Raw genomic sequence first — 62292 nt, 5'->3', positions numbered from 1 at the left:
TTATATCACTCAATTATAAGCGAAAAAGAATATATATATAAGAGCAGTTATTCATGAGCCCAAGTTCAAATTACTAATTAAAAATTATGGGCTTAAATCGTAAAAACCTTCTGGTGTCCAAAGCGCGCTGCCGCTTTGAGATCCTTATTGGGGCATCTCCTCTGGACCCCTCGCTCGCTCAACGTAGAGCGGGACACATGTGCTTTCCTAGCCGTATACTTCATTCACTAGGGGGACTACTCTACATTAATACTAGAATAGAAAGGACCGATCCTAGACCCCGGAATAATAGAACGCCCACCGATAGGCAATGATTTTATCGGCGGCAAACATGAAGAACGAGGAGGTAGTCGGATGTGAAAGAAAAGATGCCAATTTTTAGGACTTTCTCCAAACTAGTGTGAAGTCAACAGAATGATCGGTCCTCTAGAAGAGAAACATTTCCCTAATGACAAATGCAACATGTGTTCTACCAGATCAATTCTCTATCGCCCATAAGCGAATTAGGCGGAATTAGTGGGTAGCTAGATACATATTTACATTACTAGAACAAACATGTGTGGATGTGTTAAGTCTCCCATCTATGGGCCAGCTATATCCAAATTAATAATACCAAATCTGATAATCTAAGTTCTTGAAGTTGCGACTTTGGGCGAAAGCAAATTCGAATGCAATTGCCATAAGAATGCGGGTCAACAAAAGGAGGTTGACACACAACTTCTTTTGGACCTGAACAAGAACCACTAGCATCAATGTGGTGTGATATTTGCTTCAAAGCTGCAATTTTATTTTGAAATTTCTTTATCTGATGATCCTTCCGTCCAATAAAATTCCAATTTTCTCCCTCGATCTTTGTTCAACATGCTTTCCGTTTTGCTGTGCAGGGTAGATTTTGACCAATAGAATGGTGATTTTGCCACAGGCACAACAGAAGAGTAGGCTTCTTGCGTGGTTCTTGTTTTATATTATAAACCTCTCCATGATAATAATGATGGACTCGGTACAAAACTACACCACTTTGGTCAAATCCCATGCGCGAAAAAAAGAAAAAGAGAGAGGTCAGAAGTTGCGGGACGTGAACAATTGAACATGCATGAACGTTCTCTTTCAACCACAAGCTATCGTTTTCACTCTTTACCCCGTTCACATCTTAGTGATGATTCTTTGGGCACAAATCGGACCAGTGAACGTATAAATCAGTCACAACACTTCGGATGCTCGATGAGTTGGAGGGCACATGATCTGGGTCTAGAAATCGTGATCCGGTTCTTTTTTCTTGTGTTGGTAAAGAGCTTATTTTATCTAATGGGACCCGGCTCGATACGAGCCTAGATTCAATCGTGGTGAGACATTAGGCGCTCCCACTAGGGCTTGCTCGAACCTTCGAAGGACCGGACCTAGATGCACACCGCAGAGCAAACAGAAGCTTTCTAGGGCTCGGCCTGAGGAGGGCGCTCCGATGCTCAAGTCAGTAAACGAAGGATCAAACAGCCGTCCATAAAAGAATGTACCAATGGGAGGATCCCAGTTATCGTACATGGAACCTATTGATCAAACAATGCCATGGAAAAACCATATGTTCGTTTGTTTCTAATCTATACTTTTTAACAAATTAGAAGATTAATGAAAACTCATGGAAACAGAAATTTTTATCTTATACTTCATTCATCAAAATTTTCGCAATGAGAATAACAGTAAATTAATGTGTAACATGATTTTCAAATATCAAGAGCTAAATGTGAACACAGGATACATCAAAGAGTGAAATATGATACGTTGAGGTTAAATTTGGTCGGGGCCTCCGGGGGTCCGGGATTTACGCCCAACTCCCTCTTGTTGGACGTATACACTCTCGTTTATTGGCAAGGGCGCCGTTTTGTGTAGCAGCAAATGTTCCACGCGACCTGTGGATCGCGATGAGAACTCTTTTTGACATTGTTCGTCGAACACTACATGAAAGTCTTCAAGTCTCTAAGAATGTCCATGCCTCTTCTTACTCGGTTGGTCACCCAAATCGGGTACATCCTTCGTTCAAACTGGCCATATATCGCATGAGGGACTCTCATATACACAGTGGAAAATGATTAGAAGGTCTAAATTTTCTTACAATATACGGGAGGGAAGAAGGTGAGAATGAGGAGAAGATACATCTAATTTATCGAAATTTCTTCAGGATTTCCTTTAAAGTTGGCCAGACGGCCTCGGCCCCGGCCATTGCACTTATTCTTTCATTGCCAGGCCAGTACCCGAGAGCAAAGGTGCTGTGCTTCTTTCTCCTAATGGGCCCGGCCGAACAAGGGCCCAAAAGTGACGTGCCTGAGCCGACAAGGCCTGTTCGCTATCTCTGAGCCGTGTGTGCCAGGTAGGAAGGTTGGGATTGCTATTCCCTACTCCCTCAGTAATAAAAATGAAAAGAAAAAAAATAATAGAAAATTTCAGAAAATTCAATAAAAAAAAGGAAGAAGAAGAAATTCACGTCAACGTCAGTAATTTCAGGTCAAAATTAGCCGGATGGGCTCAATTGACAAAACTTAAAGAGGTTTAGGACTCAATTGGCAAAAGAACAATAGGTTAATGACTTTTTGAACAATTTCCTCCATTTAGGTAATGAAGTTCACACATACTTAATTCAGTAGAGTTGCCACATGACTCAACAATTCACATAGGATCCAGAAAACATGCGTCGAGTGCCTAGAATTTTCCGATCTAGTATAGATACTGTTTCGATTCTTCGGCATGATTCCTCCCCGACGAACACACGTTTCGCTGTGGCATGATAGTCTTCTGGATTCTCATATGATCTCTCTCTCTCTCTCTCTCTCTCTCTCTCTCTCTCTCTCTCTCTCTCTCTCTCTCTCTCGTTTGGCACGAGGAAGAACTGAAAATCTTGTTGACCCCGATGTCGAATTTCTAACTAATCTGTGTCGTCTTCTTGGTGTTCCTTCAGGAACTTTTGGCAGCTACGTTGAGGCACATTTACGACCTGTGCACTTGGTCAATAGTAAACACTGCGGTCCCAACTCCAACATGATGTGAACAAAATCCCAATACATGGAGTCCTAAAATCATAGGTCATTCGAATAGATCTTCTTAAACTCTTGTACCCTGTGAGAGTGTGCTAGAAGATGCAACACACTGGTTTCTGTAAGCATTTGGATCATTTGGCAGGCGCAAAGGAAAGAAAAAAGGGCAGGAATCAATGCCTCCGATGCAAAACATGGAAAAACGCTTGCGGTACAGGAGCACCGCTAGATTTTCCTGGAATCGAGGGTCGGTCACGGTATCCATGAGTTGACACCAATGCGAAAAGTTTTAGCACTGAATTGGCACAGTTACAATAGGTTTAAGAATTTATTAGAAAATTAGAATTTTTTTTATTCATTTTTAATATGTGAAAAGGGAGGAAGTGCGAATCAGAAGAAGAGACGTCAAATTTATAGGAGATTTTGTGATTTTCTTTTAAGTGGGCCATACGGCCTCGGCCCCCAACTATTGGGCTTATTTTTTCCATCCCCAGGCCAGTGCTGGAGAGCATAAAGGCTGTGCCTGTCAGCCCGTAATGGGACCGGCCCAACATGGGCCCAATCCAGGATACATCTGAACCATTTAATTAACAAAGTCCCACGCATACTTAAATTTAGTATGGAGCTCACGTAACGCAACACTTCACATAGGATCCTAGGATACATGCATTGACCGCCTAGAATAATTTTTCGGTCCAGCGTGGATACCGTTTCGATTCCTTATCGCAATCTTCTAGCGCATTCTTCCCTAGCGAACACACAGTTTTGCTGCGGGGTGATTGGCTTTTTCTAGATTTTCGTGTGAGCTCTTTCGAGTTGAGCATGTACCAATCCGGCCATAAATGCAACTGAGTAATTCTGTAATGCAAAAACAGGTCTTCATCTCGGTGAGATGTCATGTCTTTTGGGCAGGAAATGTTCCTCAAGGAATTCCAAGGAGTTCAACGAGTATTGAGAACGGAAGAAGAAACATTCGGGTGTAACTCAGAGACACTTATGCGAGATGTATCAGCAAAAGCAGGCTATTTTCCTGATGAACAATAGGCAAGATCAGTACCACTCACGGAGCCAAAAAAGAGGCCAGACCCGGCGAGCCTTGTCCATCGATGGGTCGAAGGCCGAATTCAGGACTTCAAGGTCATGAGGATGAACATCAAGACCACGAAGAACCAAGACACAGCAGAAGTTACGGAAAAGGGATAAGTGAATGTACAATTACGCTTCAAATCACTATAGCCTCCGATCCTACACAGATGTGAAGCACTGGAGATGCTGGAAGAATTTCAATTGAGCAAGCAAAATGAACCACTGGACAAGCTCTTGTCCGCCAAAGAAAGAGATTACATTGTTATGCAGAAGTCTAAATCACGCCCACAAGCGAACAAAGTTCTCGAGCAGAACGGGGAAACTTCTAAGTGTCGAGCAGAACTTCTAATTTGCATATGAGTGGCGGCATGTCAAGGAAACAGCCACAGAATGAAGGTCCAGTCGACCAAACTTTGCCTGGAAACAGAGTTTGATGCACGGAGATGGATGACTCTCTTCAATGCGAATGACTAAGGAGTAAAAGAGTTATGAAACTTTGCTACCCAACAGCTGATTCTGCTTTTCAGGGAATCAAAGTAGGTTGACCCAAGGAAGAACTGAAAATCTTTGTTAAACCTATAGTCCAATTTCTCATTCATTTGTCTAGTCTTCTTCGTGTTTCTCCAGGAACTTTCGGAAGCTACATTGAAGCGCGTTTGTGATCTGTGCACTTGGTTGACAATAACACCGCAGTCCCAACTCCAACATAATGTGAACAAAATCCAGTAAATGGAGTCTAAAATCATAGACAATTCAAATGCAGTCCTAACTCTTGTATCCTGTGAGTGTGCCATATCCCAAGATGCAACGCACTGATTTCTCTGAGCATTTAAATCATCTAAACCACGGCAAGAACAAAGGAGAGAAAAGGCAAGAAATCAAACAATTCAATGCCCTAAAGCAAAACATGGAAAAGCGCTCACAGTAGAGGAGCGCCGCTAGATCTTTCCCAGAATTGAGGGTTGGCACAGTATCCATGAGATTGGTTTGAGGGTGGAAGCATAAAAAAAGTTAGCTCATCATTTCACTAAACAAGTGCATTAGCATGAACATCGAGGCCATTTCTCATTGTGCCTTCTACTTGAAGATATGAACCAAAGTCTACATTTCAACACGGACAGAGCATCTCAAATTTTTACAAAATCTGCCAAAGTGCGAGCGTCATCAGATTAAAAACAATCACAAGTGGAAAGAAGACTACTTGCCAAACTTCATGAGCCGCTCATAAAATGCCGTCTGCACGCTGGCAGGTACACCCGTCTTACAGTAAGTCGCGAAATGTTCGCAGTTTTTACTAGTAAGATCATATTTACCAAATCCATTGCTCTTGAGAAGCTCATAAGCAACTTCAACAACTTGTCCAGGGGATCTGGTACAAGAAAGGGTGCTGCAAGTTCCTGATTTCTTCAGTAGAAGGCCTACTTGAGGTACGCCATACATGAAGTAATGAATGGAATGAAGCTTCTTGTGGCCCCGACGGAAGCAATTGAGGCACGTCTTAATGACCCCGCGGCCAGTGTTTTCCTGGTACCCACATTCTGGACAGGGGGGGACAGTTTCTGGTTCGACCCTGGAAAATGGGAGGATGGCCTCCTTGATCTCTGTCCTGGTGAAGTGAATCACATAACCATCCCCCACATATATTCCTGGAGGGTTTAGATCCAACTTAGAGAATTAGTAAAAGCTTAACAAAACCACAGATTTGCCCAAAAGATGGAATTAAACCACCAACAATAGCAGTAGGATCTGGGTTAGCTTTGCTAGCAAATCAAGATAAAGCAAGCCTTTGCACCACAGGCCTTCGAATAACTTTACACTCAACTTTCATTTTCTTGGTCACAAGCTTTCCAGTGAACTTGTAAGGACCTAAAAGGACAATTCGAGCAAAACAAGAAAAGAACACAAAAGGAGAAAACACCAAAGAAATCACACGGATTACTGCAGTAGTTTAACAGAACCCAGGAACGGAATCTCGAACCCAAAAGTCATGCGTTTGACTCAGAAAAGGCATGTATTTTTCGTATCTAACTTCAAAATGCTAATCACAGGTCTCAACTGGCCTCACCATCTTCCACGTTCTTTGGGTCTATTAGCTGACAAATTCCACCTCCTTACCCTGCCTTTGGGCCAGGGGAGACAGGAAATGAAGCTAAAAATTCGATTTTTATCAGTCTGAACAGAATACTTCAGCCGATGAAAGAATTAGAAAAGAACCCATTTCAGAAAGAACAGGGAAGAAGAGATCTCGCAAGCAAGCATCGGCGAGGTTGAATATAGACTGACCATGGTGGCTGTAAGAGCCGTATCGCTTATAAGCGTAGATGTGGTCACCAGGTTTCAGATCTTTCGGGTCGACCTTCTTCCATATCAGCTTCATTCCATCTTCAACTTCCGTCCTGATCTTGTTCATCATTTTCTTCTTCAATTCGGGTTCTTTTGGACTCTCTCTTTCACTCTCAGAGACCCAAACTTCGCACGCAGTCTGCTGAGAGAAGACGGCAGTGCGGTTCCTTCACAAATATATACAGACGACGCCACGAAATCGAGAATGCTTGCCCCTCAAGTCTAAAAAAAAATTCAAAGAAACCTCATAAAAGGGGGGAAAGCGAGGACAAAACGGACGTAGAAATAGAAACAATTTTCGAAGAAGGGGACGAAATAGGAATAAGAGGGATCCATAGAAGAAAATTCTTCTCCTTTCCTTTCTTCCGGAAGAAAAGGAATATTCGGACAAAATCGATGAAGGGGAAGAGATCCGAGTAAATGGAAAGGAAAAAATAAGGAGTGAATTCAGCTTTGAAGAGACATTCTATAAATTCTATAAAGGTAGCCAAATTGATAAAACTTTTTATATAGATAGGAATAAAAATAAAAAGAAGGAAAAATTTATAAAAAAAAATGCCTGGAGTACTATCATTTTTTCAAATAAGCGTCGGAAGTGAACTTTATTTCAAATATGATCCCGAAATGCTTAAATTATTTCAAAGAAGGACTTAACCGAAGGATATTTTCGCTCTTTCTTGTTTTGATTTTTTTTCTTTTTTTCTTTTTGTTATTTCCTTTTCATTTATGTTTTTCTTTTTTCTTTTCCCCTCCCCTCCCAAGGCCATTGCCTTTCGCAAGACCTCCTCCCTCCTCAAGAACTCCATGGGCGACGTCTAGGCTCCTCCACTTCCCCTCCGCGCCCCCCCCACGGAGCAAACGACTTCGCCGATGACACCTACCTCGGCCTCCACGCACTAACACCGGTAAGGGGTGAACGAGTAAGCATTCTTTCCCGAGCACGTCTCTCTTTCTTGAATTTCTCTCTGCAATCCAAGGGGCGCCAAATGGGCAAGTGAGCGAGCTATAGACCAAGGGAGAGGCTCAGCTTAGGCTAGTCTAGTAAGGGGCGAACGAGTCCATCGGAGCCCGAATGCCGCAAGGTTGAGATCTCAAGTATCGGCCCGTGACGTCCACCCCTCAAATTAATGATGAAGATGTCTCGACGAAGCTCAAAAATTGAGTAACCATTGTTTTGCCACATCCAATTCCCTCTGCTTTGGAGGACGGGTGCTAAATTTCAATTTTGGCTAATCATGATTAGCAAAATTGGTACAAGACTCACTTTATTTTTAGGTCCCCGTCTTCCTGAATAATACGAATTTACTTTGTTTGGTATCGAAATTTCTCACTTTAGCTACTAATTTTGCCAGCCAATTTTTGTGAAACCATATTGCACGAGTGACATGCATACAAACGGTCTAATTTGTTTTTTGAAAATTCTTCAAAATACACGCCACACTCGTTCTGCTAAATAAAGATAAAATTCTTACAGTTATCTCAATTCTCTATTTCCAAATAAGCTTCTTTTTTTGCCCCACAATCTGAATTAGCCATCGATGGGGTTCGGAAGCAGTCCATGTATGTACTTGGATATATTCCTCGTCAACATCAGCAAGACACAACCCTTTAAAGTGGAAAAGCCAGTCTTGGAATTACTGAAGATTGGCCTCAGTATTCCGACAACACCCTTTGACCATATCCTAGGAGACAGACAGAAGTGACAACAACGTATGATGATCAGTTTGGATTGGTGGGTCCATGCAACATCGTTCGTCTCTTGTCGTCTCCTGTTCTCATTCAAATCCGCATCTTTTCAGGAACGCACATTTTGGCAGATTCACTTCCCACCAAAACATTAAACAAAGGAGAAAAGATTCTCTCCCCGGGGTTGTCGTCTCCGACCCGACCACTGAACAAAAGGAAAGAAAAAAAAAATTCAGAAGAATTACTAAAGCAACAGTAAAAATTATTTATACCAATACCATCCATGCCACTTAATATGATTGACGTTAATATTAGAGATTTTCGATCAAAATTGATCGGATGGACTTCACTAAAAAATCTTCAAAAGATTTAAAAAGTTTATGATTGAATTGACATAAATGCAATAAATTTATCATTGTTTTTGATAATTTTTCTCAAAACTAGCATTTGACACTTTATTTGCCCGTTTCAATGCTAGTGTCATCCATGCACGATAGCACTGCCAGAATTTCCAAAATGCAAATGCCCCAACTCCATGATTCCACCATATCTACCATCTTCTGCGAGTGTGGCCCCCAGTTATTTTCTCACGCACATTTTAACCTGGAATCTGGTCAAAGCATCACTTCTTTGGATCAAGATATGAATGGTGGATATTGTAGGACCTAACCGGGTGGTGGGGGAAATGTACGAAAGAGTCTCATCTTAATTCACCCAGAAAAAGAGAGGCAGAGAAAAGAAACGAATTTAGAGCGGCACCCACCTCAAGATTCTGCCAGAGAAAACATAGTCCAACTGCATCACCTTCTCCAGATTTTTTTTTCAATGCTGTTGGCGGAAATTCCATCGATATCAATCCACAACAGCAATTTAAACCCTCCTATTCAAGAAAAGAATCGTATTTTTAACATAAAGTAAACTGAAAACAGATGTTTCCCTGAGAGAGCCATGTAGAGAGTACAAGCCTAGAAGCTGAAAACAGACTCTTTCCCTCTCCATTATATCAGGTTCTTCAGAGGGAATAGCACGACCCCAATTTTCTTCATGCCGGTAACATCTACCGGGGTAAGTTATTCATCAGAAAAAGAGAATGCTCTTGGTGGCACAGTTTGCAGAGCGTGAACAGGGCCTACACCAGAATCCAAGTATTACCTACTTTGACAGATATCGAGTCTGTAAATCAGATTAGCACCTCATTACAGGAAACGGCCAAGGTCAATCCGAGATACTTATCTACCATGCCGCCGGCACTTTGTCCAACGTCAAGCATTTCTCATAGAATCAAACGAGACAAGCACATCTCGTCACCTAGAAGTATCGAAGCACGTAAAGCTACAGAGCATCAAGTCACATCCTAGCGACTACTGGCACACGAAAGTAATGCACATAAATCAGACTTAGCCACAGGAGGCAACCGATATGAGGAAAGATTAAAGACTGTAGATTGGCAAATCTAAAAGCAGCTATTTAGTCACAGAGACCATTGCTTCAGCAGAAACACTAGACATAGCCCAAAGGAGCCCTAGTCAAACATCACTAGAAAAGAAATACAGCATGTACTGCAAAGCCTAACTAATCGAATTACAAAAATAATTAAGAAGAAAAGGAAGAAGAAGAATTATTTTGCACAGAAATGTATCCAATCACCTTTGCAGCACGACCTAAAGACAGTGCTAAGTACTTAGATAGGTGCAGCACACGTTGTCCTAAAATGGCCTGTCTGGTTGCAGCGACTACAGTGCACAACTCGTTTCACACGGCCTCGATCTTCTGCTCGGACACGTTTCTTCCTTGGCCTTCCAGGTGGACGCAGCGACTTGGGAGGGTTGATGATAATCTCGGCAGATCTGTTGGCATTAGGGTCTCCGTCAGTTAATTCCTTCCAAAGCGACTTATCAGGAATTGGATGTATGGTCTGCGAGTAGGTCTTCCGGTAAGTGGCAACTGTGAAACAACTCTCCGTAAACCGGTGCACATTCTGCCTACATGAAAGCAGCGCGGCTACAGCATGAGCACAAGGCAGACCGTACAATTGCCAACCTCGACAGAGGCAACAACGATTGCGAATGTCCACTATGTTCGTTCCTTCATGGGATATAACTTCAAATTCGGCTTCATTAGCACGGAGCACCTGAAAGGTTCGTGCACGGTCTAGAGCCTCTGCAACCCGCCTTTCAGCTGAAGGCACGAGTATTGAGGTCCACTGCATGCTGGTCTCTCGGCGTTCATTGAACCACGTCATGAGCTGCCTTCTAATGCATTCCATCATCTGAATTATCGGGAGGCCGGAGGCTTCTAAAATCCAAGAGTTGAGAGATTCAACAATGTTAGCTGTCAAATGTCCAAACCTTGTTCCCTCAAAATAGGCAGTTGCCCACAAGCGAGGTGGAATTCGTCGAATCCAATATGCTGCCTCCTGCGAGATCTCTTCAATCTCCAAGATCTTAGCCTCAAATTCAATTACAGTGAGAGCATGTGCGGCTTCCCACAGAAGGTTGACAAGCATCGTGTTGTTAAACTCTTTACGAAAGCTCTCACTCAAGTGGCGCATGCAAAACCCATGAAAAGCAGTGGGAAAATTTGCTTCAACTCCATCTCCAATACCTTTCTGCCTGTCGGACAAGATTGTGAGCCTCGGCATATTTTCTGTGTTGATCTCAAGCAAATTATGGAGTTCAGATAGGAACCACATCCAGTTATCATCATTCTCCTCATTGACCACACCAAATGCCAAGGGAAACAGTGCTCCATCCCCATCAAAACCAGTAGCAAGAAGCAAAGTACCAAGATACTTGCTCTTTAAAAATGTCCGATCAAGACCAAGTAATGGTCTGCAGGCATTTAGAAAACCATAAATTGAAGCTTGGAAAGATATGAATAGTCGCTGGAAACAATTATCTGCAGCATTTCCATAAACAGATGCTATACTCCCGGGGTTTGTCCGTTTAACCTGGTCGCAATATTGGGGAAGTAAGCGATACCCTTCTTCGAAGGAACCTCGCATAGCTGCCATGATACGCTCTTTTCCTCGCCAAGCTTGTTTGTATGACAAGGTGATGCCATGAACACGATGTATCTCTTCAAGTATTTCTTTTGGCTTGCAGTTAGGATTCTCCCTCAGGCGTTGTTCCACGGAGTTCGCAACCCATTGAACCGATGCTTGTTGATGGCCGAGATGAGAAATTCCTCCACATGCATGATTATCATTGATGGTCCTAATAGTAAAAGTTGGAACACCCGGTAGTTTTGCTGCGTGAATGCGCCATGGGCATCCTTCACTTGCACATTTGGCAGTAAAACGAGTCTTGTCAGATTTTATGGTCTGAATTTCAAAATGAAGTGCAATGGCCGTATCTCTCAGTGCCCTTCGGCAGCTCTTGACATCAGGGAACTCCTGCCCTACTGACAGCTCAAAGCTTGAGCCAGAAACAATAGTACGGGCTTGAAGGATAGGAGTGGCAACAAGCGCATGCTCATCGTCCAAATCCTCTGCAGGTTCAATTGCCATTTCCTGGTTATGGACTACCGCTAGCTCCAGATTCTCATCAAGTTCATGATTTTCTGAAACTCCTAACTCATTGCTTTCTGATAATGCAAGCTCATGGTCCTGTGCAGGCAAAGCCAACTCATGGCCTTCATGATCAGGTTTTCTGTCCATAGCCAGCTCATTGTCATGCACATAGCCGTGGCCACTGCTTCCCTCAGCATCATGGTTTGGCCCTAAGCCCAATTCATGTTCATGGGCATGTCCTAAACCGAGCTCATGCTCATGGGTCTGTCCCAAACCCAAATGATGCTCGTGGCTCTGTCCAAGTTCCAGATCATGGTTTTGGCTGAGTCCTATGTTATGATTATGTCCTGGCACGAAGTGCTGATTTTGTGCCAGAGCTACATTCTGACTTTGCCCCAATATTAACTCATGGTTAGCCATTGAAGAACGAATCTCAGTATATGAATAACTTCTCCAGCCAGCCAGCAGATTTAATATTAGAAAGAGCCTTTGCGACTTTCCTGTAAATGACCTGCAGAGCACACAACCCTCCTTGCTTATAAAACTAACAACCATGACACAAATTTACCAAGAATGCTTGCACGTATACAATCAGGGCATTAGTTCAAATGTACAGACAGTTCGCCGAGTTTATGCTTCGTATTCAGAGATTGCCATGTGGCAATCAAAATAAGTACAGCAAAAGAATCAGCCCAATGTCAATGAAGAACAAGATCCTGCTCTCTCTCTCTCTTCCCCACCCCCCTCCTTCCTTCTTCCCCATCAAGGTCAGGACAGTCAACAGAAAGAATGATAAGCAGCGATAAACCCTGCAAGCGTTATCCCGCAAACCATATGTCCCCACCTACCCCATCCCCAGTAGCAAGTCAATGGAACTGGATTAATTACTCATCACGAAAGATTCAAAATTTCCACTTACTAGAGAAGTAGTCGCAAAAGTATAATCTCTATTAACCACTAAAGCTCACTAACCTCAGCTACCTATTCAGAATCAACACCCCACCGCAAGCTCAAACTACCCGCACTCCAGTTTCTCCATCTTTTAATAAAGCAGGAGAGAGTAAGCAATCACTGCAATTCGAACCAACCCCAATCCCAGATAAGACCTAAAAACAACACTCGAACTGGCAATCACCTGAGAATTCAAGAGCCAACCCAGCTTCAACCGAGCTCGAATCAACAGGACCAACCCCCATAGAGCAAGAGCCGGAGATGGGTCCCTCGAGAATCCGACAAAGCAGCGATCTTGACGACGGCGACGGGGCACGGACCGGATCGGAGCTAGGGTTTTCGGGAGGGATCGAATCGGGTAAGAGGGGGGGCGGAGCCCCCGGGGGATTTGAACGGAGGAGAGACGGGAGGGAAATTGGCGGGTAAGTTAGAGGAGGGAGGGGGAGGAGAAATATGGAAAACCCAAGGGGGAGAGATTGGGGAAAGGCAGGGGCAGAAGAGGGAGAAGGGGAGAGAGGCGAGGAGGGTTGAGAAGGGAAATTATACAGAGTCCTTCTTTAGGGGGGTGGAACGAGAACGGGGACATTTAGGTCAAACATAAGAGACAAAGATTGAAACCTTGATGCCCTTCGTGGATTTGGGTTTTAAGAATTCGATTTCTGGAATTGACTCTTTTGGGCCCTTTTTCTTGGTTTTGGTTCTGGACCATGTTTGTCCCTCCCCCTAAAGCTCGTGATTTTCTCCCTTTTTTTCTTATGTTTTTTTTTTTTTTTTTTTGTTTTCCCCCATCTTTTCCCATTCTCTATTAACGATTAGGAGGGAAATTATACCATGCCATAAGTCATGGGCAAAGTTGGTAAAAACCCATTTTGGGCCACGCGAGCCGCCGCCGCCGTGTCAAGGTGCGAGAACGGGCACTGAGCAGTGCCGGCATGGGCAAAGTTGGCAAAAACCATTTTGGATCACATGAGCCGTTGATGTTAGGGTGTAGGAACGGGGCGCCGAGCAGCGCGGGGTCGAGAACCGCATTCCCCAATCCTCGCCCCGTTAGGCGACCGCACTCTACCCTGCCGCCGTCTCGCGCCTTGTGTGGAAAGGCTCGGAGCATGAGACATTATGTCCCATGAGGGGGGGAATATTTTTTGGTAACTTTTTCAATAATACAATAAAAATATATAATCAATCTATTGATATGTATAAACTGTTCTACTTTAAATTTATTCATATTCTATAACTTTATCATTACAAGGTTTATCATTTCATGAGCCCGACTCAAGTTTTTTTATATTAATCTTTCAGTAGTACTTACCTAATAACATACACTTTTCATTTATGCTTCGTTTTTAGAGGATTGATTAGCAATAAATTAGCATGGGTAATATGGTATAATAATCTGCAATTGACTATAATTACTTGTAATTAATATGCATTAACCTATATGTTTAAACAAATAAAACGGGTAGGGGCAATTGTCGCGGCCTACCCTTCTCCGAGCATATGATGATGCATGTCTCAACACATTGCTTCCGAGTTTCGTAGCCTGTCGATACAAGCAAGCATTTTGCATCATCATAGATGAGTTACTCTCATTTGATCTTCGATATTATCGTGCCATCTACATGTAACTGGCGAATTGCAAAGAGATTCCAAAACGGGGGACGACGTATAGCTCATGGATTCGAGTAATTCTTTTTTTTTTTTTTTTTTTTTTGGTCGACGGATTCGAGTAATTGAATATGTGATATATCAACAGAAAAATGATCACGGAATAGTTCTATGTTTTTTCATCTTCGGAGTATTTACTAAACCTCCGTTCTTGGTTCAAGGACTTCAAGATGACTTGAAAGAAACTTTTGTGTTGATGGTAGAAACCTTCCCTTTTGTAATGGTAGTTTATATGCATAGACATGATTTAATCCACACGTTGAATGAGAATACTTTCCGCATTCAGTTCTGGCTATTTCCGCACCTTCCGATCAACCAGAACAGCTCCCGGGGCAAAAGCAATTTGCTTAGCTTTACATCCATCCCATGGTATTATTTCTAAGACAAGTTACCCATTCCATCTATTCCGTCGAGTCGATCCAATGCCTTCTCTTCTTATCTCTAGATAACGCAAGAGAGAACTTATGACTTCGCAGATGGAGAGGGATTCGAACCCTCGGTATTCCTATCAATACTTCAATTTTCAAGATATGATAACCCCAAGGGGTTGCGGGTTTTTTTCTATCAATTGGAGCTGTCCCTTGACCACCCCCATGGGATGGTCAAGGGTGTAGTACTATTTGTAGTAGCGGCGACCCTTTGTCCCGGCCATAGTAGTGCGTGTGCCGCCCATAGGGTCGCGATCTCGCGAGAGTGAGCTAACTTCAAAAACCCATCCTAAATTGACTACCTCAAGACCAACGACATCAAATAGGCTCTTACTTCGCCTCGAAAGGGAGCTACATAGGTAGAGTAGAAGTCGTAGTTCCAGTCTGCTCCCGTTTCGCTCGCCGCTACTACAGGAATCGTTTTTGCTTTCTTTTCCTCTTGCTACCGAGATGTTTCAATTATCTTATACCAGGTAAATCCTTAACCCGTCCCCCTCTTACTAAGACTCGAGAAGAATCGCAGATATCATATAAAAACACCAAAAAACTAAATGATACAAATAATCCCTAAACTTTAACATAATGAAACTTTTAATTCATTCAATATAGTTTTTAAACTATCCCTAAATATTCAATCTAGTCTCTAATCTTTCAATTTGTTCAATCTAGTCCATTGGCTTTCGATAACAAAGTGAAATCACTCCCTCAATAATATTAACATATTTTCATAATTACATTATCACCCATTATACTAATATGTTTCTCAAAATCCATTTCTTAAATAAAAAAAAGTACATGCAAATCCGTTTATTGCCCTTCTTTTTTTTGTTTAAATCTTTTTGTTCCTTATACAAAAATACGATTGTTCCGTTTATGATCTCTATAATAGTAAAAGTACTTTCAAAGTCTTATCGGATTCATATTTCTTTTATTTTGAAAATTAGTATTTTCGCAATAATATTTATACAAATATTAAATCATCTATAGATTTCTTGTATTTATATTAATCTTAATCTTGTTTCTAATTTTTTAGATTATTAAAATTTCCAAGTTTTTGTGTTTCATGTTTTCTTTATTAAATTTATTTAAATCTGTAAACTAGAAAACTGAATTAGTAGGAATACCAACCTAATCGAACTCTAAATGAGTTTCTTGTTTAATTGTTATAGAGATCATAAGCTAAAATATATTTAAATCATACTGTCGTAGATAGTTATAAAACCAAACCGGTAAAAAAGTGATAAAAAGATAACCATACCTTTTTTTTTTTAAATCTGGGAAATGGATTGGAATGAAAAACTATTTAAATTCTGGCAATTATATAATTATGAAAACTTTTGACTCTGTTATATAAAGTTAAGGGACTAGGTCGAATGAACTGAAAGTTTAGGAGCTAGATTGAACATTTATGAGTAGTTCAAGCTCCATATTAAATGAATTAAAAGTTTAAAGATGACATTAGACATTAAGTCAAAGTTTAGGGACTAATTATTTTTCAAAAGACCAATACTTTACTAGTAACTAAACTACTCGTTTGTTTTCTGGAAAATGACTAATTTAAAAAAAAAATCTTAAAAATGATCGCTAGTATCACTTGAAATAATTAGTTAAGGAAAAAAAAAATTATTATCGACAACAGTTTATGTCTAAATATTATTATGGATAATAAGATATTTTTCGTTTATTCGGCTTTGTTAGCGATGCAAGCAATTATTTATCAAAAAAATATTTTTTCAAATTCTTTATCCCCTGCGAAATAAACGCATTTGATGGTCAGCAACTTGTAGTTGACATGCTTAGTCCCCAAAATAGGAATAAAAGATAGTAGAAATTGATAGTTTTTTTTTTCCTTCCGGATTTTGAACTGTGTATTTAACTCCGACCAAAAAAAAAAAAATGTGTATTTACCAAAGACACTATAAAATGACGGTAAAAGGGATATAGTATCGAGCTTCATATATCTTCAACAGTATGTACTTTGGAATGACTAGCTCTAAATATGGTTTCATGAACAAATTCAGAATATTATATAATTTTACACTTAAATGATTTAGTTATTTAATTTGAGATAAAAATATATTTAGTCAACCTTACCAAAAAATATATCTTTAGTTAATGATGAAATAAAGTAATTTTCCTGTACAAACTTTACAAATCCGAAAATGATGAAGGAGACGTTCTTAAGATTTAGCAAATTGCATTTAACGTGCATTAATTTTCACCGGATCAAGAAATAAATAAATAAATATATATATATATATATATGCATAAAACTAAAGAAATACGTAGCAAATAAGCTATTGCTAGATAGATTTTTTCCCAAAAAGTAACATTTCATAAATTTTTTTTTCCTAAAAATTGATACACATGAATAGCTTTGAAAAAGTAGTCAACGACTAAGTACTTTCATTATCAACAGTCATCTATTTATAAATACTCGTATGCACGATGAACAACTTTTTGTGTTTAATGAAATGAGCACTTCGGACTTTTTCATCCATCAAAAACTAACTTCCTGATGGAACATCGATATGAAAAAAGCGAAGACATGTTTTAGAATGCAAATGCTGAAAATAAAAATTCTACGACTCGATTATTTGACAAATGCTTATTTTAGGACCCATATGATAATTGCCTTGAAAAGAAAATTTTGACCATGTCAATGTCGGGTCCTTTCTCAAAATCACAATAGTTCATAGATAAGTAACTTTTAGGCTATAGAAAACGCAATACTTCTTAGGTTCGTTGGGATTTGAGAAGCTAATAGTATTATAGTATAACGATATAATCTCAATTACAAATGTTATAAACGGCAAAAATTATATAGCAATCATGAAATGACCCATCTATGATCTTATGTTTAGCATGCCTTCATCCTGACATGACCCTACGTAATTATATTATAAACCCAATTGCTTCGGAGATACGGTGTGCTCTGTTTCTGGATTGTGAAGCTGTTGACAGAAAGCGACAACATAAGGCTGCTGACAAGAAATGATTCGAAGAATGGCGAATGGCGAATTGCCTCTGCTCTTTCCTCCTCTTGTTCGAACGCCATCTAACTAACCCTTTAACTCTTCTTCCTCGGAATGTCGATTCCTCTTCCTCTCTCTCCCGTCGCTTTCGCACTTCACGCTCCACTGCTGAACTGAACGATTCGTGGAATCGATCCCAAGTTTTGGGATTTGTGATGAACCGATGCAAAATGGCAGATTGGCAAAGCCGACGATGCTTTGCATTTCTTCAAGGTTATGATTCGGCTGAGCCCTTTTGCCTTCAGCTCCCTGTTTCGTCCGACTCTTGAGAGCTGCAGTGAGGGATGAAGCATTATGCTGCCACCATCCACATGACCGAGCAAATGGATATGAGGGGGACATCCCGCAACATTTAACGTTCTCAACATTTTGATAAATTGCCTCCGCCGCTTGAAAATGTCTGATCCTGGGTTTTCTGTTTTGGCCAAAGGGTTCAAGCTTGGGCTTTGTTAGATATTATCTAATTGTTATCATTCTAATTGATTCGGACATCATTTTGATTTGTTGTAATTGATTATGTAATATTTAGTTACTGTATTTAGTCATATTGTAAAGCCTATAAACAAGCTCCTTATGTACACTATTTAGATCATCAAGTAATTCACAAGACTTCTCAATTTCTCTTTGTTCTTTATTTCTAACTTGGTATCGGAGCGGGACTCACTGATACCAAAGTTGCTACAACTCCAATTGAGGCAAATGCCAAATTTAATGGCAACGATAAAACTATTCTTTCGAATCCCACACTTTATCGACAATTAGTTGGCATCCTTGTATATCGTACTATTACTTGTCCCGATATTGCTTATGCAGTTCACATTGTCAGCCAGTTCAAGCCCGCACCACGTACGACCCACTCTATTGCTGTTCTTCGAATTCTTCCATATGTCAAGGGTACCTTATTTCATGGTTCATTTTTCTGCCGACTCTAGTCACTCTACTTTAGAGTTGCCTTCTTATTCAGATGATGATTGGGCTGGTGATCCTCTTGATTGTTGCTCCACTACAGGCTACTACTTCTTCCTTAGTACCTCACTCATATCATGACATAGCAAGAAATAGACCGTTGCCACTCGATTGAGCACCGAAGCGGAATATTGTGCTCTTGCCGATATGTCATCGGAATTACTTTGGTTATGATGGCTATAAGAAGACATGGGAGTCTGTTATAATAATGGAACAATCATTTATCACGACAACTTGGGTGCTATTCAAATAGCCCATAATGATATTTTTCATGAGCGCACTAAACATATTGAGATTGATTGTCATTTCATACGACATCATGTGCTTCATGGAACTCTTCCACTTGTTTCCACTTCATCTCACGATTAGACTGCTAATATCTTAACAAAAGCACATCCACCCGGGCGCTTTCAAGATCTTTTCTCCAAACTTCAGTTGACTTCTTATATGTCATCTTCAGTTTGATATAGTTCACCTTGAGTTTGATGGGATGTTAGATATTAATAATATTCTTATTGATCCCCAATATTCCGATTGATTGGGTTATCATTATGATTGATATCGTTTTGATTGATTGGGATATCATTGTCATTGATTGGGATATCATAGTCATTGATTGTAATTGATTATTTAATATTTAGTTACTGTATTTAGTCATTTTGTAAAGCCTATAAATATGCTCCTTCCGTACACTGTTTAGATCAAGTAATACCCAAGATTTCTTAATTCCTCTATTGTTCTTTATTTCTAACTGGCTTGGACGAGTGAGGTGACCTCGAACACTTTGCCCAACGGGCTATGTGAAGAGGGTAAAATCGCACGAGCCTTGACCTTGGTAGAAGAAATGTGGGGCAAAGGATTATAGGCCAATGTATGTCCGTACGGTATCACCGTCAATGGATTGTGCAGAACTGGTAATACTTCGATAGCCATTCGGTTAATGAGGAATTTCCGAGAAAGGGGTTGCGAGCAGGATGTTGACGAACAACACGATCGCCGTTGGTTATTGCAAGGACGTACTAGTGTCGGAGGCATTTGGCTTCTTTAACTGCATAATTCACCAGGGAATTCCGCCGTATATTGTGCTTACAATGCCTTGACTCGTGGCTTATGCTGCATGGGCAAATGGAAACAAGCAAAGACCTTTTAGAAAAGATGATTAATGATGGGATTCACCCAGATGTCATCACTTATAACTCTTTCATCCTCGGTCTATGCCGTTGTGGCCAGTGGGATGAGGCTCGAGTCCCGTTCAGTGAGATGTTGCGGGGAGGAAGAAACCCAAATAACCATACCTTCAATATAATTTTTGGATGCACCCCACAAACCGGGCATGACTTATGAGGCGAAGTGCATACTTGATTCGATGATGGAGATGGATGTTGAGCCGGATGTAGTTACTTAATAGCTCGTTGATCAATGGTTACTGCCTTCAAAATCAAATGGATGATGCTGCAATTGTATTTTATTTGATGACTGCAAGGAAATTCAATCCTAATGTGGTGACCTATAGTTTATTGGTTAACGGGTATTGCAATGTTGAAAGAGTTGATAAGGCAATGAGTCTCCTTCGGGAGATGTTGGAGAAAGGATTAGTCCCTAATTTTGCCACTTATGGTTGTCTCATGGATGGCTTTTCCCTTGCTGGAAACCCTAGGGTTGCACATCAGCTGTTTTACAAAAGGCTGGCTCGCAATCATGTACATCAACAAACTTATACCGTAATGTTAGATGGTCCTTGTAAATATCAAAAAGTCGACAGACCGATGGCATAGTTCCGACCTATGGAAGATGGGATGGACGATGTTCATAATACATATAATCCACTGCAACATCCTTATTAAAGGCTTGTCTGAGGCAGGGGAACTGGAGCTGAAATGAACCTCTCCAATTCACTGAATGCCGGAGGATTGTGACCTGATGTCGTCGCACTTAAAAGTCATCGTAAAAGGACTACGTAAAGTAAAGCTGGCCAAATATGTGAAGCTTGTGAACCACTTCATGATATGAACGAGAGAGATGCTCTCCAGATGGTTTCGTGTAAAATATCACCATGCGGGCGCTCCTTGAAGATGGTCAGAAAGTGAAGGCAATGCTTCCTCCAGGCGAGATGATTGAGAGAGGCTTCTTTGCTGATGCATCTGCGGCTCAAATATTGGGTGCATCATCCAACAGTAAATTGTAATCCTGAAAATCAGCAACCGGGTACATAAGCTTCAATGAATCGTTACTGTGCGTGTTGTAAATATCTGAATTTTATCTCGATGAGAGAAGACTGGGCTTGCTTCATCTTTGGAAGAAATAATGGCGGTGTACAGAATATAATCCTTAGTTCATGTGCTTCTAGCACTTTGGCCATACTAAGAGAGTTCATGCGGGGACTTTATATGAAGTTAACTCCGAGATGAACCCGGTCCCCAAATATTGAGAATGACAAGCTAAGGCCTGTGAAACATGAAAAGGCAACGAACAAAGGTCATTTTTTATGTGCAGAATTTGCCATTTTAAGGTCATGGCGCTTGAATATCGTGTATTTATTCCTCTCCAGATTTCCCACAGCCTTGCTCTTCCAGCGAAGAGGAGCATTCTTATGTGGATCTGCAGCATTTTTCATATCGCAGCCCTCCAAAAGCTGCGGCTTTTGCAGCACCATGTTTTGAGACGATTATGGTCACAGAAGATTCGTGTAAGCATGATTGGCTGCGATGCATTATCCCTTGAAAATCTCTCAAAGTTCAATCTCATTGTGATCATTAATCAATGGAATGTGTAATTCATTCCAAAGCCAATAAGGAAGGAAAGTGGTAGGTAGCACTTTTGCCACAATGGTGTAGTCTGTGACATTATAGAGAAAGATTGTGGAAGATTAGTGAACAATTAATGGGCTGCTAGAGATTACTTGCTTAGATGTCGGCCTAGAGATTTTGATCAATCTGAAAATTGTTGTTTCTCTTGTTTTAGGTAATTTATCGGGACCAACTTCAACAATACAGTAAAACCTGGAGACTAATGTCTTTTAACCAAACAATGATCATCAGGGAATCGAGGAGGAAAGGTTTAATTGGACTCTTTATCTGGGATTACAATTACTCCTTAGGTTCCTTTCCAAATAAGTACCACTGAAATTTTTTTATCTTAAGGTCAAGCATTCCTGGAGGCTATGGCCATGTTGAGGACGTGACAGTAGATATTGTTGAACAGACATCTAGTTTCAAGTCAATAAAGGATAGCGTTCATATGATGAAGTGAGTTCACCTTGAAAAACTTCCATGAGCTTTATCGAAGTGTTCAGCAACGATTTTGAGTGAAGCTACTGTATTCATTTTCTGAAGATGTCGTAATTATTGGTCTTACGATATTACCTTGTACAAGCAGGGCGTATAGCTTCTCCATTCAGTGCTTCATGTTTTCCATCGCGGACTATGGTGACGACTATTCAATGCCAACGAATATGCAAATAAAAAACTTGTGGTATATTCTGCTAAGCTATTTCATGGATTTGGATTTCCTTGTGATGTATTAGATTTGAGAATTAGCAGCCAAATTCAAGCAAAATTGCTTCTTTTAGACAGATTATGCGACCATAACCATAACAAATTATCTTGTCCTGGACTTTTTTTCAAGTGATGATAAGAGAGACCTGCACCTATTGTAAACTGAAGATTTCAGCACACACTGGAGATGATTGTGCTAAGAGTCTGATTTTGCATCAGTTTCTCATGTCACCATTTCTTTTTCCCCCTTTTTTTCTTTTTTGGCAGGGAAGTCAAGGGGACATCAGCAAGTCAAATCTTCCGAGGCCAGTCACATGGTAAAATGCAGGGAAAGCCCAAAAGAGGGAAAGAATCAAATGGCCCCATACACGAGTAGGCCAGTGCCTATATCATTCATCTCAGCCAAGGGGAAAAAGGGAGGTGAAATGTACACTTCAGAGAAAAGTATACACACCCCCAACAACTGTGTGGGTTGGTGTTCATGAAAGCTGTTGCTGTCCCTTTGACTGCAAAATTAGTCCTATGTGTGCAGCACCCACCAATCGTTTTGGACCTCTGCACCCACCATTACTCCTTTTTGTGTACTGAAGCGTTGAAGAGCTCAGGGAGGGATTGGTCCTGCTGTCGGCTGAGATAACTTCTGTCGATTGTCCCAGCTGATCCCACGCATAATGCTAGTTGGGATCCATATGTACGTCATCTAGTAACAAGGGCAGAAAAAGTAGAGTTTCATCAAGATTGGAGAGGCACGATTATTGTTTACATATGGAAAACGTGCTCTGAAAACTGTTCTGCTATTTGATCACACGGTTGGTGTCCCTGGTTTGAAGGACAGCTGCTAGTTCATTCTGAAATTTGCTCCAGGAGAAACCAATAAGCAAGTTAGAGTTTTGAGGGTTGTATTGAGTTAGATCCAAGGTTTTTAAGCCAAAGAGTACCCATGGAAGGAGTGGCCCCAAGCTTGCCATGCCTTATGCCTCTTTAACTTTTACTTATAACTTCGTTTCTAGAATTTGGAGTTAAAAAAAGATTATGTTTTGAGGGAAATTTGTATATGTTGTGCATGCTATTGTTCATATATTATGACAGATCCCAAGTATTTCGCGTAAAAAATTTAAAATCTCATTCCAACAATTGACTCGTGCTTATGACAAAACTTTTGCTTCTAATTAGGAGTTAATTTTTTTACTTCTGAAATGAAGTAAATTTTTTTACTTCTTTAAGTGACTCCAAAATTACTTCTGTAGTAAATTGAAGTTGCGTCTCCGGAAGTTATATTATCAAACATATTTCTACTGTAAAAGTATTTATAGATAAAAAATTTTACTCTAAAAAAATTGTCTGATTTTTTTTTTTTTTTTGACAGACCGGAGGTTTCGAAAGGGATTCGGACAGGGGGAGAAAACCTGGTAAAAGGGAGAAGAAAACGAAGAAGCAAAAAATTAAAAGAAAAGGTAAAGAAATATCTAAGCAAAATTATTGTAGCAGGGGAGGGGAGGCAGCAGCCAGAGAGGACGAGAGCAGTGAAAAGACGCTGCAAGGGCAGAACAGTCTCTGTACAGACGGGGACCAAACAGAGGAGCATCTTTCCAATTCACAGGTGAGAGCAAATCAAAGCATTTCGGAAGAGAGAGAGAGAGAGAGAGAGAGCCCCAACCACACATTATGTCAGAAAAGACGGAAACCTTTTTAACAAATCCACCACCCTCGTCAAGGACTTTCAAAAATCTCATTCCATTGTCAAAAAAATAAAAAAAATAAAAAAGAGGAAATTTTTTTGGGGACACTCGAAAGAGCTTCCCCAAAGGAAGATACAAAGACAACACAAAGGAGGCAGAGGAAGTTTGTCAGAATGTCTGTTGAAAGGGACTAGACCTTAGCGAAAGTGCAAATCCATGGGGGGATCCAGGGAAAGGCTCCATGTACTGATATTGGAAACTGGGGTGGCCAGAGGATAAGCATGGCCTCTTTTTCGTCTGTTCAAATTTTTGTAGCTCTTCCTTAGCTTTTCTAAGATCAACAATGACAAATTAGTGATCAGTGACCACTGGACCAGTACTACCTCAGCGACTGCATTGGAATGTACAATGCCTTATTTTGTGACCCTTTCCGTCTTCGTTTGATTGTTGAATATCGCAGCGAGGGACGGGACGGACAGCCACGGAGAATATCTGTTGTAATATTTGTACATGATCGATTCCTCTATTAATATAATAACTACAGGATGATGCTCTACGAAAAAGATTATCAATCCATTCCAAAAACTTCTTTCTTTTTGCATAAAATTCTTCATGGCATCAGAGCTAGTTTTCTAGTTCCCACCTTAAACCACCTTCTCCATTATTGTACCATCATTATCACCACGTCTTTCATCACATCTCTTTGCTGAAGCCTACAACTCTCTTAGTTAATATCACTCTCTTTTATTTGTTTGGCATAACCTCGGCCTAAATAGAGGTCACATTTTATGATCTAATTAGATCATAATCTTTTTTTCTTTCATCTCGAGTTATTGTCATTTAGGACTGATGTCGGAAAATTCCGGCGATAAGGTCGATTCTCTTACTTCTAAAATTGGGCGTAAATATGAAAAAATTCTCTTCCCCGCCGATTCGGTTCAATTTGATGGTCTTAATTACCTACTTTGGTCACAATCTATGATGATCAGTATTGCATCGGGAGAATGTGTTGGTTTTCTCACGGGGGAGAAACCAAGACCTACTACTCATCCAATGGCCCTCTCGAAATGGTTGGCTAAAGATGCCTCTGTAAAGGCATTTCTTTTGAATTACATGACTGATGGTATTCGTAAACAAAATGTTTTTATGCAGACAACACGGGATATTTGGGTATCGGTTAAGGATACCTATTCCGAGACAGGAAATGATGTTCATATTTATGAATTGATGAAGAAGATCTAGGAACTTCGATAGGGAGGTATGTCCATTAGTGTTTATTTTTCGGAGCTAGATGTTTTGTGTCGGGAGCTGGAGGTTTATGATGACACTTATGAGGGACTTGCTACGGATGTCGGTGTTCGACTTCAATAAAAAGAAGATAAGAAACGTGTATATCAATTTCTTATGGGTTTTAATTCGGAATTTGATATCGTGCTTCAAAACATTTTGTAAAAAAATCCTCTTCCTACCCTTCAGCAAGCCTATGCCTTAGTCCATAAGGAAGATAACCGGCAACGCTTATATTCTATGACTCCTACTCCCGACCATTTGGCTCTTATCATGTCTCCCACGTTGAGATCCTCTCAACCTCATATCCCACGATCAACACATAAGTTATCTATTCACTGTGATTATTGTGGTAAACCTTATCATATCATAGAGCAAGTCTGGAAACTTCATGGAAAACCACCGGGAATCGGTAACGGTAAAAGCGTGAATAAGGGTCGTTCACAAGCTCATGAAGCCGAGGTGGTTAGGCTAGTTAGTTATGAGTTTGCAAGTCCTAGTGATATTGGGAATTTTGTCACCAAAAAGGAGATGCAGCAAATTATCAAGGTTATGATTAATTTGAAGGGTCATAATTCCTCTCATATGGCATCTAATGCATCCGCCATTTCTTCTACCACTCATCCTTTTTCGGGTATATCTTCCCATTCATCTCCTTGGATCATAAGTTCGGGAGCTTCTGATCACATGACAAGATGTTTAGGTCGGTTTGAATCATATAAACCATGTTTCAGACAAGACAAAGTTAGGATAGCCCATGGATCTTTTTCTCCTGTATCAAGAAAGGGATCAATTTCTTGCTCTTCATCCTTGATATTATCTTCGGTTCTTCATGTTCCTAAATTTCCAAATTAATTACTTTCAATTAGTAGTCTTACTCGAGATCTCAATTGCAAAGTAATCTTTTATCCTACGTATTGTGTCTTTCGGGACTTGGTGACGGGGGTGAAGATCGACGGTGGTAGTGTACGTGATGGACTTTACCGACTAGATGGATCATTGGCGGTACCTATCCAGGCTAGCATTGTAGATTCCAATTCGGCTGCTATTTCTTCTCAGTGACAATGGCAATGACGTTTGGGACATCCACCACTTCATACTCTCTATTTATGTTTTCCTAGTTTAAAGAATCAAGTTAAAGATCATTAGTTTTTCCGTGATCCTTGTTTTCATTCTAAGCGGACTATAACTATTTATCCAGAGTCAAATAATAGAAGTCTTGTTTCATTTGATTTGGTTCATTCTGATATTTGGGGTCCCTCCCCTGTTAAATCTATTACTGGGTATGATTGGTTTGTGACCTTTATTGATGATTATAGTAGAGCAACTTAGGCTTTTTAACTTAGCCATAAAAGTGATGTTTTTGAGGCCTTCAAAATCTTTTTCAAAATAATTCAAACCCAGTTTAATGCTACCATCAAGGCTCTTCGAACGGATAATGGTAGAGAATATTGTGCCTCTTCCTTTCAAATTTTTTTACGAGAGCATGGTATTCTCCACCAAACTAGTTGTGTGGATACCCCCGCACAAATATGGTGTGGCGGAGCGAAAGAATAGACATTTTCTTGAAGTTGCATGTTCTCTTTTATTTCAAATGCATGTCCCACCATCCTACTAGAGTGAAGTTGTTCTTACATCTGCCTACTTAATTAATCGTATGCCATCCAGGTTTTTACCAAATAAAAGCTCAAATTTTGTGTTGACTGGGAAAAATACATTTATCCTCCCACCAAAAATCTTTGGGTCTATTTGTTTTGTTAGAGATCATCGGGTGAAGAGTAAATTGTCTCCTAGGAGTCCTAAGTGTATTTTCTTAGGTTATTCCTCTTCCTAAAAGGGTTATAGGTGCTATCATCCATCCACTTGTAAGTTTTACGTCTCCAAAGATGTTATCTTTAATGAGTTTGAAGCTTTTTTTGATAATCCACTCCTCGAGATATCTAGTTCGACATTTATTGAACCATTCCTTGAGCTCTCGGTGCCATTATTAACAGAGAAGATGGATGAGCTTATTGTGAATCAAAGTGTACCCTTAGAAGAGGTCTCACATGTTCAAAGAGATTATTCACATATTTATTCTCATAAACAGGCTGCTATGCCAGGTAATCTTCTTGGTGAGTCTTTATAGGCAATACTAGAATCCAATACAACACCGCTGGAGTCTAGTCCTATCAATGATAACAATATCGAGGATGAAAAGACCTCAACTGCTCTCCGTAAAGGTAAACGATTTTGTGTTGGTAAGCCTTGGTATCCTATTGATGAATATACTTCATATTCCATTCTTTCTCCAGCATATTCGTCGTTCGTTTCTTCTTTAGACTCTGTGTCTATTCCTAATACTTAGCAGGTTGCTATTCAATAAAAAAAAAAAAATGGAAAGATGCCATGTTAGAGGAAATGGAGGCTTTGAAGAAAAATCATACTTGGAATTTGGTGCCCTTCCTCTTGGGAAGAAAATAGTGGAGTGCAAATGGGTCTATGCGGTTAAGAAAAAAGCTGATGGAACCGTGGTTAGGTACAAGGCTCGACTAGTGGCCTAGGGATTCACTCAAATTGCAGGTGCTAATTATCAAGAGATGTTTGCTCCTGTAGCAAAGATGAATATAGTAAGGATTCTTATATCATGTGCTGCAAGTTACGGATGGAACCTTCAACAATTGGAAGGTGAAGAATGCATTTCTTCACGGAGAACTTGATGAGGAGGTTTACATGGACATTCCACCAAGTTTTGCGGATAGCACTACTGTTGGAAAGGTTTGTCACCTCAAACGTTCTCTATAAGAGCTTAAACAATCACCTCGGGCTTAGTTTGGCAAGTTCACCAAAGCTATGCAAGCTCGGGGATACACCCAGAGTAATGCCGATCACACCTTGTTCATTCATCGTAGTGGTTCTCTCTCAACTTTCTTAATTGTGTATGTGGATGACATTGTGGTGACTGAAAATGATACTAGTGAAATCGTTAGATTGAAGAACTCATTGGGAAAGGAATTTGAGATTAAAGACCTTGGAAAACTGCGATATTTTCTTGGAATTGAAGTAGCTCGCTCCTCGCATGGGATCTTCCTATGTTAGCGTAAGTACATACTTGATCTTCTATCTTAGACAGGAATGCCTGGATGTAAACCTATTGATACTCCACTTGATTCAAATACGAAGATTCAGGCCAAGACATGGGAGCCGGTAGATCGCGAAAGATATCAAAGACTTGTTGGAAAGCTCATCTATCTTTCTCATACACGTCTTGATATTGCCTATGCGATCATTCTTGTAAGTCAATTCATGCATGATCTATATACTACTCATATGGATATTGTGACTCGAATTCTTCGTTACTTGAAAGGCACACCGGGTAAATGTATATTGTTTCGGAACCATGGTCATTTGAAGGTGGAGGCATTTACTAATGCAGGTGGGGCCGATAGTGTGGATGACAGGTGATCTATGTTAGGTCATTGTTCTTATGTTGGAGGTAACCTAGTTACTTGGCAAAGCAAAAAGCAAGACGTTGTTGCTAGATCAAGCACAGAGGCTGAATTCCACTCTATGGTTTAGGGCATGTGTGAATTATTATGGGTTTAGAAACTTTCGGATGATTTGGGATTCCGAGTTCAGAAGCCATTAATGATTTACTCCGATAGTAAATCCGCTATCGGTATTTCACATAATCCCGTCCAGCATGATAGGACTAAGCATGTGGACATTGACCAAAACTTCATCAAGGAAAAGCTTGATACAGGAGAATTTTGTACTCCATTTGTTCAATTCTCAGAACAGATCGCAAATATATTTACTAAGGCGGTGAGCAAACAAGTATTTGATTATCACGTGTTCAAGTTGGGCATGCGCGACATCCATGGGCCAACTTGAGGGGGGTGTTGTAATATTTGTTCTAGAGTTAGATCCATAATTAGTGGGCTAATTGATGGAATATCATAAATTTCATGATTAGTGGGCTAGTTAATGGGATTTCATATTTTGAGGGATTTGATTGTCACATTGTTAGGGATCTTATTGTACGTGATTGATTCCTCTATTAATATAAATATGGGATGATGCTCTAAGAAAAAGATCATCGATCCATTCCAAAAACTTCTTTCTTTTTGCGTAAAATTCTTCCACATCTAACAATGTAGCTTTCTTGTCGAGGCTTCCACTCGGTCTGGTTGGTCTAGTTTGGTCTAGTTTGTCCTAGCGAAATGAACTCACGCACTTTGTAATTGTGGTTGTTATGGTTCTTACCTATTTAAGTACACTTAGACCTCTAAGTTTATGCATTATAATGCAGGATGCAAGTGCCAGGTCAAGTATTAGGTGTGTCCATGGGATGACATTGATTAAGATACGCAATTGAATGTGCATCGGTTTAGTCATTGCTAGAGAGACAGAGAAAGAGGAGAGGGGGGGGTGGGGTGGTTGACAAAGACATCTCTGTCATCTGCTCGTTGGTTTCTTGACTCTCAGAGAGAGAGAGAGAGAGAGAGAGAGAGAGAGGGTGTGTGTGCTTGTGTGAGCTTTTAAGAGAAATACATGAGTAGCACCTGATGCAGAACTAGAAGGAGCTCCTAATGGCATCTTACTACCCCAACAACGTCACTACTGATCACATTCAACAGGTTCCCTTCTCCACTGTCTGTGTCGCTCGGGTTCTCTTCTGCCTTTCTTTTAGCTAGTCTTCACTTTTAAGTCTTGTAGTAGTCTCCTGTCTTCCATTCTTGTTTTATGGAAGCATACTTTCCAATGTTGGCATTTCCCCTGCATGAAGATTATGCTAAGTAAATTCAGATCAAAGTTGCTGTGGACTAAAAAAATCTTGTTTTTTCTTCTTTTTCTGCTAGTGCTAATGGTTGGTTATTGACTTGAAGATGTTCAAGAACATCTCCGGATCCTTCTTACCCCCAATTTAGCACCTCAAATGGAACATCTTTTCCCTCAAAAAAGGGAACATTTCCTTTTTCTACAGTAGTTGGTTTGTGCTATTGTGTCTTGTGGCACTCATGATGTTGTTGCTCCACTTGAATGCATGCAGTACCTAGATGAGAATAAGTCCTTGATTTTGAAGATCGTCGAGAGCCAGAATTCGGGGAAAATGAGTGAATGTGCAGAGTAAGCAATGCCTTCACTCGCAGCTTTACCGAGATGAAGGTTGGAATAATTTGAAACTCTGTACTAATATTCTCATTGGAATCGCTTTCGAACTGTTGTTCTGCAGAAACCAGGCCAGGCTGCAGAGGAACCTCATGTACCTAGCAGCCATTGCTGATTCTCATCCACCTCCAAACATTCATCCACAGGTAAGCGAGTAATTTATTCCGACCCCTGGGACTAAAGTTAGCATTTCGTTAGTTTTGATCAAGTCATCATGTTTTAGCCCCTTGAGACGCCTGGCCTTAATCTAAAGAACCCTGACTTTGTAATCTTGCAGTTTTCTTCGAGTGGCGTTATGCAGCCAGGAGCGCAGTACGCGCACAACCAGCAAATGATGCCGCAGGCGCTCGCGACGATGCGAGCCTCCATGCTCTACCAACAGCAGCCTTTCTCGGCACTGCAGCAGCAGCAGCAGCTCGGTGCAAGCTCCGGCGGAGGCACGGGATTCAACATCCTCCACAGCGAGGCTGGCCATTCAGGCATCGGCCGCTCGGCATTTGGCGTCGGAGGTGGAGGGTTCCCTGAATTCACACACGCATCGACAGGAATGTCCAGCGGGAGCAAGAACGATGTGGGCAGTGCGACTTCTTCCGAGGGCCGAGGAGCAAGCTCACTGAGCGGCCCGGGTGGCGGCGATGGAGAAACCCTTTACTTGAAAGCAGCAGATCATGAAGGGAATTGAAAGGTGAGGATGGCAAACGCTCGAGCCCACACGAGGCCCGATGCTAGCTAGCTAACTTGCTTGTTTGGCTTCTGCACAAAAAAGACTGGTTCATTAGCTTTATGTTGTTCTTGTTTTCCTAGGTAGATGTTGCATTGAGTGCTGTAAATTCTGTACGTTGAATTGAATCACTATGTGCTTTTGCTCTTGGTTGGCCAACTTCGTTTCTTTCCGTTGCTGAATGTGACATCTTGAAGCTGCTGTTCTTTATGATCTTGACCTTTGAGCCTGAATCAAAGTTTGATCATGTGAACGTCGTCTCAGCCGCGAAAAAGATCGACTCGGGCAAGTTCATCATAAGGAAGCGAATCTCATCGGCCAGCTAATTCTTTTGCTGCAATTTAGGATGACGATATCGACAAAACCCAGCAATGGTCCCGCAACAGGATGGGGAACGGAAGCAGGAAAATGTGTAGAGGCGATGGGTCTATTTGTTCGACTTGTCGAACCACGAGCGTCCAGGATCTGCTCGGCTTTAATCAATGACTTGCAATTAGGACAACTAGTTACTTCCGACATTGTTAGAGTCTTATCATTGCTTGATGAATAAAGAGGTCGGATTTGCGATGTTCAAACAAAGGTAATCTGCCCCCAAGAAAAACTCAAACCATAACAGGACACCCAAAGGCAAACTCCAAACACAAAGGCACAAAAGTGACAGGTTCTTTTGGCCATTGAAACATCCAACACAAAATTGACAGGTTCAAAGGCCATAAACAATTAAACATCATGTGAACACCATCTAATAGTAAAACCCGAAGCTTCACCAGTCTTGCCCGTAATTCTTTCGACGATTCTTTCGCTCTTGCGTCATGTTCAATTGCTTCGATTTCACTTCATTTCACCAGGAGTATTAGCAAGTACTGTAAAATTTGTAATGTTATTTGTAGGACACTTGCAGTTGCCATGCTCAATCTTGGCAATCCTCTCATTGAAATGCTGACCGCTAAAACAGCTTGACTCTTATTTATACAGCAACAATCATCTTATCCACAACAACTTGTCATAGAAATTGAAATGGCAGCTACTTCATTGTTTTTTTTTTTAATTAAACATGTATTTCCGGTTTAAACTCCCTCCTCTGATCATACATACAGACATTGGGAATGAAACCCCAACAAGCCTTCTGAGCACTCTCTCCAGAAGACACCTTCATCCAAGAGCCCATTGAAAGGCATAGGGCATGAAACACAGCCCTGCTCCGACATAGTCTTCTGGGATTGCAGATCACTCTGGACCAAACCCCGGCTCGCGTTCTCGCCATACTCGGGGAACCCCCCGGCATCGGAGTCCTTGCCGGTCAGTTCCTGGACGATGGCGCGGAACTCGGAAGCGTTGCTGGCCTTCACCATGACCGGGCTCGAAATGTACTTGATCTTCGGTGGCTTCTTCTTGGTTGAGTTGGTGGGTTTCTGGCTCTTAGCTGTTGTCTGGTTAAAATTGAGCTTGCCCATGAATGATGTGTATGTGTGGGGGAAGAAGAGATGGAGGAGCAGGCTCTCTAAATTACACAGAGGCACCAAATTTATAGATGCTCTAGCCAGGGGCAGATTGAGCAGCCGTGGAAGTACAGACATTATCAAACAGTGAAACCCAGTGGAGCTTCCGAGAAATGGGCATCCAAGATGAGACAAAACTGGAAAAAAAATGCGTTAAATTTGCATGACCCGATGACCATGCAGAATAGTGACCAAAATTCCAAAAAGTCTGCCATCGCACCAGCTTCTTCAAAGGGCTTCATGTCTTTTCCAAGCAAGCAACGGCAAACCGTCACTAACCTGAAAACTATATAAATGTATATAGATTGTGGCCATAGGATGGGTTAATGTCGTTCACTTTCGAGAGTGACGATGCAATGTCGTCGTTATATACACGAAGTGCGGGGTTCGACGATGCTCTGGTTTTGTCTATTTATGAATTATTTCTTATAAGAAAAATGCTTGCAAAGGTTTAAATATACAGAAGGTGGTGTGCAAAATTCGCCGTGACAATGACAAATCAACTACTAGAATCTTCGATTTGTGACAATTTTATGCAGATAAAATGAGGGGATGATGACAATGTATAGTCGTTGGTTTTCATTGTAAGTCTTCATCAACCCACGTGCAAGAATACGTCGCTCTCATCAGTCAAAGATCCAATTTGCTGGTCTCTCTGACCGGATATAGTAGAATTTTAGGAAGCCGTTCTAGATTGATTGGTGATTTTTCATCGATTCCTGCGAGCTACGACGTCGTGCGCAAGCCTGGAAAGTGGGTCTAGAATTCAATTCATGTGGCCAACTAGAAAGCCTTCCTTGCACACCGCCTTGCAAGCATGTGTCCACATTGATACAATGAAAATGTCTAAAGGGATGATCCAATCACCAATTATCCTATTCCTTGGATTATTTAAAGAGCTTTCTCATGCGGGTCCCCCAAAATTAATTTGTTCATGCAACTTTGATTTAACAATAATTTCACGGCGGTTTCAATCCCCTATCATATAGGCTACGTTTGGTTGTCGGGATATAAGCATGGCATAAAATATTTTATCATCTCCTATTTGGTAGCTGTCTAGAATAGGATAAAGGTATATAACCAAGATAAAAAAATCCCACGGAAGAGGGTGTGATAGATCAAGATAAGATTCCTCAAGAGAGCATATTCGAAAAGACTTAGGTTTTTTCCACAACCACTGCCTCTTCTCCATTTTGGGCCGCCTCTCTCTTGCACTAGGCTGCCTCTCTAGTGGGGGACTGTCTCTCCGGCAATGGCGACCGTCAAGTGTGATCGCCTTTTCGGTGGCGCCCAGTCGGAGTCTTTGGGTGCAAAGTTGAGTATCTCGATGAACTTGTTCTTGAGTCAATTATTTGGCGTAATATGAGATCATGTCTCTCTTTTTTTAACCGCTTGAACCTTTTCAACATTTGAAAGGGGTCTCGACATGTTATGGAGAACTTGAGATTGATTATCAACTTTCAAGGTAGCTCTCTTGGACAATCTGCATGAGTGCATCTTTAACTTGTGGAAAGATGTCAAATAATTAGAATGTTTAGCACTTGCTTACTCGACGAGATAGTGAGTAACGCCAACGGGTCATTCTCAAAGGATTAGACTCCAAATCAAGACCCCCGCTTCTACGGGGTCTATTCTGTCGATGTAGTGCCCGAATTCGGATGGCACAAACTTTTGCTCAACAATACCCACTCATCAAAATTCATCAATGAATAATTTCTAAAGTATCATTATATTTCAACTAAATAGAGTCGATATCAACCGCGCCTTGCCTCTACTTACTCGACTTTAAATTCGTAGTTCACCAAACCATAGAAAGGACGTGACAAAATTCTTAAATTTCTTATCTTATCTTATCCAGTCCTATCTTGACTAGAAATTTGAATGACCAAACACAATTGTAGAGGATATATTAAGTATTCCACATCGTGATATTTTCGGATGTTTATTATATACGATGGTTGTGTCATACTAGTAGTGATTGGTGAGGTTTTTTTTTTTCCCAGGAAAAATAGTTGTCCAAATTACCTCATTTGTTTTTGTGCATGGAATTATGAATTGATTAAAAATATTTTCATAGGTAGTAAAACTCGCTGTTATATAATAAAAAAAATTACGCTTTTGAAATTGAAAAATCTTTTTTTTTTTTTTTTATAGATTCATTTCACCACCATTATGATCATCAACTAATCGAGGTCAACCTGGTGGCTGGACCGATGACCTTGGCTATTGCCATCGACTGATAGGACCTCCTAGGGCCGAACCTTTGTTTAAGTCCATGTGGACTTTGGGTGCCAGGTTCGGTCGGACACGGGTCCTCAGCAGGTAAACCTAAGATCCTGGAGCCGGCTTCGAGTCCCCGGTGGTCCCGCCGGCGAGATCTGGGTCCGGCGGATGCGAACATTGACTATCCACATCTGGATCGCCAACGCCAAGATTTTCTCATCTATATGAGCCCCACGCCGAAAAAATTGCACGTCCTCTAGCTCTCCACATAAGAATTTCTCGATGATAATATTCTTCATCTAGAAAGCATTCTCGTGAAAAAACCCACGGACCACAGAAAAGAATTGCATATGCAGATTCAAAACACGTGCCTATCCATCTACCAATTGCCCCCCTTTTTGTTGGGGCACTGAAAAGTTAATTGCAATTACAAGAGCCAAATCTCTAGACAAGAGCATGTATATACGGAAATCCTACTAAAAAAGATACGAAGCTCATGCGAAAAATTTCAATAAGACGCTCATCCATTCACGTTAGATACCTGTTAATCGTTTCAATTCTTCCGAAATCATGTATCTAGCTGAAACCCTTCTTGACTATGAGCCAAATACTTACCTTACAATCAGCATTTCACACTTCAGTTCCTATTTCCCATGCCCTCGATACCGTCGTTTGTATTAGTTAATGAAAAATTCTCGACATCCTATAACTAAACAAAAACACAAATTTTTTGTGGAGAAGTGATGGAAACAGTACTGTGGGTTTCGATTAATTTACAAAAGGATGTGATTAACGTTATGTAATCAAACTGATTTTTAAGATTATCCTCTGTCTTCTGGCGCTAGGTTTATCATTTTCTTTAGGAGAGTAAAGTTATGAGGCCATCTAGAAGATGTTTGCTTATGTGCTCTCTTTCTAATCAAGGTTTCATATTCTTGTTGACTTGTCCACAAACATGATTGTCTTTTATGTCCCCTTGAAAAGGACATGTCTCATCTCTCCGCACATGTTCTTGAAAATCCTTTGAGTAAAAGCCATAAAAAATTCTAAACTATATCCGTTGTGATACATTTACTCTAAATTTTTTTTTATGACATAAAAAATCTTAAACTTGTGCCCGTGCGACATATTTACCCCAAACTTGTGCCCGTGCAACATTTATCAGACATAAAAAATCCCAAACTTGTAGGCAAATGACACATTTATTCCAAATTTTGAGGTAAATGGGTCACATGGATACAAGTTTAGGATTTTTGATGTCATAAAAAATAGTTTGGGGTAAATATATTACATGAGTATAAGTTTAACGTTTTCGGTGTCATAAAAAAAATTTGGTGTAAATGTGTCATATGAGTAAAATTTTAGAATTTTTGGAGTCACAAAAAATTTTTAGGGTAAATGTGTCTCGGTTGGTATAGTTTAGAGTTTTTGGTGATTTTTTCCCAAATCCTTTTAGTGAAAATAGGTATTCTTTTTGGGCTTCTTGTTGATAAGAAAATTGATTTCAATCTAGATCAACAAGGGATAATGATGTAAATAGTTCTTAAACTTTGATTCAATATACAATGTGATCCTTCAATTTTAACTTAATGTGTAGTGTGGACTCTAAACTTTTAATTTGTCCAATATGATTCCTGCACTTTTCATATATATATATTCAACTTAGTCCCTGAATTATATAAAAATGTTCAATATTGTCCTTCTATTAATTCAAGTTTAGGGTTATTATTGAACATTTTGTTATAGTTCGGGGGCTAAGTTGAATATGTACAAAAAACCTAGTAACCACATTATATATTGGATCAAAGTTCATGGAACACATTGAACAAATTAAAAGTTCGGGAATCACATTATAAATTGAACTAAAATTTAGGGATCATTTGTGTCATTTTCTCGATCGAAAATGCATGCCCTCCATATTTTTCTGTTGACGTTAGCTCTATGTATCAAATGCTAATTGCAACGAGCTTGACTGATGATTGATAATTATGGATTGTTTCCATGATGAGAAATTGGAATAAGGGAGAAAACTATTGTGCACTGAGCCATCTTTGCATAAAGATGTTTCCTCGACCAATCATGGTAACAAAATGCTATTAAGAAAGTCATACGTTACTTGGTACATGACCAATAAAATATCCTTTAGTGTCTAATAATTAGACAATTATTTAAAGAGAAACTGATCATTTAAATTTCATAGAATTTTATATAGTTGAGGTGAAGTACCTAAAGCGGAGTAACATGTGAATCTTTATTACTATACATGAGTGGAGAACTCAATTATGTCCGTTCGACCTAACTCTTCTGAATTTGTTACGAAAAATATTATCATCTTTTAAAAATTCAAACAGTTAAATAAGGCGTGATTTGATATTTAAATATTCTAACACTCTTCAATGTAGGCCCTATTTGGTTCAGTATTGAAAATGAGCATTGGAGCTCTAAAGTTCATTGGCCAAATGTAGATGATGTTTGGTTCATTTTTTAGCTCATTTTAGGGAGATGCAATTGCATTTCAAATGCTCTCCAAAGTCCTTTAGTGCAAAGTATCTTTAGAGGTACTTTGGGGTAAAAGACTTTTGCGAAATGTAACTAATTTTTTTATTATTTTAATTTTGTCACATTCGCTCGTTGCCACTTGCCATCGCCCGGTGGTCGCAGGTTGCCGCCGATAGCCGGTTCCGGCCACCGCTTGTCGGTCGCCGCCACCGCCGTCGCCATCGTCGGTCGTCGCTCGCCGGTCGGTCGTCGCCGCGAGGTCACGGTCGTTGCCGGCCAGCCGTCGTCGCCGCCTTTTTTTCAAAAAGAAAATAATATTTTTCAAAGTTCATTTTTTACCGGACAACATTTACATCAAAGTTGCTTTCTCAATGTGTTTTTAAAATACACTTTACCAAACATTACTTGCATTTTGAAAAAGGCCTTTAACCCAAAGGTATTTGCATTTTCTCAAAGTCCTTTGGTCAAACAGAGCCATAGTGTATAAATATATAATAAGGAAGGCAAAGATAGGGTGTGCAAAATTTAAACTCAATAACTCCCATTCTTAGTGGTGGTTTCATAAAATCTTTTGATCATAATTAGAGGGTGAAAAAAGGTATTTTTCCACATACTCTTTTTTTTTTTGGCTCAAGCACTTGCCTTTCCATGTTTAATAGTCCTCAAATGCCAATTCTAAGAAGTTTGAGGACCAAATTGTCATAATTGCACAAGTTATAGAGATCAAGTTTGGAAAGAGTTGGCGGGGAGAATTACCGAAAAAATCATAAATCTATTGCAATCATGCCAATTTAGTTATAGATGATAATGGTTTCGGGATAGAACTTAGAACTTTTTCGCTAATTCAGTCTTAAATCTTTTTGCATTTGTGCCAATTCAATCCATTTGGCTAGTCGGTGTAGACGTGATTTTTTTTAAATCTAAATCTGATTTTGAATAACAATTTTATTTACATGAAATTTAAAAAATATGGTAAACTAAAGAAAAAGGAGAAGTAGGCGATTGCAGCCCTTGCCATCGTCGCCTCGTCATCGCCAAGCCCCAGCCGGGGCCGATGACCGTCACCGACTACAAGTGAGGGCCTATAGGCCCTTGTCTCGTGGTCGGCGACCCCGTCGGCCATCCCCCACCGGGCCTTCCCGGCTAGGGTGGGGCGGCGGCGGCGAGGGTCGCTTCGCCTTTTTTTTTTTTTTCTTATGTAGTTTATATTATCTTTTGAATTTAATTTAAATAAAATTGATTTTAAAAATCAGATTTGGACAAAGAAAAAAGTTAACATCGTTGCCGCTTTCTAAATGGACTAAATTGACAAAAAAGAAGACGAAGCAAAGTTTATGATTGAATCGACACAATTATAACAGGTTTAGGAATTTTTTTGGTGATCCTTCCCTAGTTGGTATCACATATATTATATTATGACATATGGGACCATCAACCCAAAAAAAAAAAAAGTTTTGAAGATTCCTAATTAAGTAGTCTATTTTGGCAATAAACAGATAGATAAAGCAGTGCAAGGGGAACATTGCTAATCGTCACCTACGCACAAACAATGCCACGCATCGGTTCATCTCATTACATGAATTCAATGTAATTAGACATAGCTTTTGATGGATCGCATAGTGGAGTCGGATCGCCCAACATTTGGATTTCCATGACATGCATGATATTACTCAAATCAGGTCGTTCAAATAAAAATGGACAGCCTGAAGGCCACTGTTAGGTGGAATTCCATTTTCTGTAGCAGATGCAAATATCGAAAAAATCTCCCCCTCTTCGGCTTTCAGACCTCTCTACGTCATCACCTCTTCTTCATTCCTCTAACGAATGACCTAATTAATGTCTGACAATCAGACAAAAAGAATACAACTGGGAAATGAATTTTTTTTTGGACAAGGTGGTGCAACCTCATGTCACTACTTTTGTTCGTTGATGATGTCTTGGTCTCAACAGAACACCATTTGCATCATTGGCTGATCTTGTCTTTGTATTAAGTTACAGATTTTGTCCCCTCCATTTTTGCGGTCTGTTCTCAGTTCTCACCCACCCACGTGACTCAGCAGTCAACCATTTCACTTTTTAACTCCTTGATTTTATGCGGTTTTTCATTTGCATTTGGAGGGTCCCTTCTTCATTCTTCATTTAGAGAGAGAGTGCACTGTAGGATTGGCCATGTCTTCCCTTCTTCATTTAGAGAGAGAGAGAGAGAGAGAGAGAGAGAGAGAGAAGGAGAGAGAAAATTGGTTCTTATGCGGCCAGGAATTGGCGCGAGAGGGAAGGTACCTAACTTAACGGCCCTCTTGAAGAATGTCACATTGTGAACACCACTCCATTCTCCCACATCCACTTTTGCACAAAGCATGAAAGAGAAAAGGAAAATGGAGACTTCCCAATAACCCCCCATTGAACTCCCTTCTCTCCTCTCTCTTCCATCCCAGACCCCCGTTTTCTCTCACTTTCTCCAGAAAATATTGCCACTGATCCCATCATTGTTCCCCCTTATTCCCCCCTCTCTGTTCTGGGTGGTTACCCGATTTCAGTGATTGCAACTGGAACATGCATCATTGAGCCTTCCCAGTACCCGGAAGCCCGGATCGTTTGTGGGCATAGGTTTCATGTCTTCGGCGAAATTTTCTCTCTTGAAGATTTCGATTGGGCAATGATTAGGTTCAAGAACTTTCAGTTGGAGAGGCGAAATGTGTGATGTTGAAGATTTCGGGTTGGTGGAGCATTCATTGAGATTGTCATGAGCTTTCTGAACCGAAAACCTGTTCACTGAGAAACCTCAATCTTAAAGCTCGAAATGGTATGTCTTGCTTGTGATCTGCTTTTAAATTGCATGATTTTGCGGCGTTTGTGCTCAGTATGTGCCCATCTGAGTCCCCGTGCTATATTGGCTTGCATATCCCATATTTTTGGGTCTCTGGATCGTAGGTGGAATTTATGAGACTTGGTTTCTGCAAATGTAATGGGATAAGTAAGCACCACAGAATAGTGAAGACAATTTAAGCCACTGCATCTGTGTCGGAGACATCGTAGGAAGATCGGCATGCAGTTGAATGACAAGGATGTTGCTGGAAGAAGTTTGCTTTCTTGTTGTTGGGGGGGGGAGAGGACTCTAGTAGTTGAAACGAAAGAAAAGGATGGTATATCCGGTGATGAATCCGAAGAGGACTCATTGATTTAATTTCTTCCAACAATCATTCCTCTAGATTAGCTATTGAAAGCAATGCCATACTTGTCCGAAATGACTAGAGCCACATTCGTCCTAATTTTTAGTACTAAGCAAACATTTGCGAACGCATTTGATGTTTCTGACTCATTGATTTGATTTCTGCCAATCAATTATTTCATCTAAGTTATCTATTGACAGCAATGCTGTACTTGTCTGGAATGACTAGAGCCACATTCGTTCTTATTTTCAGCACTAAACAAACATTTGCGATCCATTTGATGTTTGCTTGATTCTATATTATAATGATGTTGCACAAAGTTTAGACTTTTTTTTTAATGATTCTCTATATCCAAAATATGTAAATAGTTGTTGGTTTCTTTGTCCAAGTCATGATGATCTCCATATATCCTTCCCAATTCTTGATTTGTTAAAAAGAATAATATTAACAATTGTGAGTTTCTCTGTGTTTTCATGGGTTAAGTCATCTTCTCGCATGTCATAAGGTGTCTGCTGAAAGTCTTGTGTTTTTGCGTTTGTGTCTGCAGGGAACACCGGTGAATATAATTGTCGGTTCTCATGTCTGGGTTGAAGACCCCGAATTAGCTTGGATTGATGGACAAGTATCGAAGATTAATGGGCAGGAAGTTGAGATTCAGGCCACTAATGGGAAGAAGGTTCGACATTACTAATTACTCGAATGTACTGACTTTGACTAAGCATAATAGTAATGTCTAAGGTGGTAAGAAACACAACTGTCTACCTGCTATTAGTCCCCTGTTATGTATTGCATTGCCACGAGTCCTATGCGTGATTTTTGGAGGAAGAGTTGAGTTCCCTGTTGTTATATTTTTCCCAACATGGCCACATCAGACGTCTTTTCTAAAAAAAGACTTTGAACCATTTGCATAACCAATGCCATAGGATGTCCTTTGGTCATAGAGCAGTTTCAAGGGAAGGCGTTATGCTCTGTCTTCCTATAAATCGAAAGATTTTGCTCTGCTCAACATATTTAGATTGGTAGTTGATCAGCTGATGCTATGTAGTTGTCTTCACTAAAAAACCATGATAAGGTTAAAGCTCAAAGGGTGCATCTAATAATGGTTCTTAAGTTGTCACTGAAACCCCTTTGCAGGTTCGAAAATGGTTCCTTACACATTTTTTTTTTCAGGTGGTTGCAAATTTATCAAAAATATACCCAAAAGACATGGAAGCTCCGGCAGGTGGAGTTGATGACATGACCAAGTTATCATACCTGCATGAGCCTGGAGTTCTGCAGAATCTGAAGACAAGATACGAATTGAATGAAATCTACGTAATTTTGCTCTCCTTTTTTACATCCTAACACTTCCATACTTCAGAGCTGTTACTTAATTTTTACGGAGTTTCCATCGACAACATTTTTATTGTGCTTCCTTCATGGCAGACGTACACCGGAAGTATTCTTATCGCCATTAATCCATTCCAAAGACTTCCTCATATCTATGATTCTCACATGATGCACCAATACAAGGGAGCACCCCTTGGGGAACTGAGCCCCCACGTCTTTGCGGTGGCTGATGTTGCATACAGGTAACTTTAATTTGAAAGTTCGAAGACTTAATCGTATGTTTCTGGAGTTGAAGACACAGTTACTAATAGTAGTGCAATTACATGAAACCAGGGCGATGATACATGAGGGAAAGAGTAATTCTATTCTAGTCAGTGGAGAAAGTGGAGCAGGAAAAACCGAGACCACGAAAATGCTCATGAGATACCTTGCCTTCTTGGGAGGCCGAGCTGCAACTGAAGGACGGACAGTAGAACAACAAGTTCTAGAAGTATGAATAACTGCCTAGTTACTCTTAATAGGTCTAACAATACTTATTCACGGGGCCACATTTATTTTCTTACTTGGAAATTGTGCAAATGCAGTCAAATCCGGTTCTTGAAGCATTTGGGAATGCCAAAACTGTTCGAAATAACAATTCCAGGTAAGAATGAAAACTGAAGTAGCTGTTGATTTTTGTTTTCTTACTCAATCCTAGCGCTTTAGCATTGGTTATGGGGTGGAGTTATTTTGACTTTGTCGAGAAATTAACATGATACTCTACAAATTAAACTGGTGCAGTCGTTTCGGGAAGTTTGTGGAGATACAGTTCGATAAGCACGGAAGAATATCAGGCGCAGCCATTAGGACATACCTTTTAGAGAGGTCTCGTGTTTGCCAAATTAATGATCCGGAGCGCAATTACCATTGCTTTTACCTGCTTTGTGCAGCTCCTCAGGAGGTATTGATATTATTATAGCATCCATTGCGCTCTATTTGTCCACATCTATGTTCATGGACTTCTCATATCTCTTGTTACTATTGATCTCCACAGGAAATTGAGAAGTATAAGCTAGGAAACCCCAAATCGTTTCATTATCTCAACCAGTCCAAATGCTATGAGCTGGTTGGTGTAAACGATGCACATGACTATCTTGCCACTAGACGAGCTATGGACATCGTGGGAATAAGTGCGAAAGAGCAGGTATATCGATCAAATAATCATTGATGGTAAATAATTTACAGCACCGACAGGTTGATTTCTCCGGTCTCCTGACTCCTACTATTATCCCCACAGGAAGCAATTTTTAGAGTTGTCGCTGCGATTCTCCATCTTGGAAATATTGTGTTTACCAAGGGAAAAGAAGTTGATTCATCTATCCCCAAAGATGACCAAGCAAAATTTCATCTCAATATGACAGCAGAGCTTCTCATGTAAGAACTGTCGTGACTGTACATGGACAATACTACATTTTTTCCTTTCTATTCTACACGGGCCTATAATATGTAAGGAATTTGGTGGGAATAATGATCTTCCCTTTATTTAAGGTGTGACCCCGTGGCACTGGAAGATGCATTATGCAAGCGTGTTATGATCACTCCTGAAGAGGTCATAAAGCGTAGTCTTGATCCTCAAAGTGCAACAGTTAGCAGGGACGGATTAGCAAAGACAATTTATTCCCGGTTGTTTGATTGGTAAAGTGCCAAACTGACTCTAATCGAAAAGGTTATGAAGGTGTATATAGTGTTTGCCTGACAACTCTATGCTGTCAATGCACAGGTTAGTTGACAAAATAAACTCCTCGATTGGACAAGATGCCACTTCAAAATCACTGATTGGAGTCCTTGATATTTATGGCTTTGAAAGTTTCAAAGCTAATAGGTAAGCATTGGATAAACCACTTAAGATCACTGTAATGAATGAGAGTAGATTCATCTTTCTATTAGGCTTTTTATTTTATTTTTTTGTAATCTTGTACTTCGGCATCATTTTGCAGTTTTGAGCAGTTCTGTATTAACTTTACAAATGAGAAGCTGCAACAACACTTCAACCAGGTAAGGATTCTTATGCTTCCCCTATAACTTTACTTTGGCATTATCAATTTTGTCCTCACAATGTTTGTTGATGAATTTCAGCACGTCTTCAAGATGGAACAAGAAGAATACACAAAAGAAGAGATCGATTGGAGCTACATAGAATTCGTTGATAATCAAGATGTCTTGGATCTTATTGAAAAGGTTTCCTTTGTCTCTTGTCAGTTATCATCATGAATTGATTCTAGAAGTTCCATTAACTTGTATGGTTTTCTTGCTGCAGAAACCAGGTGGAATCGTCGCCCTGCTTGATGAAGCCTGGTATGATCCCCCGTTTTGTCCATTTATCACCATTGTGGGTTCTAGTTTCAAATAGAATATTTCATCTGACAATATTCTGCCCTAGTCAGCCAAAGTTAGGGAGCTGGTCATTGTGCAACTTTGAATTGTTTGGAGCTTTCGGATTTCTTATTCACAAGATTGGTCCCTATTTCTGACTTTGTTGATAATTAAGAATGTTTATTTGCAGTATGTTTCCCAAGTCAACACATGAAACATTTGCAAACAAACTTTATCAGACATTCAAAAATAACAAGCGCTTCATCAAACCAAAACTGTCTCGGACTGATTTTACCATCGCACATTATGCTGGAGAGGTATGATATGTTGATGGACTCTAAATATATGTGCAAGTAAAGTTGCTTTCACATCCATGACGTTCTCACCTCACAAATTTTTTTTTTCAGGTGTTGTACCAATCTGACCAATTCCTAGACAAGAACAAGGACTATGTTGTACCAGAGCATCAAGATTTGTTGAGTGCGTCGCAGTGTAGTTTTGTCGCTGGCCTTTTTCCTCCTCTGCCAGAGGAGACCAGCAAATCTTCCAAGTTTTCCTCCATCGGATCTCGGTTCAAGGTGATCTTGCTCGAGTGTTTCTCTTTCTCAGTTTCCCTATTGCCTCATTCCTTACAATTTTGATGACTTAATAATGCAGCTTCAACTACAACAACTAATGGAAACATTGAACTCCACGGAGCCCCACTACATCAGATGTGTTAAGCCAAACAACCTTCTCAAACCTGCCATATTCGAGAATGTCAATATCATGCAACAATTGCGTTGTGGTGTGAGTACGACATGATTTCATACCTCATTTTCATTTGTTAAATGAATATCTGGTTTGCTGCTAGAGGTGATGAGTGTCTTCTGCAGGGTGTCTTAGAGGCAATAAGAATCAGCTGTGCAGGATACCCAACTCGGCGCCCCTTCTTCGACTTCATTAACCGATTTGGAATTCTTGCTCCGGAGTTTGTAGAAGGAAAGTGAGTATCTGAAATACAGTTTAAGTCCACTAGAACTGTGCCGTTCAGCTGCAGATGCATGGTCACAGTTTATTATTACTAGTTTTTGCTGATTATTTTGAATAAACATCTGGATTTTGTGATGTTTGAATTTTACATGTTCTCGCAAAAATAGCTATGACGAAAAGGTAGCTTGCAAGAAGATCCTTGAAAAGAAGGGGCTCAAAGGGTTTCAGGTATCTCCTATAGTTTCTATACTTTCTCATTGGTGACTGCTATTCAGTCTATGTGATCAGTACGAATCATTTCTTGCCCTCAACTTTTGGCAACCAAAACACTTGAGTTTTCTCTATGCTGCAACCGCAGTTTGCTGTTTGGACGATAGTCTTTGCTAAAAACTGTTGCTGGAATTTGCATTATGTTCTTTGAAATTAATGTCAATACACCATTTATGCGTGCAGATAGGTAAAACAAAAGTCTTCTTAAGAGCTGGTCAGATGGCTGAATTAGATGCACGGAGAGCGGAGGTACTAAGCAATGCTGCGAAAACAATCCAGCGTCGTATAAGGACCCACCAGGCTCGCAAGCGATTCATTGCTATTAGAAAGGCTACAATTGTTGTTCAATCTTTGTGGAGAGGCAAGCCATTCATTTTTTTCCTCTTTATAAGAGGGCAATGAAAAAAGTCATGCCTTTCTCACACTTCGTATGAAAAAAATCCTCATCTTGTTTTACATGATGACAGGAAGGTTGGCTTGCAAGCTTTACGATCACATGAGGCGGGAGGCAAACGCTGTGAAAATTCAAAAACATGTACGTAGGCACCAAGCGAGAACAACTTACAGCAAACTCCGTGCTTCAGTGCTTGTCTTGCAAGTAGGTTTAAGGGCGATGGCCGCACGTAAAGAATTCAGATTCAGGAAGCGAACAAAAGCAGCAATCACTATTGAGGTTAAATTCTAGGAATAGTTCGATTGCATCACTTGATATCAAGTGGAGTACATGCTAATAATTTTTGTTCTATAACTTCTTGCAAATGCAGACGAGATGGCGGTGTCATAGGGCTGCCTCCTACTACAAGAGGCTTCAAAGGGGATGTCTATTTGCACAATGTAGGTGGAGAGGAAGAATTGCCAAAAAAGAACTTAGGAAGCTGAAAATGGTATGCACTACATAATCGTCTGTGCTTTGCCACACAAAAGACTATGCAGATTTTCCATCATATTGTAGATGATACTATCGATGCGACAGCTCTTAAGGAAAATGGTCTAGCAGGAAAAATAAAAGTATAGGGGGGTCATGTAGGTTTCTAAGTTTTTTACCTCAAGAGAGGAATGAAGATGGTGACATGAATCTATCTAGAAGAAGTGTGGGTTATATCTTCAAGTTGTTCTTTGATATGTCTTCTTCATGGCTACGTAATTGTTGATACTGTTTGGAAATGGACATATATTACGCGGACTTTCTTACGAATTGTTTCGTGGCATTCCTGTTTGATTTCACTGGGCTGACCACTTTCGACTCTGTCTGTTTCAGGCTGCGAGGGAAACGGGTGCACTCAAAGAAGCAAAGGATAAGCTTGAAAAACATGTGGAAGACCTTACGTGGCGCCTGCAACTGGAAAAACGTTTAAGGGTAATATCTCGTTTCTTAGTGTGGGGCTCCCTTTTTCATGGATACTGTGTTTTAGGTACTTGACCACATTCTCATTCAAAGTGAAATTATTTGTGCAGACTGATTTAGAAGAAGCCAAAGCACAGGAGATAGCAAAGTTGCAAAATACAGTGCAAGCCTTGCAGACCAAGGTTGACGAAACAAATGCAGAGCTTGTCAGGGAACGAGAAGCAGCAAAAAAAGCCATTGAAGAAGCACCTCCTGTTATTCAAGAAACCCAAGTTTTGGTGGAGGACACCAAGAAAGTCGATGCTCTAACGTCAGAAGTAGAGAACTTGAAGGTATAGTAATTTGAGCGAAGGAATGTCATCAAATAGTCATAACATCGCTGATTTAGACAGACATCTAGTAATATGTTAAACCATAACCATTGTATGATCAACCAGGCCATGCTGGATTCAGAGCGAGAAAGAGCAGATGAATCAGATAAAAAGTACACAGAAGCCCTGGAGAACAGTGAAGAACGACGCAAAAAACTAGAAGAAGCAGAGAAGAAGGTTCATCAACTCCAGGAATCTCTGACCAGGTAACTCTTCCTTCAGATTACTTATTCTCTACTATGAATGAACTAACTCCCAAAAACCAAACAAAAACACGTGTAGACTTCTTGTAAGTACACTTTCCGTTTCATCGTCGTAACACTTATGACTTGTTGCGACACGTGCAGCTCGCTGATGTTTGGAACCATTTTAAGGGACATTAATGTTCTTACTGATGTATTTGAGAAACTTTGATATCTGTGAAAAAAAGTGATAAGTCCAGTTGACAGTTTGCAATCACATAATCAGGTTAGAAGAGAAGATCAATAATCTAGAATCAGAGAATCAAGTTTTTCGGCAGCAGGCTGTGTCGATGGCACCCAATAAGTTCCTTTCAGGTCGATCCAGATCAATTATTCAGGTAAACTCAGGACCATATATTTCCGGATTCACTGATACCATCATGACCTAAAATATTGTTGTCTTGTTGCAAAACTGGCAGAGAGGTGCCGACAGTGGTCATCTGTCAACAGACTCGAGGCCAAATCTGGTATGACAAACTCTCCGAGATATACATAAAGACTTCTGAAGTCCTCTCTATTGAATTTTTCTCACTTGACATGTCTTAAATGGAATAGGATCTACATAGTCATTCAATCAACCACAGAGATTCTTCAGAAATAGAGGATAAACCACAGAAGTCATTGAATGAAAAGCAGCAGGAGAATCAAGAGCTGCTCATCAGATGTATCGCACAGCACCTCGGCTTTTCTGGGAACCGACCAATTGCTGCCTGCATCATATATAAATGTTTGTTACACTGGCGATCCTTTGAAGTCGAGCGTACAAGTGTTTTCGATCGGATCATTCAGACTATAGGCAATGCTATTGAGGTCAGAGACGCCTCAAGAAGTTACAGCATTTATTTTCCCCTCATGTTGATATCCTTCATACTTGATGTCTCTCTAACTTGAATATTATCAAATGGAGCAGACTCAGGATAACAACGATGTTTTGGCTTATTGGTTGTCTAATGCCTCGACACTTTTGCTTTTGCTGCAACGCACACTAAAAGCAAGTGGTGCAGCTGGCATGGCCCCACAGCGCCGAAGATCATCGTCCGCCACCCTGTTTGGAAGAATGACACAAGTAAATTTTCCTCATTAAGCCTGAATCAAGGTTCTTCATTTTTGGATGAGTGAGAAAAGTATAAATTCATGGGCATGATGAATTTCAACTAATTTAGTTTCTCATCCATTCTTAATGTTTGCCTTTCTTTCTTTCTTTTCATTTTCAGAGTTTCCGTGGAACACCACAAGGTGTTAACCTGTCCATGATCAATGGCAGCATTGGCGGAGGAATGGATTCTTTACGGCAAGTTGAAGCAAAATACCCAGCTTTGCTTTTCAAACAGCAATTGACAGCGTACGTTGAAAAGATATATGGGATGATTCGAGATAACCTGAAAAAGGAAATATCTCCGCTACTTGGCTTATGCATTCAGGTAGTGACCTCTACTTCACATTATGTACGGCAATTGATCACAAGGTTTGCATCTGCTGTGATTACTTCAATCACGAATAGCTTACGCGACTTTGTTTGCCAATGATGAACTAGGCACCAAGAACATCGAGAGCAAGCTTAGTCAAGGGAGCTCGCTCGGTGGCAAATGCGGCAGCTCAGCAAGCTCTAATTGCACACTGGCAGGGAATTGTGAAGAGCCTTGGGAACTTCTTAGACACCCTGAAATCGAATCACGTCAGTGAGCTTGGTTTAGGCCTTTTACGTGCCGGCTTTATTTCCTAATTAAATATAGCGTGACGAGCTTCAATTATTTGGAATTTCACATTTTATTGCTCCTGTGTGATACTTATTCTTCATTTATCTGCGCACTTCGGTGGTCGTGACATTTTCTGAGTAAGTATGTCTTTGTTATGTTCCAGGTGCCGCCCTTTTTGGTTCGTAAAGTATTCATACAAATCTTTTCATTCATCAACGTCCAGCTATTCAACAGGTACCGTACATAGAACTTAGCGTTTTTCAATTGTTTCCAAACTATGAACCTAAGTCTCGGCTCTTCTTTTCCCAGTCTTTTATTACGGAGAGAATGCTGTTCATTTAGCAATGGCGAATACGTCAAAGCAGGCTTAGCTGAGCTGGAACACTGGTGTTACAAGGCAACGGACGAGGTACAATTTGGACACCATCACTCAGTTCTTCTTCTCCAGGTTTCTTTCTAATCAAGCCAAGTTATGCAGTATGCTGGTTCGGCATGGGATGAGTTAAAGCATATTCGGCAGGCAATCGGGTTTCTGGTAAGTGGGCTACTTTGTTCGTTTCATCACTTTCTGGTACTTCCCCCTGACTACTGTAGCAAGATGAGCCCAGAATCACTCAATTTTGTTCGGTCTTGGCAATTCAGGTCATACATCAAAAGCCGAAGAAAACGCTGGATGAAATAAGCCATGATTTGTGTCCAGTGAGTGACTTCAATCACCAAGCTAACTTTGGCAAGCGGGAATAGCTCCATTACTCTGTACTTGTGCTTAGTTCCTACGTGATCCAACTCCTTTTCCATGTTACAGGTTTTAAGTATTCAGCAGCTGTACCGGATCAGTACGATGTACTGGGATGACAAGTATGGCACTCACAGTGTATCTCCGGATGTAAGTTTCTCTCGATGGATTACTCGCTCTAGAACTAGGTTAGAGTCGTTCTCGTCCGCAGAAGATTTCTCGGTCATTTTCTTTTCGCATACTTAGATTGGGGAGGAATGCTAATCCGCAACTTTGATTTCCTGAACAACTCTCGTTCAGGTCATTTCCAATATGAGGGTGTTGATGACCGAAGATTCGAACAATGCAGTCAGTAGTTCATTCCTACTCGATGATGATTCCAGGTTAGACTTGAAACCGAACCAATGCTTACTCGATTGCCACTATGTCACTTGATCTCCCATAGATTTGTCTTTTAGATGATACACAACATTTTTTACTATTACTCTCTCTGCAGCATTCCATTTTCGGTTGACGACATATCAAAGTCGATGGAACAAATGGATATAGCGGACATCGAGCCTCCGCCACTCATCCACGAGAACTCGGGCTTCAGCTTCTTGTTACCGCGTTCTGACTGATTGGTGAAGATAGTCAGGTTAGCTGATGGCAACTCTCCATTGATGCGAGTAAGGATGCGACCCCCTTGAGCGCGGCTTTGCTTCCATACCCATCGTAGATCGGGCGTGTTCCGGAAAATACCCTCAGCCGCATACGCGACCGAACCGGGGTGCGAGAATTACAGGATGATATAGCCTCCTACTTTTTGTCACTAGTGTCCTCTCATCCAGGGGCAAGGAAGTTTTGTTAGGTGAATCAGTGCTTAATATGACTCTGAACACTGTAAATAATCTCTCACTACAATTCATTCATGATTCAACATGAAACTCCACATTGATCAATAAAGGAGATAATCTCTTTCTCTCCCTCCTCTAGTTTGCACATTTGTGTAACCATCCCAAAAAACATGATGAGCAAGGAAGAACACTATCCTTTTTCCAAGTCCACATACGATTCCTCAGGAATTGGGAATCAGACCGCCCGAACACCGGTTTCACCTTGAGAAATCGGGAACTGGACAAGTGACCTCCAGAACCGGACCAAGCCCGTCGGTCCGGGCGGTTCCCTATCCGATCGGTCCGTCTTGCTCACCTCTATTTATATAAAGCTGCAGATATTTTATTTCAGCTTGGTATTAAAATATGTGTTTCTGCAACAGATAGAGGAAAATGACAACTGTGCTTTGTGGAGTCCAAGATATTATAAGGGCAATATTATTAAAATTAGAGCATGTGGGGTCTTTTCTTTCCCTACTTAAATAACTAAAAATCAAGAAATATATACATATATCTAAGAGGTTAATTTAAATAATTGGATTTGAGAGACCATATGATATGACTTAGGATATGGTTTTGGTAAGATATATTCTTGAGGTCTCTTCCAACAATTTCCGATTCCACTACCTTGCTTTTCAAAATATCCTTTCCATATACTGCCAATTCGAAAGGCACCCACTACCCTGATGATCATAGCCTTTTAGGGACATCCCCAAATACGTCGTATTTGAAATATTCTTTCTTACATACCCACTTTTATTTTTTAAACTTGTTTATTTTAGTTTAGTACAAGTGGTTCGTACGCCGATCAAAAGGGGATTTTTTTTCTTCCCGTAAGAAGGACACGATGCCACTAGGTAGGGGTGATCGATTTCAGAATTGGTGGTTATCACCGTAAAATCGATAACCACCCGCTAAGAATTGGTTCTGCAAAATGAGAATCGTGAACTACCCGCTCGTTCCATGGATCCACCCGAGAACCGAACCACCGGTTCTGTCCAATTTCTAGTTAGATTTATGGAACCCGATCTCCGGAGCACCAACATCAATTAAAAAAGATTTGCTAGAATATCATGTATTCCATTTTGTGAATAGTGCTTCTATATCTGTCTTATGTAAGATGAAACTGCTTGATAATTGTGAGTTCCATTAGCATTAGTTCCATATCAATCTCTACATGGTTCCCGATGAGCTGGGCCTAGGCTTGGGAGTCAATGAAATTTTGAGGGAGATATTTTCAATTAAAAAAAAAAAATACACACATATATATTATAATAAATATGTTTGGCTTTGTTGGATGGTTCCTACTTGAAATCGGGAATCGAACCGATACTCCCTAGTTCCAGAAAATTGAAACCAAGAATCGGACCCATACCTACCGGTTACCATCCAAAATCAGCTGGTTGGATATGGTCTGGTTTGGTTTGGTTGGATCTTGATTTTTTTGCTCACCTCTACTGCTAGCAATACAATATCAACAACTAATGATTTTTCAACTGCGGATAGGCATGCGGCCCTCTTGAAAAAGAGATTGGGAGTGGAGCCAAAGAGTACTAAGTTGGCGATATGACCTTGCTAGTAAAGGAATTGTTTTTGGGGCTAGAGATTACTAGGTCCAACATTCGATCCTAGTTAGCTAGGGGTGTCGATGGGTAGGTGTGTTAAAACCGAACTGAAAAATTGAATCGAATTGCAAACTCAACCAAGCTAAACTGAAAATTTGTACATTTCAATTAGGTTCGATTTTCGGTTCAAGTAATTGAAATAATCATTCTTTTTTTCCAGTTTGATTCGGTTCGGTTAACCAAAATACATAAAGAATCTCCAAAATTACCGTCCTTTTTTTTTTTTTCTTTCTTTTCTTTTTTTCTTTATTAGGGCAGAGGGCCGGCGGGCTCCCAAGACTCCGCTAGATTTGAACCAAAAAGAAAAAAAGAAAAGGAAAGAAAGAAAAAAATACAAATAAAAATAAAAATTAGAAAAGAAAAACTGAAAGCCGTCTTGAATTGACTTTTTGGTTCGATTAATATTCGGCTCTAGGCGAGATTCGGCTCGGTTCAAATTTACACATTAATGGTTCAATTCGGTTCGATTTTCTTAAAAATTCAAACCGAATTGAACCATGGGCAATATCTATGCTTGAGACTTTTATGTTGTCAATACTTTATTTTTAGTCATGTGACTAAATAATAACAATGATAAGTAGATTGTAGTAGCAACTAGTGATCATTAAAAGTAATGGCTCACTGTAATCATTTAATGAAGAATACAGACGAAACTTGAGTGTAGGTTTCAGATTCTAAAAAATGAGAAATTTGTTCCGACCGATACTTGTAATTCAAAACCGCTCATCCATCATAACGATTCTTTGAGATTGTTTTTTTTGTTAGACGAAAATTAATTTTGGATGAGACTTTGTACCTCAGGTGACTGCCCCTTTGAGAGGGTTTTTTTCCAATTTAATTTAAAAAAATATTTACAAAAATATTTTTTAAAAATAAATATTTACAAGTTTGGGCCTTGCTCGGCGGTTGGGTTGCCGAGCAGCTCTGTTGGGCCCGGCCCCAGTTGCTGACCAGCCCACCTGCTCGATAGCCCACCTGCCGAGCGGGGTTGGACTTCTTCTTCTTCTTCTTCTTCTTTTTTTTTTTAATTTCATTTTTTTAAGTATTTTAATTATTTATACTTATAATATTTAGTTTATTTCGTATTTTTTTAACATGTTTATATTTATTGGGCTTCTTCTTTTTTTTTTAATTTCTCTTTTTTAAGTATTTTAATTATTTATACTTATAATATTTAGTTTATTTTGTATTTTTTTAACATGTTTATATTTATATTATTTATATATTTTTTCTTGGGAAGCTTATCTTTATAACATAATTAGTAATAATTAATATAAAAATTATTAAGATTTATAATTAATAAATAATGTTGTAATTATGTAATTAATTAAAAATATTCATAAAATAAAATTGGTAAGATATATGAAATTAAGGAACCCAATTCTTAATTCAATATCTTTATAATATAATTAATCGAAAACCCATCTAGACGATCCCGAATAGCAAAAATTGCCATTAATAAATCCCGAAAATACTATAAAAAATAGAAAAACTCATCTAGACGATCCCAAATTGCAAAAATCCATCATTCATCACCGCCAACGGCCGAATTTGTTTGGGGAAAGAGGGAAAGGAGGGTTTGTTCGATATCGATAAGTAGCACCGAAGGGAGAAAATACAAAATTGATAAGGAAAACGGCGTTTTTTTGGGGAAAAGGGGGGCCAATGGATTCCTCTCGAAAAATTACGTGAAATAAAAAAAAAATCGTCTCAAACAGACGCCCGAGCGATAAGATATACTTTTCCAAAGTTTTGCTCTTTCTTTACTCGTTTCCACTCTTTTGCTGCGATTTTTAATCTTTCCATGCGGTTTTTAACTCTTTTGTTGCGGTTTCTCATCTATATATTACTGCGGTTTCCAACATATTCCTGCGGCTATATTACATTATATCACAACATTATTTATTAATTATAGATCTTAATAAATATTTACATTAATTATTGCTAATAATGTTATAATCACAAGAAAAAAAATTATAAATAAAATAAATATTCTAAGTATCAATAATTAAAAAAAATACGAAATTTACAATACAGCCAGCCCACATTGTTTTTTTTTTTTTGTAAATTTCGTATTTTTTTAAATAATTAAAATACTTAAAAAAATGAAATTTAAAAAAAAAAAAGAAGCCCAACCCCGCTCGGCAACTGGGCTGCTGAGCAAGTGGGCTGCCCAGCAGCTGGGGCTGGGCCCAACAGAGCTGCTCAGTAGTTGGGCTGCCGAGTAGCTAGGGTTGGGCCCAGCAAAGCTGCTCGGCAGCCCAACTACCAGAGCAAGGCCCAAACTTGTAAATATTTATTTTTAAAAAATAATTCTGTAAATAATTCATTAAAAAAATTAAATTGGAAAAAAAACCCCTTTGAGATATATATATATATATATATATATATATATTTATGTTTCAAGGGAATCCTCGAAAATTCATTTTGTGTGTGTGTGTGTTTATTATAAAATCCCAAAACCGTAAAAACTATAGCGGTGTCAAAAGACGATGGCAAAAAAAAAAAAAAAAAAAAAAAAAACGATGGCGCGACACTGAAAGTCCTAACCGACATTAATTAATACGGGAAAAGCGCAATTTGGGCAAATAATTAATACGAGATTATCACGAATGGACGGATTTTTTTTCCTCTTCGAGAATTAAAGATATAAAAAAAATTATTTGGGAGATGCTTTTGTTATGGTCCGAGTCTGACGAGGCTGCAGAGGCAAAAGGGCGTCCAGGTTCTCTTCACGTAATATTTGGTGGGTCCCGCTTCTTAAACCCCACACGAGCACCTCTCTCTCCCTCTCCTCTCTCGCTTTTCTTACCCCCCTCTTCTTCTTGTTCTAGTCTTTTTCGGGTCTGTATTACTTAAATTAGAAGCTATAGTATCTCGGAATTTCAGCGGACCTTCTCTCTACTTGTGCAGCTATTCAGCTGGAACGATTCCTTCTTCTTCTTCTGCGGAGAGAGAGACAGAAAAGAAGAAGAAGAAGAGGAAATTCAGCTGGAGTTTTTTATTATTCCTTTTTCAGGGAGACCTGGTTTTCTTTTTCCCCGCTGCCGGGTCTATTTCCTCCTTTTTCCATTTCTGGGATTTGAGCACTTGCGGCTCTTTTTGCTGCTGAGGGGAGAAAAAAAAAGAAAAAAAAGTTTGCCTTTTGGTGACGGGAGAATTTTGAGGGTACTGGTTTGGTGGGTCTCTTGATCTTTTTCCGGCGGGGGAACGATCAACAAAGAGGCGAACGGGTTGATCTCGGTTTTGTTTAGGTACCCCTTTTCCCTCCTTGTCTCAATTCACTAGTGAAGATTTAAGAAAAGCCCTTCTTTTTTCAGCTACCCATTTCGTGTGCGGCTTTGATTCTGGTATCTCTCCTTTGCAGATTGAAGACAAGTTTGCTTCAGATTGACTGGTTGTCTTGTGGGGTTTGAGCATTGTTACGGGGTCTCTACCTTGTTTTTGATGTTCTTTTTGGATGATTTATAGAATTAGTGAACAGGAAGAAAGAGGAATAAGGTGTTATGGTTGAGAGGCTGGGGATCGTAGATGCTCTGGTTTACAGTTTTTGCTAGATCTCAAGCACGAAAAACTAGTCCTCCTGCCTCATATTCGCAGAAGCAGATTGATACGTCTTGGGATTTGGCAGATTGGTTTCTCTTGCTATAAGAGTGGTCTTTCGATTTCCTTGATTGGAGATTGCCTCTCGTTTGGAAGGTAAACATCGAGGTGAGATGAATTGATTAGGCACTCACTCGGTGGGGGCAATGTTAAGAGCGGTCGCTCTTGGCTTACTCCTGTCTTCCCTTACTGTCTGTGCTTACGCCGATGGCAACGGATTCAGCTGCTGCGACGATGAGGGCTTTTGGAGCGTCGAAAGAATCTTAGAGTGCCAGAGAGTGAGTGATTTCTTGATTGCTGTGGCATACTTTTCAATACCACTTGAACTCCTATATTTTGTCAGCTTGTCGTATGTGCCATTCAAATGGGTGCTCGCTCAGTTCATAGCGTTTATTGTCCTCTGTGGTTTGACACATTTGCTCAACGGTTGGACCTACTATGGCCCTCACTCATTCCAATTGATGCTGTCCCTCACGATTGCAAAGTTCCTCACCGCACTGGTCTCGTGTGCAACTGCGATTACCCTTTTGACTTTGATACCTCTGCTGCTCAAAGTGAAGGTGAGAGAAACTTTCTTGAGACAGAACGTTTTGGAATTAGACCAAGAGGTTGAGATGATGAAGAGACAGAAGGAGGCTAGCTGGCATGTCCGTATGCTGACGCAGGAAATTAGGAAGTCGCTGGATAAGCATACAATATTGTACACAACTCTGGTTGAGCTCTCTAAAACTTTGGATTTGCACAATTGTGCGGTCTGGATGCCAAATGATGATCGGACAGAAATGATTATGACCCATGAGTTGAAGTTAAGTTCAGGAAAGAGTCGCTCCATCCCGATCAACAATGCCAATGTGATAGAGATAAAAGAGAGCAAGGGTGTGAGGATTTTGAGGCCAGATTCAGCCCTGGCGGTTGTTAGTAGTGGTGGGCTCGATGAGCTAGGTGCTGTGGCAGCAATCCGCATGCCAATGCTTCGGGCATCGAACTTTAAAGGAGGAACACCACAGTCAATTGATACACATTATGCAATACTAGTTTTGGTTCTTCCACAAGCAAATCCTAGAGATTGGAGCGACCAGGAAATGGAGATTGTGGAAGTAGTTGCTGATCAGGTGGCCGTGGCCCTTTCTCATGCCACAGTTCTTGAAGAATCTCATCTTATGAGAGAGAAACTGGCAGAACAAAACCGCGCTTTGCAACAAGCTAGGAGAAATGCTATGATGGCTAGTCAGGCGAGAAATTCTTTTCAGAAGGTGATGAGTCATGGGATGAGAAGGCCAATGCACTCAATTGTGGGCCTGCTGTCGATTCTTCACGAAGAAAATATGAACCCTGAACAAAAACTCATTGTTGATGCAATGGAGACAACTAGTAATGTCCTCTCTACATTAATTAATGACGTGATGGAGATCTCTGCTAAAGATGATGGGAAGTTCCCTTTTGAGATGAAACATTTTCAATTACATGCTATGATCAGGGAAGCCTCTTGCCTTGCCAAGTGCCTCTGTGTTTATAGGGGCTGTGGTTTTGAGATCAGTGTCCGAAGTTCTCTCCCCGATCAGGTTATGGGTGATGAAAGGAGGACTTTTCAAGTGATACTGCATTTGGTTGGGTATCTTTTGGATATCTATGATGGAGGGGCTAATGTTACTTTTCGGGTCTCTTGTGACGACACTGAGGGGAAACATGACAAGACTAGGGGTCCGCAAGTGATAAGCCTGTCTAATGAGTTTGTAACTATAAAATTTGAAATTGAGATTGTGAGTGGAAGTGCTCCTTCAGGTGGCTTAATTCCTGGAATGCAGTCAGCTGGTCGGAATCGTGGCAGCGACAACAATAAAGATGCCCTGAGCTTCAATGTCTGCAAAAAGCTTGTCCAGGTTGGTGCTTGCACTTCAGCTTTCGCTGAACAACTGTGCGTTTCCTTGTCACGTTAGATTTGGATGCAATTTTTAGCTGCATAATCTTCGCTGTTTCCATGTGGTTTTTCATTGTGAAGTGAACCCACTCGGTTGGGGCTTTATGGATTCATGAAAAATTTACAAATTTGGAAGATGGTGTGCGGTTTCTTTTGGCTGGTGTACCCTGAGGTGACTGCAATGCTTCTCATATTTCTCTCTTAAGAGTAGGTTTGTCATCAGATAGTACAAGAAAGGATTGGTAGTCTGCTAATCAAAATGTCTGTCCTGTTGTCAGGATGGACGGTGGGTTGATATAGATGTTTCTATAGTCTGTCATTAATTTGGTTGCAATAGGTAACGCTACCGTCAGACTGAGTAATCATTGCAACGAAAGTTATTATTTGGGTTCTGCTTGATAATTCACCGTACATACCTTAAGCTTTAAAAACTTGAGAGACTCCTAATGAGCAGTTAGCTCAGGAAACTGCTCATGGTAGTAAAGTCGTTTGGTCAAACTCCGTCGAAGATAGGGAAATTCGACTTTAGATTTTGTTCGAGATACTTATTAACAATCCATTTGATCTTATCTTTGCACTTTTGTACTTTGAAACTGATGATTCTGTAGCAATATCTTGGGGTAGGACCTTGTCTGTGCAACCATTTGAAGTGTCTATTTACAAGTCAAATATCTGTGAAAACCATGTGCAGATGATGCAAGGTAATATCTGGATTGCTTCAAGTTCTCGAGGTCTTCCACAGAGGATGACACTTGTTCTCAGGTTCCTAAGGCAAAATTCTCGGGGAAAAGCCATGTTGCCTCCTGGAAATCCCATGGAGCAACAAAGCCTGGATTCTCTTTTTAGAGGCCTCCGGGTTCTAATTGCAGATGATGATGATATTAACAGGACTGTGACCAAAAAGCTTCTTGAAAGGCTCGGTTGTCAAGTGACTTCCGCTTCGACGGGTCTAGAATGCCTTAGTGCCCTGAGCCATACAGATAATTCTCTACGAGTGGTTTTTCTGGATCTTCACATGCCCGATATGGATGGTTTCGAGGTTGCAATGAGAATAAGGAAGTGTCGCAGCCGTCACTGGCCATTAATCATCGCACTGACGGCAAGCGCTGAGGAACGTATCTGGGAAAGGTGCCTTCAGATGGGAATGAACGGCGTGCTATGGAAACCGGTAGTCCTGCAACAGGTGGCCGATGAAGTTCGACGAGTATTGCAGCGAGCAGGCGAAGCAGTATGATGAGGCATAGGAGGTGATGAATTCATTAATAGGCGGCTCTTCTACTTTCCTCTCATGACAGTGTCGATTCTTCTCGCATGATGTCGACAAATGCAGTCACTATGCTTTACTAACCATTTTATTTTTCCTTATTGAGAGAATCCAATAGGCTTAAATGTAGCTTATACTCAAATTCTCATCAGATCAATTCATATCTACAAGAATTATGCAGAGATTCACAAGAATAGATTATCTAAAATTGCAGTAAAAATTTGAGCAGCCAGTCATGCATATTCTCTCAAAATGAGAAAACGGTAGGTATTTTATATGATCCGGTGCTATATTGGAGCATTCTGGACCAGTTGAGCTGTTAACAGTGTGGACCGGAACTGTTCAGTTTAGTTCATTCTAGGCTTGCTTCAGCCGCCATCTCTTCTGCTGTGTTCTTGAGCTACTGGCATAAAATGCATGCTGTAGAAGTTCTGTATGGATGAACTTTATTGCGGCACATTACAATGTGAGCGTCTAAGTTAAGTCTACATGCATCCGGTTGTTGAGCGAAGCTTGCTGAAGTTCCTTAACTCATTTGATTGCAGGTAGTAGCGCCATGGCAAGGGTTGTTTGTCTCGGGTTTCAGACATGTGGGTCGAGCATTTCTGGATTGTAGTTTACATAGAAGTCAACACTTTGGCAGATCACTCTGAGGTAGCATGATTCTTTATTTGTTTACTATCTTGAGTAGGTGATCTCTGAATGTTAGTGGCAGTGCCGCATTTTTCTTCGCTAAAGATGGAATCTTTGCATGTGTTAGAGAGAGAGAGAGAGAGAGAACAAAATCTATGCCGTGTATATATCAAGTTGCAATTTTTAAGGCATGAAACACGTTTACAGATGTTGACTGGCTCTATTAAGAAGGCTCTTTCCAGTTTACAGTTGGTTGCTTGAGACTAGGAGCATGATGTAAGAGGTGCTTCATTATTATGTCGACACATCTGCTTCTGCTTCTAGTCCTTGATCAGACTCGAGGAAAAGAAATTACATCAAAAAAAGCATAGAGTGACATGTATAGTTCTTTTCCTTGCCATCAGACGTTGCTTTTTTTATGGGACCCTGTTAGATCGAATCAAATTGTGAGTGCACTGGATCGAGAAAAACCTCTCCGTCCCAATGTGGAAGACCCTTTTTGTATCGAATCGGATGAGTTAGGTCAGCTGAGTCGGCGAAATTTGATCTAAATTCGATTGTTTATGGTTCAACGAACTTACTGATCGAACTTTATGGTCAATGAAAACTCAATTTTTAGAAGATGTATCTTGATGATTGACCAGTTCATATAATAGCTAGAATGAGTTTAGAGGACTACACATCCCGCTTTCTTTTACTATGTGATGCATCTAATTACATCCTTCCGATGATGCCATGGAGCACGCCGAGATTGTTTAATCCCTAATTTTACACTTGAGAAGGAATTAGAGGAGTTTAATTCCAAGTACTTTCACTATGGCCAAAATAGAAAAAGGGAAAATTGGAATGGTTGACTCAACAGGTCAACGAGTGTTTTGGGCCACAACTCAGGTCCAAGAGCGTAGATTCAGCATCAGGCTTCCTGTTTGAACATATGCATCACACATTCAAAGAAGCCCAAAGGAGAGTTATGCTTCCAAGTTGACACCATTTGGTTAGGACCATGATATCATTGGCTTTGTAACGCTTGGACATTGGTAGGATCTTTTCTCCATCTATTTGGGCTCATTGCTTCTTAAACCTCCTAGTGTAAAGACATACAAAGCATCTCTGCTATTTTTTTTTTTAACACTTTCTACTCCTTGCTCATTGCTTCCTTATGAAACAGTGGAAACTGAAAAAATATATGTATATTAGAAGTTTGGAATTCGGTTATCCCAAGTTCCAATCGGTCGAGCTTGAATTCAAAACCAATAAGGCTGCATTTGGTCGTCTAGAATTCTAATCATGATAGAATTGGATGGATATAATATGAAATTCATGGATTTTGTTGTTTGATGAATAGCAATAATAAAGCCGGATATTATCTTATCATATTTATTGCTTGGTATGGACGACATATCAATGTAAATGAACTTGAAAATGTACAAAAAAGATTGTAAGAATTTTTATGATTCACTGCTAAACAAATCACAACTACACAAACGAATACAACCCTTGTCAATCAATTCATTATTATTGCACAATCTACATCTTAAACGAAAAAGGAGCTCATTGCAGCATTGTAGAGCCACACGTTCAACTATGGCAAGAAATGTAAAAGGGTTTACAACAACATCGACGAGGTAAATCAAACTGGAGAACGCTAAATCTAGTAAAAGAGAAAAAACATGATAATTCAACTCTTCGATTTCGACAAATATATTGCTTCGACTTTCTCGCCATTTTTGTGAAAATTTCAACATGAACAGTAGAGGAGGAGTTTCGACTTTCTAGTCGTTTTCGTGGAGCTTTGACGTGACCAAAGAACTACGGAGGTGTTGTAAAACTTCAATATGAACTAGAGATACGGAGGAGAAAAAGACGGAAAGAATTAGAAATATTCGTTTCAAGTTTGAATTTGTTCATTTAAAATCGAGGTTCTTTTACTTCACTTTTATTTGCTTATTTTTCATTTCTATTTTTTGTTCTTTTTACTCTCTTCAACGATTCGTTAATAAAGACTTTATTAAAGGTCTAATAGACTAAAAATATCTAACTTTAAGTCTTGTCATTGAGGTTCTTTTACTTCACTTTTATTTGCTTATTTTTCATCTCTATTTTTTGTTCTTTTTACTCTCTTCAACCATTCTACCTTTTGTCTTATAAAAATATCTAACTGTAAATCTTGTCCCCATTCTACCTTTTGTCTTATAAAAATCTTCAATTTTAGATCTAGTCTCAATTCTACCATAAACTTTTGAAAGACCATCAACTTTAGGTCATATCCCACTACCCTAAATTGTTTTTGTCCTCTAAGAAACTCCCAACTTTAGGTTTTGTCCCAATTTACCATCTAATTTTAATTTTACCTAAAATTTTCACAGTCTCATAAACAATCACAAAATTTTACTTGAGTCACTAATCTGCCTTCATTAACCCTCCATCCATAATTTCTCGTTAACAATCGAGAAATGGGAAACTACCAAGCACAAATTTATACGATTGTCCCCAACGAGTGCTCTTCGATTGCGAGAGATGAAATATTCTCAAGTATGAGAGATCGAAGACCGAGAGAAAAATCACTAAGGACAGAAGATTAATGGAGGCGGATTTAGAACTCAAGTAAAAGTTAGCCATCTTTTATGATACAAAAAAATAGAG

The 62292-nt window shown here is 40.0% G+C and overlaps 5 protein-coding genes and 1 pseudogene across 9 annotated transcripts; 4 read left to right on the top strand and 2 right to left on the bottom strand.

Annotated features, from left to right (window-relative positions):
- Positions 1-5106: 5106 nt before the first annotated feature.
- Positions 5107-6656, bottom strand: LOC115743836 (protein LEAD-SENSITIVE 1-like). Its single transcript, XM_030678817.2, has 2 exons — positions 6393-6656; positions 5107-5755 (listed from the first exon to the last, which is right to left on the bottom strand). The coding sequence occupies exons 1-2, from the start codon at positions 6520-6522 to the stop codon at positions 5307-5309; spliced, it is 579 nt and encodes a 192-aa protein (XP_030534677.1). The 5' UTR covers positions 6523-6656; the 3' UTR covers positions 5107-5306.
- Positions 6657-9558: 2902 nt separating this feature from the next.
- LOC115743968 lies at positions 9559-13182 on the bottom strand. The gene is made up of 2 exons (XM_030679014.2): positions 12785-13182; positions 9559-12160 (listed from the first exon to the last, which is right to left on the bottom strand). Exon 2 carries the CDS (start codon positions 12067-12069, stop codon positions 9820-9822), a length of 2250 nt encoding a protein of 749 aa, XP_030534874.1. The 5' UTR covers positions 12070-12160; positions 12785-13182; the 3' UTR covers positions 9559-9819.
- Positions 13183-17687: 4505 nt separating this feature from the next.
- On the top strand, positions 17688-21054 carry LOC125316174 (annotated as a pseudogene).
- An 8537-nt stretch (positions 21055-29591) lies between these two features.
- On the top strand, positions 29592-31237 carry LOC115743972 (GRF1-interacting factor 1-like). Its single transcript, XM_030679017.2, has 4 exons — positions 29592-29773; positions 30187-30263; positions 30370-30451; positions 30583-31237. Exons 1-4 carry the CDS (start codon positions 29726-29728, stop codon positions 30985-30987), a joined length of 612 nt encoding a protein of 203 aa, XP_030534877.1. The 5' UTR covers positions 29592-29725; the 3' UTR covers positions 30988-31237.
- Positions 31238-39612: 8375 nt separating this feature from the next.
- LOC115744010 (myosin-11) lies at positions 39613-50698 on the top strand. Its single transcript, XM_030679082.2, has 38 exons — positions 39613-40050; positions 40965-41093; positions 41588-41731; positions 41843-41988; positions 42080-42236; positions 42331-42389; positions 42527-42686; positions 42780-42929; positions 43023-43159; positions 43274-43420; positions 43506-43607; positions 43723-43780; positions 43862-43963; positions 44043-44080; positions 44289-44415; positions 44506-44676; positions 44756-44887; positions 44974-45083; positions 45238-45298; positions 45524-45701; positions 45808-46013; positions 46105-46224; positions 46599-46697; positions 46796-47017; positions 47123-47262; positions 47525-47636; positions 47718-47765; positions 47854-48108; positions 48209-48364; positions 48513-48719; positions 48833-48973; positions 49159-49229; positions 49305-49404; positions 49474-49530; positions 49638-49694; positions 49801-49881; positions 50032-50114; positions 50228-50698. Exons 1-38 carry the CDS (start codon positions 40048-40050, stop codon positions 50349-50351), a joined length of 4590 nt encoding a protein of 1529 aa, XP_030534942.1. The 5' UTR covers positions 39613-40047; the 3' UTR covers positions 50352-50698.
- Positions 50699-55019: 4321 nt separating this feature from the next.
- LOC115744011 (protein EIN4) lies at positions 55020-59893 on the top strand. Of its 5 annotated transcripts, none has more exons than XM_048272415.1 (4): positions 55020-55581; positions 55703-57714; positions 58444-58999; positions 59562-59893. In XM_048272415.1, the coding sequence occupies exons 2-3, from the start codon at positions 55981-55983 to the stop codon at positions 58984-58986; spliced, it is 2277 nt and encodes a 758-aa protein (XP_048128372.1). In that variant the 5' UTR covers positions 55020-55581; positions 55703-55980; the 3' UTR covers positions 58987-58999; positions 59562-59893. The 5 variants fall into 5 exon arrangements, with proteins under 5 accessions (XP_048128372.1, XP_048128374.1, XP_048128371.1 ...); XM_048272417.1 differs by having other exon boundaries at positions 58444-59018; XM_048272414.1 differs by lacking the exon at positions 59562-59893 and having other exon boundaries at positions 55020-55485; positions 58444-59236.
- Positions 59894-62292: the final 2399 nt, after the last annotated feature.

This window comes from Rhodamnia argentea, chromosome 1 (assembly GCF_020921035.1).
Source record: "Rhodamnia argentea isolate NSW1041297 chromosome 1, ASM2092103v1, whole genome shotgun sequence".
NCBI classification, from domain to species: domain Eukaryota; kingdom Viridiplantae; phylum Streptophyta; class Magnoliopsida; order Myrtales; family Myrtaceae; genus Rhodamnia; species Rhodamnia argentea.
This window is presented reverse-complemented; position numbering and strand designations above follow the sequence as displayed.

Coding starts and splice junctions, on each gene's coding strand:
- LOC115744011 (XM_048272415.1), top strand. CDS start 55,981: ATGTTAAGAGCGGTCGCTCTTGGCTTACTCCTGTCTTCCCTTACTGTC. Junction 57,715..58,443: donor TCTGCAAAAAGCTTGTCCAG/GTTGGTGCTTGC, acceptor AACCATGTGCAG/ATGATGCAAGGTAATATCTG.
- LOC115743836 (XM_030678817.2), bottom strand. CDS start 6,522: ATGATGAACAAGATCAGGACGGAAGTTGAAGATGGAATGAAGCTGATA. Junction 5,756..6,392: donor CGGCTCTTACAGCCACCATG/GTCAGTCTATAT, acceptor TAAACCCTCCAG/GAATATATGTGGGGGATGGT.
- LOC115743972 (XM_030679017.2), top strand. CDS start 29,726: ATGGCATCTTACTACCCCAACAACGTCACTACTGATCACATTCAACAG. Junction 29,774..30,186: donor CTACTGATCACATTCAACAG/GTTCCCTTCTCC, acceptor GAATGCATGCAG/TACCTAGATGAGAATAAGTC. Junction 30,264..30,369: donor AAAATGAGTGAATGTGCAGA/GTAAGCAATGCC, acceptor GTTGTTCTGCAG/AAACCAGGCCAGGCTGCAGA.
- LOC115744010 (XM_030679082.2), top strand. Junction 43,160..43,273: donor ATGACAGCAGAGCTTCTCAT/GTAAGAACTGTC, acceptor CCTTTATTTAAG/GTGTGACCCCGTGGCACTGG. Junction 46,698..46,795: donor AACTGGAAAAACGTTTAAGG/GTAATATCTCGT, acceptor TTATTTGTGCAG/ACTGATTTAGAAGAAGCCAA.
- LOC115743968 (XM_030679014.2), bottom strand. CDS start 12,069: ATGGCTAACCATGAGTTAATATTGGGGCAAAGTCAGAATGTAGCTCTG.